General features: G+C 41.4%; 3 protein-coding genes across 7 annotated transcripts in view; 1 reads left to right on the forward strand and 2 right to left on the reverse strand.

Annotated features, from left to right (window-relative positions):
- Window positions 1-12,302: 12,302 nt before the first annotated feature.
- Window positions 12,303-21,221, reverse strand: LOC113024687 (mitoferrin-2-like). The gene is made up of 4 exons (XM_026171954.1): window positions 20,723-21,221; window positions 16,345-16,573; window positions 15,954-16,010; window positions 12,303-15,535 (listed from the first exon to the last, which is right to left on the reverse strand). Exons 1-4 carry the CDS (start codon window positions 21,056-21,058, stop codon window positions 14,955-14,957), a joined length of 1,203 nt encoding a protein of 400 aa, XP_026027739.1. The 5' UTR covers window positions 21,059-21,221; the 3' UTR covers window positions 12,303-14,954.
- A 634-nt stretch (window positions 21,222-21,855) lies between these two features.
- Window positions 21,856-35,110, forward strand: LOC113024688 (ectonucleoside triphosphate diphosphohydrolase 7-like). Of its 2 annotated transcripts, none has more exons than XM_026171956.1 (14): window positions 21,856-22,034; window positions 22,666-22,766; window positions 23,017-23,202; window positions 23,955-24,160; window positions 26,650-26,800; window positions 27,052-27,155; window positions 27,279-27,338; window positions 27,468-27,616; window positions 27,713-27,879; window positions 29,304-29,505; window positions 29,622-29,741; window positions 29,856-29,941; window positions 31,100-31,261; window positions 31,976-35,110. In XM_026171956.1, exons 2-14 carry the CDS (start codon window positions 22,759-22,761, stop codon window positions 32,190-32,192), a joined length of 1,818 nt encoding a protein of 605 aa, XP_026027741.1. In that variant the 5' UTR covers window positions 21,856-22,034; window positions 22,666-22,758; the 3' UTR covers window positions 32,193-35,110. The 2 variants fall into 2 exon arrangements, with proteins under 2 accessions (XP_026027741.1, XP_026027742.1); XM_026171957.1 differs by having other exon boundaries at window positions 22,669-22,766.
- Window positions 35,111-47,609: 12,499 nt separating this feature from the next.
- The window catches only part of LOC113024689 (CREB3 regulatory factor-like), a 37,820-nt gene continuing 13,340 nt past the window's right edge, over window positions 47,610-72,089 (reverse strand). For all 4 annotated transcript variants that reach the window (XM_026171959.1, XM_026171958.1, XM_026171960.1 and 1 more), the window contains 5 exons: window positions 65,283-65,456; window positions 64,057-64,246; window positions 58,147-58,220; window positions 54,867-54,995; window positions 47,610-54,729 (listed from right to left, as the gene is read on the reverse strand). In XM_026171959.1, coding sequence (XP_026027744.1) covers window positions 54,614-54,729; window positions 54,867-54,995; window positions 58,147-58,220; window positions 64,057-64,246; window positions 65,283-65,456 — 683 coding nt within the window. In that variant the 3' untranslated portion in view covers window positions 47,610-54,613. The remainder of the gene's footprint in view (window positions 54,730-54,866; window positions 54,996-58,146; window positions 58,221-64,056; window positions 64,247-65,282; window positions 65,457-72,089) is intronic.

Below are 72,089 nucleotides of genomic sequence, written 5' to 3' on the forward strand. Positions count from 1 at the left end.
TGTGTTGGAAAAATCAAAAAATATGTGGATTATCTCAATGGCTTAATGGACTGACATCTATACTATCTATGGAGAAAATAACTTATACATTAAGGAATAAACTGGACAAGTTTTGGGCGCTATGGTCTAAATACTACAACTTTCTGGAGAGCTGCAACGTATACACTGTGGACTTAACAGCCTGAAACTCTAAGTTGATTTGTATATCTGTCCTTCCCTTTTGTTATGGTTTGCTTTATTTTTGTTTCTATTATTATGTTGTTTCTGTTGTTGTTGTGGTTTTGTTTTTATTTATTTATTTTATTTTACTTTTACTTTATTATTTTTTATTTATTATTTTATTTATTTAATTTATATATATATATATATATATATATATATATAATATATATATATATATATATATATATATATATATATATATATATATATATATATATATATATATATATTTTTTTTTTTTTTTTTTTTTTTTTTTTTTTTTTTTTTTTTTTTGCTCACGGTGCATCATGTAAAACCGGTTAAAACCAATAAATAAATGTTTAAAAAAATGCAATGAGCTTAATGACCTCTGATTGTGTAGTTTACTTGTACAAAATTGGAACAAAAAAAATTCAGCCAGTACATCATCCATTTCTTGAGTAGGTTTCTGTAGATGGTCACATTTAATGTGTGAAATCCTTTAAAATTGAAATGGAAAATCATTTTTTAAAAGCACAATGTAAGTTGTTGTTTTTTTAACAGATCTTTTTAATGTATTTACTTTTTAATGTGCAGCATCTTCAAATGAGTGCATATTACTTTCAGATGAGTTTATTTTTTGTGAGAATCATGGCGTTACTTTCAGTGAGAGCATGAAAATACTTGCTCACTAATAAGAATATAATGACATATCACAACACGCTGACAGCCCAGAAACATCCTTCTAATTCATGTTGTAGTGGTTCCTTCACCTGTGGACTCTTCATGGTGCAGATGTAAAGTTGCAGTACGTCAGCAGCTAGCTGTAGAAGAAGAGCAAATATAAACATAATTTTCTTCTTTATTTCCCTTTTTGTTGGTGAGATCTTTTCAAATGCACAGCTTCTTTACAATTTGTCACTAAATGGGTCAGTTAGCTGTAACGCCAAGTCTATCATGTTTTTTGATGCTTGACTTTTGAGATCTCTATTTCAAAAAGGCTGTAGCAAAAATGACACCAATTAAAACTCATATATGCAAATTGATTTAATTTTTTAAAGAAAATCTCCAGTTTGAAAAAAAATTGCATTTTTGGCAATTATTTCATGGTTCGGGGTTAATGTGCAATTGTTCTATAAATAAAAAGGTAAATAAAATAAAAACATTAATGTGCCACATAGATGTATGAATGAAGACAGAAAAAGGAGGACAGGAGAAGATGATGAGTAATTATTTTAAAGTTAAGGACGGCTTAGCAAGTGGCATTTTAAATCCTACTGTCATATAAATCATTTTAAAGTTTTTAAATCTTTTTTTTACCTATACATGACGTGTTCCTGAACAATGTTTTTGTAAAATATCCTGCAAAAAAAAAAGTAAAACCCAAAAACATATTCTTATTCAAACTTTGCTTGTAAAGTCAGTCTGTTGCTCAGTCAGTCTGTTGGCCTCATCTCTGTAGTCCGACTCAAGGGGGGATGAGTCGGACTACAGAGATGAGGTCAACAGACTGACTGAGTGGTGTTCAGTTAACAACCTCCAACTGAACACCACGAAAACTAAAGAACTTATCTTGGACTTCAGGAAGGGCAGAGCAGACCCGGCCCCACTTTACATTCACGGGAGCTGTGTGGAGAGGGTACACTCCATGAGGTTTCTGGGCGTGCAGATCTCTGATGACCTCTCCTGGACTGCAAATACCACGGTGGTGGTTAAAAAGGCCCAGCAGCGTCTCCACTTTCTGAGAGTGCTCAGGAGGAACAACCTGGAGGAGAGGCTGCTGGTGACATTTTACAGAGCCACCATAGAGAGCATCCTAACGTACGGCATAACAACATGGTATGCAGGGTGCTCAGCTGCAGACAGGAAAGTACTGCAGAGGGTCATCAACACAGCCCAGAAGATCACTGGCTGCTCTCTGCCCAGCCTGGAGGTCACTGCAAACTCTCGGTACCTCAGCAGAGCTGGCAATATCATCAAGGACCACTCTCACCCCAGCAACCAACTGTTTGAACTATTATGGTCAGGTCGATGGTATGGTCACATAAAACCAGGACAAACAGATTCAGGGATAGCTTCTTTCCCAGAGCTATCACCGTAGTAAATAAGCACAAAAACAATTGAACCTATTCCATACCGTCACTGTCATTATATTATGCTGCTATTCATACTGTCATTATATTAATGCTGCTATCCTGTATATATTGTACATAATATTGTTTGAGTACTTACGATTGTTTTTTTGTACTTTTTATATTTTACATTTATATTTATTATTGAAACTTGCACCAAGGGAGTGGCACTCCAGTTTCGTTGTACTCTGTACAATGACAATAAAGGCTATTCTATTCTATTCTATTCTATTCTAAATAGATGATATCAATTTCCATTTAAGATGATGACACTCATTAGATTCACTCAGTATTTTACTTTTTTATACTTTATACTTTGCTTTATACTGTCAAGAAGTTGCAGCAAGTGAAACATCGGCTCATATTTTGTTTAATTCAGTTGGCTCAACCAACAAAGAGCTGTTAATATTGCAGTACCAGGACAGGTCAGCTGATCACAATCTTACAAATCAAATTATTATGTGACTTATTTCTAAATAATTCTTTTGCTACACCCATTTTACACCAGTCCAGTCCTCTGCCATGAAAGTGGCTACTCATAAAAAATAAACTTGCATCTGAAGTAGTTGCTTGTCTCTCTTGCATTCAGTCATTTTCTCAAACCTGTACCTGTCTATGACTTATCTTTACTGATGTGTGGATTAAAGTCTGCTAGCCTGTTTAATCTGTCTCTGTGCTGACGACAGGCAGTCCAAAACTTAATTAAATCATAAAGTTCATGAAGTTGGATTGATTGTCTATAGACCTCCAAGACAGGATTCTATCAAGGCACAGATCCGGGGAAGGGTATAGAACAATTTCACTGAAAGTCCCAACGAGCAAAGTGGGATCCATCCAGGCCAGACAGAAGCCACTCCTCAGTAAAAGGCAAATTACATCCTGCATATAATTTCCAAAAGGCATCTGAAGGATTATGAAAAAAAATTCTCTGGTCTGATGAAATAAAGATTGAACTCTTTTGCCTGAATGCCAAGCACCATGTTTGGAGGAAAACCACTGCTTATCAACTGGCCAATACCATCCCTACAGTGAAGCATGGTGGTGGCAGCATCATGCTGTGGGAATGTTTTTCAGCAGCAGGAACTGGGAAACCACTCAGGGCTCGGGTAAAGAGGACTGGACAGACATCCTCAGTGATAACTTGCCCCAGAGTGCCAGGCCCAGCCAGAACCCAGACTTGAAGCTGATTGAATATCTCTGGAGGCATGTGAAAATACTCCTCATCCAATCTGAGGGAGCCTGAGAGGTTCTGCAAAGAGGAATGAGAGAATCTGCCCAAAAATAGGTCTTCAAAGGAGCTTCAACAAAGTACGAGCAAAGGATGTGAAAACCTACATGAGATATTTTTGTTTTTTATTTTTAATAAATTTACAAGAAATTCCAGCAAATGTTTTTCCCTTTGTCATTATGGAATACTCTGTGTAGCCCTTTGAGGTGAAAAATGAATTGAATCCATTTCAGCATAAGCGTGTATCATGACAAAATGGAACCAGTGAAGCACTGTGAATACAGCCTGATTCTGACACGTTACACTGAAGTCTAATCATAAGACTGCAGATAATTTATTGTTTGATGGAAGAGTTGTGAGGTAAGTAGCATCCATCCAGGGTCGCAGGAGACTGAAACCTGTCTCAGCACCTACCTCCTGGAATTTTGCCAATCCGTCGCACAAGGAAAGTCCTGGTTTTGCAGGATAACTTTCCTGGTTCAAGTTTTGGCTCTACTTTTTTTGGCTCATATTTTTTGGCACTACGGCTGCATCACTGGATTGGCTCTATTAAAGCTCAGAGGGCTGCACTTTTTCACACTAGGCTGTGACATTTCACAGCAAAATTAGTTCATGTTAGTGTGATGAAAATGATCAGTTCACTCGTAGGGGTGAAGTAATTCTGCACTAATCTTTCATGTCAAGTTCAAATTGGGCAAACTTAAACACATGAATTTAAACTGTAGAACAACAGTAAGTTATCTTGACAGCACTGACCTATGAGGTAAAGCTGGAGAGTTCAGAATGGGGAAAGAGGTTATTAGCTTTTTTGCAGTATTTACTTTTATTTTCTATATGTGAAAAACAGTTTACAGAAAGCGCTGAGACAGAAGTCCCGTACAAAAGATAACAATCTACAAGAGCTTTTTCCATTTTGGAGTTCTTTTTCATTAAAGGTCCACACTGTAGGGCTAAAGTTAACCAACGTTCAAGAGAAAAACAAGCAAGAAAAAAATTACATAGATTACATAGAGAATGTACTGAAAACGTATGATGTTGCAGCAAAACTATGCTTTTATTAAAACAACTGCTGAATAGCACAAGAGACTCCTGTGTGCTCATCTTGCAGCCTGTGGGAGTTCATCTTTAAAATGAGCTATCCACCAATTGAAAAGATGACACCTACAAGCTCTAGTGAATAAGTGCTCTTGGGAGACTGCACAGTGTCTTCTCAGTCTGTCAGTTCATGTAATGCTTACTGACGTCAGTGTAATAGATTTTGCAATGTGGATGTTTGCAAATGTCTTTTTAACTGGTTTCCCGTGTCCTGGGGTGGGAGACGGGATGAAGGCCAGCCAAAAGAACGGCTTTGGCTCGTCCATCAGCCCGAGATATCTAAATATTTATGCTGTGATCCACATTTATCCATTCACTGGTGCAGCTTTCTGGGTCTAAAACGTTATGTTTCTGGGAAGATACACGAGTATACGGTGTTTATCCAATGCAACCCACTGAGATTTATCCTAAACTGTCAGGGTTTACAATAACACACATAAATTGTGGTGTGTGTGTGTGTGTGTGTGTGTGTGTGTGTGTGTGTGTGTGTGTGTGTGTGTGTGTGTGTGTGTCACTAAAAATCATTAGAATCATTAATTCCAGTTCTGCACCAGCTGGGAAAATCAGGACAGGAAAAGAGAATGAAGTAATACGTCAACATCAGCTGATGTCCAGGTGTTGCTGATAAAACTCAACCTGATGTCTTTAAAAATTTTAATTACAAGTACATGATGATGCTTAAATGCTGCACAGTAGTTTACCTTTGTACAAAGTGCGTGCAAAATCAAAAAAGATAAGCCAGTGGGGAGATTAAGTGTTAAAATTAAGTAATCCCAGTCAAGGCACTTTTAACATACAAAACCTTTCAGCATGCTGTTGGTTTTTGGTTGTTTTGTGTGTTTGTTTGTTTTTTAATAATTTGAATTTAAATGCAGGTTTAAAGTCTTGGCAAATAAATGCATTCTTTGCACTTACATTTTTTTGCGCTACCTCCTGAGTTACAGCCACTCTGCATAATTGCATTTTCAACCTAAAATCCCAGTGGGAATAATTACAATGAGCCTACATCATCACACTGTTCAATGATGACAGGTGCCATTCTCATCATGGTTAAGCCATCAAAATCTGCAGATCTCATACTAAGCGGGTCTCTTACGTTGTCCCTCCACCTCTTGCTGCTCCATGGAAGGAGACACGGTGCAGGTTCACACAGCTGAAGTGTGTTTTATTAAAAAGAAAAGGAAAATCAAATCCAGTCCTTGATTGGTAAATCAAGAGGTAGAGCAATAAGCTGAGGGTGCTATTACAGCTGGTCAGAGGAGAAAAAAAAAGCCTCAGCTGTTAAAACTAAACAAAACTGTCATGTTCATGTTTGCAAAACGTAAAAATATTATTTCAATTTACTTAAAAGATTTCTGTTTTCATTTGAATCTACACTGTAAACACCAAAGGCTTCTGAACATCTGTTGTTTGTGTTGAATCCGTTTAGTTTTATTATGTCTGGGAAGCTGCAGTTACTTTGTTCATTCATATTGTTTATACTGGTAAACTATCGGTATAGTCTACCAGTCTTACACTCCTCATCGCTGTAATTTCTATCATCATCACTGAGGTTGTAATATTTGCTGCTGAGATCCACACAAAACAGTACATAAAAGAAGTAAAGAAAGAAAGAAATGGAGAAGGTATTTTATCGCATACACACAGGTCACACTTCAGGGTTTCTTTAAAGCTGTGAAAAATCATTCAGTTTGGCTTGACTTTTATTTTGCTTGACGACAGGTTGACAACACAACATGCAATCATAATTGTAAGTCTGGAACACACAGCATAATTGTATTAACGAGCCACTTCATTAAGTACACCTGTTCAACTGCACGTTAATGCAAATGTCAGTAACGTGCGCTAATCCAATGCGGATATGGTCATGTGGATATGGTCAAGACACCCTGCTGACATTCCAGTGTTGAGTCAACAGGACGGCAACAGTAACTCAAATAACAGCTTGTTGCAACCAAGCTATGCAGAAGAGCATCTTTGAATGCACAACACATCCAGCCTTAAAGCAGCAGAAGACCACACTCTGCATATGCCATACCTGTCAGCCAACAGCAGGAAACTGAACCTACAGTTCACACAGGTTTACTAAAACTGGACAGCAGAATATTGGCCTGGTCTGATGAGCCTCAATTTCTGCTGCGACAGTCATATGGCATAATTAACATGAAAGCATTGATCCATTCTGGATCCAGCAGTTCAGGCTGGTGTGGGTAATGTAATGATGTGGGGTTTTATTTTTGCACACTTTCAGCCAATTGAGCATTGTTTAAACACAACAACCTACCTAAGTATAGATCAAGTCGCCCCTATCTGGTGTGTACCCATCTTCTGATGGCTGCTTCCAGCAGGATAATGCACCATTATCTCAAACTGGTTCATTGAACGCAACAATGAGTTCACATAAGGCCTCCACAGTCACCAGATCTCAATCATGGATGTGCAACTAATAAATCTGCACCAAAATTCCTGACGAGTGTTTCCGAAGCTTTGTTGAATCTGTGCCACAAAGTATCAAGTTGTGAAACCAAAAAGGAGGTCCAACTCAGTGCTAGCAAGGTGTACCTAATAAAGTGGTTGGCGATTGGATTGTGTGTTTTCTTGAACTAACAGAAGTCATGCAAACACACAACCCAGACTGTGAAATCAATCTTGTATAACAGATCTTCTTTGTTTTAATATTTGCGTGTAGCATGATCCAGGCAGGAGGGGGAAGTTGCAATAATGATGAAAAAGAAGTGGGCACTTATACAGCGCTTTCTCCAAATCTGTGTTACAAAGTGCTTCACAGGAACAGCACTATATTAGAAACCAAGGCTAATGAGAAAGAAAAGAAAAAAAATGTTCACTTATCTTTTAAAAATGGACCAAATATGCTAAATTGCCAGTTTTCAGAGTGGATGTTGCATATGAAGGCAAACATATCTGTGAACTTATATTTATCATCCTCAGTGGGTTTTAGGGAGTGTTCTTCTGCACACTTCCAGGTGTAAAACAGGTGCAGAGCAGCCCCCACACTGCCAAAAGAATTATGATTAATACTGTTTATATCAATTGCTACAGTTGTGTGAAGTGTGCCATTGTCTCTGTTTGTATGACCTGCAGGCGGAGCGTCACCGATGGAGAGATTAGAAGCTCATCCCACATTTACACATCACTGTCACATCGTTTATCAAGCGAGAGAAAGAGTGTGTTGTTAGACCAAATCTCTCCTCCGTCTGTCCTTTTTCACCCAAATACACTCACACATGGGTGACTGGTTGAGGGATTTGCAGAATGTGAGCTGGGTTTAAGCCACCTCGTTTGTCTTTTCATCTACGCACACGCCTGATGTTGACCTTGGCTCTGACCAGACCTGCTGCCGTGTGCCCGGAGTGACCTCACTTGCCAAGACCTTCCTGTCCAACTTAACAGATCCCCTTACATCTCACGGCAATGATGCCGAAAAAGAACAATGGAGGGAGAAAAGGGATGGTAGGGGGTAAAGCGAGATGAGAGACATGAAGAGACAACATTTTAGCTTGTAGGCCACAGGGAATGACAACAAACATGGGGGCTGGAGTGAAACGGGATCTGCGCAGGGAAGGTGGAGGAGCTGCTTTCTGTCAGTCAGCTTAATCTGGACCACCTCCTGCAGTAAAAAGGTTCATTACTCAAAGTGAAGAGGACGTCCTATGTGTGTTTCATGTATTCCAGAATGATGATTTATGCCATTTCTTTGTTGGCCCTTCATTATTTCTTATTAACAAAATTTCCTGCAAGCCAAAGATCATGAAGATGGTTTCAGAATGTTCATTTTACTTATTTTTAAGCATTCACAACAAACATTAGCAGAAAACAGGTAAATAAAAGATGCAGACCACATTTTCCATCGATTTTGTTCTAATTTATGTGCACAATAACAAATTAAGTTGGGGGTTTTTCTGTTTTATTGCAAATGTACATCCAGCATACTAACAATATATTGCCACACCTCCTTTGTAGAAGTTGTGCTATAGAAATGATGAGTTGAGATGAGAAACCCTTTATGTATCCCTTATTTGCTCAACGTGAAGTTTTGTTTTCATGAATCACTTCCACTATCATGCTACTCCCCACACTCCCCTCTCCCAAACATCACTTAGTGTAGTTTAATATCCAGATTCTCACAGCTCTGATATCTCTCACAATCCCATTTCAAATGATGTTCAGTCAAATAAAAGTGATTCTGAAAACATCAAATGTTCTCTCACTCTTACTTAAACATTTTTAATCTTATAATTGAGAAGCTAACAGGTCCAAATTAGCATCCAGACTCCTACCATAGAGCCATCTGATGGAAAACGTGAACAGCCCAGTTGGACACACAGACCTCTGTGCTCCAAAATATGTAGATTCTGTTCAGATTTAATGATACAATTACAGATGAGCAATGTCATGTGACCTAATGAACCCATCTTAACAACTTCATATAAATGGTAAATGGCCTGTATTTGTATAGCGCTTTACTAGTCCCTAAGGACCCCAAAGCGCTTTACACATTCAGTCATCCACCCATTCACACACACATTCACACACATATTCACACACACATTCACACACTGGTGATGGCAAGCTACATATAGTAGTTTGTTACGTAAGGTTTCATTTTCCATGGGCTGAAGGACTGCTGGCTTCTCTGCTTAGACTCCTGCCCCCATGCCCTGAACCCAGATAAACCACACTAAACAAATGGACGGATGAATGGATGGATGATGTTCCCACAATCTGTTCCACTATTGCATTACTTCTCAAACTTGGAACATGTTTTTTTTTCATTCACCAAACCTCTCCAGTGGTTTAGCGTCATACAAATATTTTTTTTTATCTTTTTAAAACTTTGAATGGGTAATCCATGCTTTTATGCTTTTATTACATCCCAGCTGGACTATTGCAACTCCTTATATGTTGGAGTTAACCAGACCTGCCTTGCAAGACTGCAGTTGGTCGAAAATGCTGCAGCTTCTGAAAAGATGTGAACATATTTCCCCCATGCTTGCCCGTCTTCACTGGCTCCCTGTTCACTTCAAAATTGATTTAAAAAGGTTATTGTTGACTTACAAAGCCCTGAATGGACAGGCTCCTGGGTATTTAGCCTTATACGCCCTCTAGATCTCTTAGATCAAATTATCTTTTGCTTTTAGCCATACCAAGGTCGAGGCTGGTTCACAGAGGCAATCGAGCGTTTGGGGTCGTAGTGCCTAAACTGTGGGATAATCTACCCTCACATCAGACAGGCTCCTACTGTCAATCTTTTAAAATCTTATCTTAAAACACCTTTTTTTTCTCACTGGCTTTTAATACAGTAGGAGAGTTATTTGGTATTTGATGTTTGTTACTAATATTATAAGTTACTTTACTAGTTATTTTGTATTTTTGTACAGCAATTTGGGCAACTTTGCTGTTATAATTAAATGTGTTATATAAATAAATAATAAATAATAAATGATACAACTTTGATTTCAAAGAGGCTGGGACACTGTTAAAAGCATATAGTGCAGTGATTTGACAGACATTTAAATCCTGTGTATAACTAAAAATAGCACAGAGACAACAGATCATATGATAAACACAGAGGAGACCATTGCTTTGAAAGTGCTGTGTCTTCCTTGATGCTATCAGTTGATCAAAAACACGGAGATTCTTTTATCAGTTCGCAGGTCTTTACTACAGAGCCACACTGTTGGATTATGTGCAGAATGCATTTGCCGTTATTTTCCTGTAATAAACAAGAGCTTCTGTGGTGAAGATGTCCTCTGGCTGCCAGCTTGTGTATTTGAGGTGATGACACCATCACACATTACCTATGCCATGCTTATTAACCCACAACTCAAAACAACTTTTACATTTTAAGCTTGTATGTTCAAGAATTCCCACAAATAACATTTCTGTTAAACCAGTCCAAATATGTGCACCTCGTGCCTCCATCTATAAAACACCTAAGCAGCTGAAATGCAAGATTTACTTTCCATGGATTTCGCTTAGCTTTGTGTCCTGATGTCAAGCCAGATGGTCCCACTTCTCTTTAATCCATGGAGACTTGACAATGAAGATTTCCAGAAGAAAAATGAATAAGAATTCTGATTTTGATTTGTGAGACCACAGAAAAGATTTCCACTTTACCACAGTCCATCATAGACGGGCTCTGACGAGCCAAAGCAGCCTCTGGATCTTGTCCATATATGGTTTTTCTTCACATGGTTGCAGGGCCTTAACTTGGCGCACCAAAATGTCAAGCAGCTAAAAATCCTGCATCGAGCAAGACTTGGAAAACAGTTTGCTTTTGAATCTCCAGCTTTTTCTCAAAGAACTCAGAAACCAGCCAAATGAATTTCACATTGTAAAGCACATTTCAGGGAGTTTTGTGGTTTTTGTTTTTCCGTATTATCAACATGAATGTTTTTACACTGTAAGCAAAAGGAGAGAAAAAAAACATACCTCATGTTATAATACAGACTTATGATTACTGAGAGAGAGAACAGTGTGTGGAGGTGGAAGAGCCAGTAGGATCACACCTCGAATTACTGAACTTCTGGTACCATTCCCTCGTGAGCATGAGTTGAACAGTATTGTACTGCAGAAAGTAGTGTGTTGCTACAAAACTGGTGAGAAAAAGGCAATTAACAATGGAAGAGAGACAGACCATCACAACACTTAAAAATAGGTGGTAGGTGTTTCCTACAGAGAAATAAGTCTGTTTCCTTTACCATCAAAAGACTCTCAGAAACTGGGCAAACTGACAGGAAGAGGTCTGGCAGGCACAAACCACTATCAAGCACAGCTTAATAGTGGTCGTAGTAAACAAGTCTGTTTCAGCTGTGAAGAGAAGACTTCGAGCTGCATGTTTGGCAGCAAGAAAGCCATTGCTAAGATGTCACAATAAGACAAAGAGGCTTGCCTGGGCCATGAAACACCGACACTGGACTACTGAAGACTAGAAAAAGGTCATATGGACTGATGAATGTGTGTTGAGTAGGCGAAAGAATGGTTCCACAGTGGGTGGCATCAACTGTCAACCATGGAGGAGGAAGTGTGATGGTCTGTGGCTGTTTTGCTGGATCCAGGGTTGGTGACTTGTACAGAGTGAGAGGGCCCCCTGAACCAAAACAGCTACCAGAGCATTCTGCAGCACCATGGTATACCCTCTAGTATGTGCCACAGTCCTCATACCTAAACCCCATCGAGCTAGTTTAGGATTAACTGGACAAAAGAGTGAAAGCAAAGCAACCTACAGGTGCCGCATGCTTATGGGAACTTCTGCAACAGATATGGGAAGAACTTTATGAACATTTCATTTCTATTGTCGAAAGAATGCCACGGGTGTGTTCAGCCGTTATATTTGCCAAAGGTGGCTACTTTGATGAGTCAAAGGTTTAGAATACATCTTGGTCTAAGAAATTGATTCCATCATTTCTTTTCAACTGCAATTGCTTATTTGTGCAATGAGACATTAAACTGTATAATTTTCAATAGAAAAACTGGAAAAATTGGGGTGTTATAAAAGTTTGGACCAGTAGAGAGTGTGTGCGTGTATCAGTCAATACCAAAAGAGGGTATCTCTATCGATGAATAGTCTCCAGACTGTGCACATACTGAAGCGGAGTGTCGATGTTGTAATGTGAGGGTGAGGAAAAATAAGACCAGCAGACACATTGATAGCCTCAGCGCTTGGCGAGCCAGCACCAAGAGAAGTCCCTGCTTCTGCGAGGAGCTGCCTTAGCGAGTTTATTTACAAGTCACAAAATACAGGCGACTCTTTCAAAGTGCGCACAAGCGTTCCACATTAGTGTTGCTATTTGACAAACCATCAGTTCATCCCCTCTACTGCTCAGTCTTTGGTTTCCCAACTTTGAAACGTGAGGATCAGTCCCACAATCACACTCAAAATACTCTTTACCTATTTATTTTGTTCCACAGATACATAAGGTGTCGCTGCTCTTAAAATAATACAGTTTGGTTTTTCCCCTATCATCCAGGTGAGGATTTTGTGCACTACAAAAACTTGCATTTTTACAGCACAGTTGACAAAACTCACAGTTCAAATTTATATCATTCAGCATAGAAGTCAGCCTCATATTTGGAGCTTTAACAATCTATTTATGCATGTTAGTAAAAAATTTTTTTTTAGATTTATGGCTTCAAAAACATTAAATCTATATCTGTTATACAGTGATCTCTGTAGTAGTTGTGCGTGGCTGTATAGCGGCTAACTGTAGGCGTGTATTTAAATAGTTGCCCCGGTTTCTCTTTATTTTCCAAAGTTGCTTTTCTGCACTAAATATGACAACAACTTTTAAGTTTTTCAAGTGCTGGAAAAACAGAAGAAAAATAAATCATGACTGCAGTGATATAAAAACTGTTACCTTATTTGTACAGCTTCTACTAAAGATACGGTTTTCCGCACATCCACGTGTGATAATGAGGGCAAAAAAAGGTTTAAAAATCCAGAAGCCCGGTCTCATGGCTGCAACAGAAAAAGCACTTTTCTAGAGCAAAGACATGAAGTGACACGATGACCCTGGCAAAGGAAATAAAAAGTCCAATAAATTCATACTTTTTTCCTCCTCAAACTGTTTTTCCAATTAAAGGACAACAGCTGTGCTAAGATCAAATAAACTCAGTCACAACTGACCTCCAAAACAATGTAGTTTACACGCGCGCACACACACACGTTCCACTCAAGCGCTAAATCTTCGATCCAAACCCAATTCTGTTTTCCAAAACAGAAACAACAATCTGTGTGTCACACACGTGACAGAGAGGGTTAGGTAAAATAAAGGTGATCCCACACTAAAGTCACTTATTTTGAGCCAAGCATTACTGTACATTTGACAGTACTGATTCAGTAACCCAACACTGTGCAAAAAGAGGACATCACAACATTGCACAACACTTCCTTCAAAGGAACTCTGTGGACATGAACCAGAACAAAGTTTTGATCCGGAGGAATCAAATGTCTGCATCTGATGAACCTGCACCTGACCTGGCCTCAAAACACTGCTCTGCCGGATGTCCCTCAAAGTTATTCAAGGCTGTGAGCTACGAAGCTCAAGTTCTTGTTTTAAAAGTTTCATCTAATCTCCAATTGTCCTCAAGTTTTTAGGATGGCAATTAAACACTGCACCCCCCTGTGGTCAGAGGGTGCAATGGCAGTAACGCTTTTAACCATCCCCCCCCAACATGTGCAGTCAGGAGATGTGTCTTAACTAAGCCACAGTGCAGCTCTTAAGTAACTTAACCTGCTGAGATTTAAGGCCATTCTAGCATCTTCCCATCAGTGTGGGACTTTTTACCCTTTCTGGGGTATTTATAAAATGTTACAATCAAAACCAAGTTCATTAGGAGTATAAACACCCTCAAACTAAAGCTCAAAGCCATCACTTCAACCTGAGTCTTTTTTTTCCCCCAAACATACATAAGAGTCAGGGGGGTTGGGGGGTCCTTAACGGGTGGGACCAATCCAGACTTAACTTCAGTGTGTTAGCAGTGCTTCCCACACACTGATGGTGACTCGTTCAAGGGTTTATTTATTCATTTATTCTCTGGTCATTTGAGAGAACAGCACCTTAGCCAATTTACCAGTGGTCCCTCTCACTTATTTAGAAAGTTGATTTTCTGATAACTATGCCATTGTGCTGGTTATCAATATCATTAAGCTACTTCTTAAAGGATGAACACAAATTTACAGTTTCTGGAGTTTTGCAGCTGTCGGCTCCAGAGACCCATCGGGATTGAGGCGGAGTCTCATTGGCGATGCAGCTGATTGCACCAAAGTTTATGGTGTCATGAGTTAGTGGGCAAAAAAATATCTGTAGAGGTGTTAATAATTTGTTAAACAAAGGGTACATGGAACTCTCTAGCAGTAGACGCTCTCTGCCACAACTAGAAACAACATCTGTGGGAAACACTGCTCAGCCACAACAAATGATTTCCTTTCTGGATGCCCATGTTGAGAGTTTGTTGGGTCAAACACTAATAAAAGTAAAAAAAACAACAACAAAAAAAAACTCAAAGAAAATTGGAACCAGAACCTGTTATTTCAGGGCAATCTTCTTGCAGATGGACATCTGCCAACCCTCTATAATGAGAGGCTACTTTTGTTGGTTGTAAATGTAGTCACCCGCTTTGAATTAGAACAGATATCATAATTGATATCAGTAAACAAGATGATAACTGACTTTCTGCTCAAAGAATCAGAAAGAATTTTTTAACCTTCAGATGTTCAGAAATCACCACCCATAACAGTGATTGCTACGGTGCAAAAAACCTCTGAAATGCTAATACCCAGTCGTGTTTCCAGGCGTTTATTTGTCTCCATCCCGATCTCCATGCAACCTTCTCTCATGCTGCCGTTTAGTGAGGATGTATTTGAAGAACTCGTAGACAGACCAGCTGATGGCAGTAGAGGGCATCTGGTAGATGACCCGGGCTTGGACGCCTTTAAAAAAGGCTGGAAAGCCTCCCATCCTGTACACCGTCCGAAAAGCCTCGCCCAGGCCAGAGATTTGGCGGCTGCCAGAGGCCGACGCAACCGCTCCAGCTCCCGTCGCTGCCTCTGCCTGGATCACGTGAATGGCCCGAGTCTCCTGCGTGTTGAGAAGGGTCTTGCAGACATCGAGGGGGGTAGTGGCAGCAGCAGCCAGGGCTCCAGCAAGAGCACCGGAAACAACGTGGGAGGAAGGGTTGTACTGTCTGTGGGGGTTGAGAAGCTCCTGCAGGTACTCATAGGTCATGAAGTGGAGCACCTGGAAGGGCACGTTCATCGTGAGCTGGGTGGTGTAGCTGCGGTAGAAAGCAGCTGGGCCCTCGTGTCTCAGCAGAGAACTCACACAGTCCACCACGCCACGATAAGGTGAGTTAAACATCTGCATTCGCTGCTTCACAACTAAAAGAAAAAGACAGGACACAGCTTCCTCAATCACATTCAATAACACCTGATCAAGCACGTGTTTTCTATGATCTAATGACCATTTCTTATCAATCCCTCCAATCATATTCACACAAAATTAATTGTTCACACAGAACAAAATGTTAGCCTTCTCAAGTAAACGCATAACTCCGTGTGACTGTCATCATCAGACTGGTCTGTTGTAAAAAGCTCTTTTATTGTCTGCAGCTTGAGCCTGTAGCTCCACCAAGTGTCCTAATCACAGAAACACCACGTGGTCTATAATGACCTGAAGTAGGCGGAGGTTCTTTAAGTAGGTCAACACCAAGTCTTTACTGTGCAGAATACATCACATGTGACTGCGTGCACATCAGCTAAGCTGACATAAGCAAAGAGATGGAGGAGGAGAGTTTACCTTCAGCTGGGTTCATGATGGCATCGTGCAGCACTGTGGCCATGCAGCCCGCCACTCCTGCACAACAGACAAAAAAAAAAAGTTTTAACCACAAGATGTCACTGACTCTCCAAATATTTTGAACACATTACAAGGAGTGTGTTAAAAACGTTAGCATAACTGGCTCTAGTTTAATTTAAAAAAAAAATAATTTAATCAATCAAACAATCAAACTGACAATAATAAACAGTCACAGAGTCAAGTGTAACTTCCTTCTACCAAATTCTACTGAATTCATTTCCTGTTTCTTTATTCTTCTGTTCTTTAAAATAAAGAAAGAAAAAAGAAAACACAATCAAACTTCTGCACCATTGATTATAAGTCAAAGTTTGCTGACTGGGAAACATCTTACCATTGGCAAAGTGGCTGTTGGTGCCAGGATGTATAGCGTCACTGAGCGAGAACTTTATCTTCTCATAGCACGCGAAGTAGAGAGCATGGGCAGGCCCCGCCCCCACTGCCAGTACATTCACGCCTCTGATCGGCCTCCACACGCCCTCAGTCTGTACAATCTGCCGCAGGGCATCCATCACGTTCCTGTAGCGTGCGCCCGGCTCTGGGTGCAAGCTCTGCATGCGAGTCTAAGGTAATGGGGAGGAAAAAAAATTTGAAAAGAATAAATAAATAATGTTGCAATCTGTATCCCACCTTTTAACGTTCTGGGTGGGAATAATAAGTATTTTTAAAATAAATACAAACTTTTATTTAAGCCCACTCAATTTTATAAACACTTGGAATTGGATATTGTGATATTTCTTGTTCAAAGTTAACAGGCGTACTTTTGCATTCTTGCAGAAAAGATGCAGAAGAACAAAGAGAACAAAAAACAAACAAGGAAAAAAATAAAAATGGAGGAAGTGTTACAGGGCCCCTTTCTGTCAGCATAACCATTATAAACACTTATCCCTCTGTCAGGGAAACCTGAACAGCTAACAGGACATTTGGCGCAGTAGGCAAGCACTCATGTAAATGATAAATTTTAGGTTCGTCTATTCTGTTTGTGGTTCTTACTATGTTGGGTATTTGATGCTGCAGTTCCTGATGCAACACAAAGTTACTTTAATCTTTAGAAGAGGCTCTTGCGTTTTGAAAACTGCAGCTTTTTAAAATGACGACAGTATAGGAAGCCTGTCATAAACAACAAAACCCACAACTCCTAATATAGTAAAGGATTGAGACAAATGATGTTGGATGACAAAGATGACGCGGTTTCACTTCTGTGTCCAAATATCATGCAGTATGTGTCATTTTAACAGCCTTTTCACTGGAAATCATCCAATGTTTATGGAAGTACATATCACTGTAGAAAATGTAACTAGATCTGAGTTCAATCAGTGTTTTTGCCCATGAATGAGTACTACTGTTCACTGGTGGACAATAAATGAATCTGACCACCTAAGTAACAGACAGGGATGTGCGTGACAAGTCGACCAATCATCGCTATTGTCACTAGTCAGCATCACATATACTAGTTGTTTTTACTTCACACCCAATGCTGGTAAATAGTTGTGTAATAGTTGTGTCCTACTGTTATGCAGCCATCTGCCACCAGAGGGAGTGTTGTTGTTGAGAAACACTATAAATCCCTCAATCTCGGCCTGATCTTTTGTTAATGCTATCATTGAAAGTTTAATTAAAAGGCGAAAGAATAAGACTGTGGATATGTGCTTTCGCTGTAAGGCGAACTAGGCTTTCTCTTAGCGATAGTGTGAGGAGTTCAGTCATTTGGGAGGGGCTCAGAGTGCAGCCGCTGCACTGCCACACCAAAAGGAGGCAACTGAGGTGGGGTAAGGTGTTCCGACTGGGCCTTTCTTACTGGGACTAGGCCCCAGGGTAGACCTGAGACTTGCTGCCCATGCCTAGTAACAGATTGCCAAAGCAATGAGCAATATTTTCAGCCCCCTAACATGTCACAATCCTAGGTTTTTCCAGCTGCTTTACAGAAGAGCAGAGAGCACATCTTCCTCTTGGAAAAATGTTCACATGGACTTTCCCGGTTTGTGCTTCTGGGAAACGATAACGCACACAGAATGTGCTCATCCATCCACAATGTGAGCGGTGCATTCAAGACTGTTGTAGAACGTCCACGTCCTCAGCACTGAGCAGCAAACAACAGCAGCAGCTGGTAGTGAAAAAAATGACAACAGTTCACCGGTTTATGTATTCAGCCTTACTTCACTGTATACCACTAACTCACTAGTGTCATATTTGCCCTGCAAAAGAGCAAATGCCACCTCTGCTATCAAAGCAATCATCTCTGACGGCCTGATGTAGCAACCTGGCAGCTGTTGCTAGGTTGCTACATTACCCTAAAAAACATTAAAATCTACCAACTAGATAGACAGGGTAGCTTTGTGCAAACAGTCAAAGGGCAAGGTCAATTGTAGATACTGAAGAAACTACAGCAGTGCTTCCTTTTAAAGTCTGATTAAATGGATCAGAGGTTTGTAACATTTTGCAACATATTTCACCATTTTTTCAAAAGGTTTTTTTAATGGTTCACCCAGGAAAAAGTCTGCATTTGTTTTTTCCCTAGCTTAAAATAGACGTTTATGTATGAAAAAGCTCAAACTATGTGTCGATTGAGTAAATAAAACTCGCTTACAAAAAAAAAAAAAAAAAAAAGAATTCCTGATATTATTTTGGTGAAAGAAACTTCTTTCACCAAAACAGATTAGTAAGATAATGCTTTCTGCCTGCCTTCAAGCAATGAAGAAACAGACACTGAATTTAGTGAGAAGAATAGACTGAAGCATAACGATCAGTACTACATAAAGATGCTGGCCAGCTACGTATGATGGCAGCAGGAAACAGGTTGTGAAAAAACAAACCTTAGCAGTAAAAGGAAGTTGTCTTTAAAAGTTTACTGTAAAGAAAATCCAAAGTTCCTTCAGACAAAAGATATTCAACCACAAAGTTTTGTAATCCACTTCCTTCTACTTCAGCTTTGTTGCTGGAAGAGCGACACAGTCTTGAGACACATAAGGCCAGGAAAGGCTTACGAAATTCTCAACTTAAAGTCTTCTTTATAAATTAAAACACCCAAAGCACATGTAGCTGACATCCTACCAGGAATGACATTAGGTCTGAATGTTAATTGCTCTATGTTTTTGTTAAAGGCTTTCTAAAAATGAGGAAGTGATCAACATCATTTTTTACCAAATGTTGCTCAGTTAAAATGACCTGCACAGGACTTGTCACTGCAGCAGATTGCACATTTACATCCTTGTTAATAAGAATTTGGAATAACCACAAATCTGCAAGTCAAAACATTTTCAACAAACATCTGCTGATCATGGTGTGATTCTGATGAAAGGTCCTGCAAGGGAAAGCTTGAGCTTGTTTTCACCAAATCTTCAACTTGGAATTTATAGTGAATAAGCCTTTTGTTTGATTTACCACCGCTATAAGAAACCACAGAATTACTGCTTCTTTATCTCCTGATACAAAAAGGAAATAACAGGCCGCATACTGAGCACTAAGCTTACAAAGGAAGACACTGTCTTGATTGCTGAAATGCTTTTTGACTGCTAAGATTTGACTAGTCAGTTCCTCCTCTAATCCTTAAATCTACTCAACTTTTCTAGCTAAAGCATGGGACAAGCAGCTGTTCACAGTTGGCACAGACATTTATATCATAGGAAGACATGGTTAGAAAATCCTAAACCATCGAGTTATTCTGAGAAAGAAGCCTGTGCACAGGGCCACACCCTCTTCTGCCAAGGAGTGCTTCATTTAACTAGTGTGTCATTGACTTTTGCTCCAGTGACTAATGACCCAAATGAGTTACTCAGTTACTACAGCCAACTCTTCACCGTGGTTTTTTGACAGTTTCTGCAAAGTGTTTTCCCAAAGTAAAGCAAAGAGTGATGAATGAATGAATGAATGCTTTATTGGCCATATGCAGGTTGCCCCACAGAGGTTGTCTACAACCATAAAGGTAGCTCCAACAATGCAAATGAATGAAAGCAACAACTGTCCCCAGTATCGCTTCCGTTTAGTCCTCTACGGTTACGTCTTTGATATCAGACTTTGACCATATGTGAACTCCAAAGTTAATTCTAAAATCTCGCCTGTTGGATTTTCTTCGGGATTACTTTTACGATACTAACCATTTACTTAAAACGTAGCACAATTGAAGGCTTTGGACAAAGCAACACAAAATGTCCATGGAGTTAATGGGTTAAGTGATAACTTTCTTTAAGTGTATCGGGACCCGTGGGAAAGTAGTGCTGTGTAGCAAGGTGTAAATTTACGAGTCCACTTGAAATTGAAAAAAGAAAACACACCAAAAATGCACATTTCAAACCCTGTGCGATAAAGGATGCATGTTAGGGACAAACTTTAACAATCTGGGACAAACTGAGGTGCCGGTTACCACACTAACGGCACCTCAGTGAGCTACTATCAAGCCTAACACATCAGTTATCTCTCCAAATCAAAGCTAGGTAAAGGTAAACATACACACTAACATTAAGCTTCCCACTGCGTCCGCCTGAGAATCCTGAGTTTTATAATTTTAGGTTTAGGTAACGTAGCTGATTTAACTGACCTCTGTTAGCAAGGTTACCCCCTGTTAGCTTGTAAGCTAGCGTTAATCGAGCTCAGGCTTGTAAAGAGGCCTGCGTCAGATTCGGCTTTATACAACCAGTTGCTACCCTCAATGCTGCAAAAACAGAGCACGACAAACTTTAAAACTCGTAGCCTATTATATTCCATCGCTCTTATACCTTGACACAGTCGACGGGATACATAACGCAGTGCTCCATGATTCCAGCAACGGCACCTGCCAACATGTGTGTGCTGGTGGATACTCCTTGAGGCAGTCCTTCATAGTCTATTTCTGTCTCGACAGAAGTCAAGGTCTCCAGAGTAGACCGATGTGACACCGAGACAAAGTCCTGTTCCCCCGCCATTCTGGATGAGACATGAAATCCTCCCGATGTTCCCAGCAGTCTGCCGCCCAACCATCGAATCTCTGCCCTGGCTGCAGGGCCAGTGACCCGGCTATCGACGCCCGCTGCTTCCACCGACGTTCGCCGGGACATGAAACCATCCGCTTCCATTCAGGTAAGTGACTTTAGTCCTACTGATATGGACAAATCCGGCGGTTGCCTGTTGGCGCGTTCTTCCCGGCAGCTTATGAATGCAGGCCGGGGATAGAAAGTGCGCGGCAGCCAGCTGCAGAGAGACCGGGAACCAGGAGGAAGGATGGGTTGGTTGTGAGTGTTGCACGCCAACAAATGAATTTGATTCGCTAGACTAGCTGTCAATCATAGACAGTTCGCTCCAATTAGCCAGTTTGGGCTGGGCGGGTAGGTAAAGTGGGTGGAGTTTAAATCTCGTCTTTTGTAACTTCTTTTTATCACGCGTATGGGCCTGCTGGAACGGGACGTCCCAGATTACGCATCAACGTAGACTTGAACGAAACACATCTACACTTAAAGTTAGGGCATTTGTGGGATTTCTTTTATTTTTCTTTAATACTGATATGTTTACTTCAGCAAAAGGGTATATTGTTTTTTTACATGACAAAATCATATGTCATATGGACTTTTTGATCTGGAGAAAACACAACTTACTGATTTTTCAAGATAAAATAAACAGTCTTTGATTAAAAAAAAGTCTATAAAATGTTATAGACATATTATTATTGTTATTAATATTGCTAGTGTATGATCGTACATACACACTCTACGATAGTCTGATGTATTTTTAATATTATGATTTTAGTTGTTGTAATAAAAATAATTCCCATATGTCGGAAAAATAAAATATTTCCCATTCCACCGCATTGCATAGTTCTGATTATTCCTACAGGCTTGAATGCAGCAAGCCTTCGCCTTTCGTGTTTGATGACGTAGCCAACCGGCTAACCGGAAATTTCGGTCATTTCCTCTCCGTCTCCTCGTCGTGTTCTCTAAACTAATAATTTACGGTGATGCGGCGAGAGAATAAGGGGTCGTATTGTCTTATCTGTCGAACTACAAACAAGTATTATTAATGTCTGTTACTGCCATGGTGGAGAAGAGGCTTCTGTAGGTACGTTTATAAGAGCGAGTGATAGCATACGGGTGCTGTGATGGTTATCAGTTGTTCGTAAACGTATCCGGTTTGTAATTGAACAGTTATTAACAATGATAGCTACATTTGTAGCCAATAAATAAATACAGCATATAATGTATTTTTCCCTCTGTTATTTGGTTTGGGTTACAGTTATTGTGTTTTATGTAACGGTTTTAGCTTATATAACTGAGAGGTAGGCTAGTTACACTGACCCGTGGAAAAAAAGAGAGATTATACTAAAATGGTCCTCTTCTATTTAACGACAGCGTCTAACAAGTGCAGCACGGGATTTAAAAACATATCACAGATTTGAAGCACAATATGCTTATTGTTCTGGCAGGCAGGCTAGAGTAATTTGTTTGTTTGCAAGTGTTACAAATAAATTCTATTTTTTTGAGGTTGTAGCAAGTAAAATTAAGGCCTTACGAAGACAAACAGTGTTAGTTAGGTCTGCCAGTGTACAGGCTGCCAGCTGACTAGAGTAAAGTATTTATTGTGTTGTAAAGTTTTTCTTTTATTTTTATTTTTACGTGCATTTAGACAACAGGGCATTAACATTAAGTCCGCTGAGCCTCTCTCCCCCCTCCCCCTTCTTACTCCCTTCCAGCAGAAAAAAAATTCAGTTGACAACATCATAATCAGCCTGCAGCCGCCATGAGGTGACGACTGTGACATTTTGTACTTTTGCTGATGTGGACACATGGCAAGGTAATAAACCGATAACAGTTTCTGCTGTCAGAGTATTCCTGAGAAGCCGTTATGCTTGGCACGCTAACAAATGTTTTTCCATGGCTGTGGGAAACACAGGTGTTACTACTTATGTTACTGTGGGCTCAGCACTTAACACAACAGAGCCTATAATTAATTAATTAACTTAAACTTGTATTTACCTACTGTTTCATGTCAGAATGGCTGCTGTTGTATATAACAGTATCTGCTGTGTCTTCGTCTTCCACAGGATTACTTTGTCCTGCCTGCCAGCCTCCTGGTACTGCAGCGTGTCCCTGCTGTCTCTGGGCTGTGCCCCAAGACAGAGGCTTCTGCTCCTGCTGCTGCTGCTCATCACCTCTGCCTTCTTCCTTCTGGAAACCTACCAAAGGCAGCTATGGGGCACCCAGCGACGGTCTGGGACCCAAATTAACAAGTGAGTGGACGGAAATGAAACAAATAAACTCATTTCATTTGAGCCGTACACAGAGGCTGACAGAGTGGCCTCTTGCAAATCTGGAAGCCTTTTGGTAACGTGTTTTCCTCTTATATGCTACTTTGGGCTCACTTTAATAGATTTTTGTCTTCCTGTGTTAGTTTGTCTTGTTAGAAAATGCAATTTCAAAAATCTAGTCCCAAAACCTTTTCCAGTCAGTGTTGTAGAAGCTAAGCTAAACGAAGCATGGCTCTAAGGAAATAGGAGGGTGAAACAGCATGCCAAAACATGCCATAAATTTAGGTGCATTTCATAATCAGCCACCATTAATCTGAGCAATGAAGTCTAGAGAATTTCTTAAGTGCCGCCATGTCGATCATATTCTCTTTGAGCTCAAATAATGCAGGCCCTCCTCTCTTTCAAGTGTGCTCGAGTGGAAAGCTCATGGTAAACAGATAACCAGCTTTGAGAGCACTGTTGAAAGGACTCAGTGTGTGGGACTGACTGCAGGTGTTCTCCTCAGTAAACAAGGGAAAGATACTAAATAAGGAGATCATTTGGAAAAATGTAAATGCACTCTGCGGTTTCTTTGTATGAATGTGTAGAACATTTGTTTCAAGCGGATTTAAAGGAAGAAGCATGTCTGTGGATATTATTTAAGCTCTTGACACCTTTGTGCTTTCTTTGGTACATAAGTGCAGTTTTCTGAGTATATTCTTCATCTCCTAATGTTTCTGTTTGCTCTCCTTCAGATACCTCTCCCTCACTGAGTCTATGGAGGCTACTGACATCCTCAACCCTTCACTGAATTATGGCATCGTGGTGGACTGTGGCAGCAGTGGCTCCAGGATCTTTGTGTATTACTGGCCACCCCATAACGGGAACCCCCACACCCTACTGGACATCAGACAAATGAGGGACCGCAGCCGCAACACTGTCGTCAAGAAGATCAAGCCTGGTGAGTAAGCAAAGCTCACTCGGAGTTTGTACAGAGTGTGAAAGCTTGCTGAGAACGCATAGCTCTACATGAGCAAATGTTAGACTGGTTTTATGAATAGATCCTCTGCGACTCCCCAGGCAGTATGGTGTACAGTGGTTAGAACTTCAAAGCCACAATGTTTCTAGTTCAGGTCTACTGATTGGCTGGGGCCTTTCTTTACGTATCAAAGTTTTAAGACATGGATTTTAGGTCAAGTGGAAGTTCCTAGCTGGCCTTGGATGCGGGGTAGATGAAGTGCTTAGAGCATATAGAATTAAACACTGTATGAATGTGTGGTTAAAGTCCTTTGTCTGGATTTGAAAAGTCATGTCTGTCCATTTTTATCGTCCTTCATCCTCCTACATATTCCTCACATCCTACTGTCTGCACTCTTGTGTATCCTCCTCTCTCTCTCCCTTTTTTCTTGTAGTATAGACGTCCTTTCTTATTATCTGCTGTGGTAGAATAACATGTGAGTTATTGACCAGTTTTGTGAGCCACTGATAATTTTATGAATGTTTTTTTTTTCAGATGGAAATTAGTTTGCAAAAGTTTGACTGCAAAAGGCTTTTTATAAGAACTGAACAGTTTCTGTGTATTAAAATGCTAAATGGCTTTTAATTTGAAACATATACAGGAAATGTTACATTTGTATAAATGGTGTACCCTTAACAGAACAGGAGCAGATCAGAGTACTAAATTTCTCTTTATACTCAGTCAGAAATGGTAAATGGCCTGCATTTGTATAGCGCTTTACTCAGTCCCTAAGGACCCCAAAGCGCTTTACACTACATTCAGTCATTCACACACACACACGGCAATGGCAAGCTACATTGTAGCCACAGCTGCCTTGGGGCGCACTAACAGAGGCGAGGCTGCCGGACACTGGCGCCACCGGGCCCTCTGAGTATCTGCATGATATTTGGCATGCAGGAGGCAGCCTGGAATCGAACCACTGACCTGATTAGTGGCTGACCTGCTCTGCCACCTGAGCTACAGCCACCCCAGAAAGATTTAGGAAAGGCTATGCTCAGCAGTCGAGGTAAATCAAAGTCGGATGGCATAAGATGAATCACAGTGTTCACGTAAATGAATGAGCAATTAGAAGAAACATTGTTTCTAGGTTTGCTTAACTGTAACTGTTTAAGCCTTATGTACAGACCAGAAACAAAGTGGCAAAGACTGATTGTTTATTTGTTTTGTTTTGTTTTTGGTGCCAGACGGTGCCAGTGAGACAGAAGATGATGGCGACAGCGAGATCATTTCTTATTCACTGTTTGCCCTTTGGCTCACGGCCAGAAAAGTGAAAGTCAGAGCATGTGAATCTGGAAAGAACATGATGGAAAACAGAAAGTAGGAAAAAGATAAACAGATTTGGCTTCAGTTGTTTTCCCATGCAAAGTGAACTTGGTGGTGTTACACTTAATTCTATTTTATGTATGTGACTAGACACTGCCGTATAAGTCACTTCTAATTGAAAGATCCCAAAATTAAAATGATAGGACCATTTAATATTCGTACATGTATATTTTCTTTATCTCTTTTTCATTATGTCGTTCTCCTCCTCTTCATCTGTCTCATCCATCACTTTTCTGTCTTCCCTCATTTCCACCTCATCCTCTTCCTCCTCACCTCAGGCCTCATCTCCTGAACTAAAATCAAAGCTCTAACACACAGATCTGTGCATTAATGCTTATACATGCTTATCCATGGCTGATATTATCACAATTACTTAATGTCAGCAGATTAGATATGTGACCCTCCCGACTTATATCCGACTCCTTCCACAAATGTTCACAGCCTCCTCCAGAACAAATAGACACCTGGCATGTTGAGTAACAATAGGATTATGCACTAAATTGGGAGGGGTAAAACAATCTACTAGATTTTACACACTGTACCTTTTAATAATTAGTCACATCAGTGGTGAGGAGCTTTCAGTCCCTGCGACTTTGTTTTATCTCTGCCACAGCAGGCAGATTAGATCGAATGCTGCAGTTAAAGGAAACCTGACCCTTTGAATGCCGGGACATCGTTGTGTGACAACCATTCTAATCATTTTCCTTTTAAGGCTTTTATGATTGATGTGTGGTGTGTAAGGTTATAATGCTGATGTCTTAGCTTTGTCTAGTTCAGTGATCTGCATCAAATACTTCCAGATTTTTCATATCATTCAGCATTTATTCCTACCAAAACACACTCATATATTTTAGATCATGTCATGTAAAGTGTTTGTGTGAAACCTCAACTATACCTATATATTAGTCATTTATTAGTCATTTTATGACCCAAATTCACCCTGTTCAACTTCATCTTATCTTGACAGCATTAGATTTTCTTTCTGTTCCATTATGGGCGACGTATTAGCTTTCTGCATTAGCTAGCTCTAATTTTATAACTAGCTAAAAATTCTGAATTTTGTATTTTATACCTGATTGTACTGTGTGTGTGTGTGTGTATTCTCTCAGGAATCTCTACTCTGGCAACCACACCAACGCAGGCCAGTGACTACCTCCACCCTCTCCTCAGCTTTGCTGCTGCTCATGTCCCAAAGAACAAACATAAAGAGACTCCACTCTACATCCTCTGTACTGCTGGCATGCGGCTGCTGCATGAGAGGTAAACAGAACACCACGCAACAGCATCAGTTTTTAATCTAATGGTATTTTAAGGGAGACCTGGTATGGTTGTTTCCAGCTCCCACTGTGAACCATTTGACTCTACTCTAGTAAAGCTGATATGGTCTCCCTCACCTTTCTTCTGATTGGCTGTCCCTGGTAAATGAAGGGTTTGCAGCTTTCCTCACTTGTTCTGTATTTCTATATTGTGAACAAAACCTCCCGTTTTATGCTGTACTTCTCTGCATGTAGGCAGCAAGCAGACATTATAGAGGATCTTGTCACCGATGTCCCCCTGGAGTTTGATTTCCTCTTTTCCCGTTCACATGTTGAGGTCATCTCTGGGAAACAGGAAGGTGAGCTGACAGTCTTGTTTACCCTGCTGATAGTGGCACTCTTTAAATCTGACACTTCTAACTGCTGCCTGCTTGTTTCTGTGTCTCCTCACTGTGAAACGACATGTTCCTGTGACCTCGTAGGAGTGTATGCATGGATTGGCATTAACTTTGTCTTGGGCCGCTTCGACCATCCTGATGAGGGTGAGTGTGACGGAGGCATGATGTTTACCAAACTCACACTAATGTTTGTTTCACGTGTGTTTTATGCAAAATTGTTATTTTTTGGGGGGGTGGAATTTTTTTAATATTTAAAAAAAAAAAAAATTTTAGAGGACGCCACAGTCGAAGTGACGACAAGTTCTCAGAACCAGCAGCCAATCAGCAGACGGCGCACAGTGGGCATCATGGATATGGGTGGAGCTTCGCTTCAGATCGCCTATGAGGTGCCCAGCGCCATCACCTTCAACTCACCTCAAGAAGTAAGGAAATACACTGAGTACTGACCTGTCCTGCCTGTGATGTAGCCTGGAAGGCTGCTCCTGTCTGCATTAGCGTAACACGCCTGTGGTTTTCAGGAGGAGGCAGGGAAGAGCTTCCTCGCAGAGTTTAATCTGGGCTGTGATGTCGAGCACACGCAACACGTGTACCGAGTGTATGTCACCACGTTCCTGGGCTTTGGAGGAAACATGGCCAGGCAGCGCTACGAGGACCAGCTCTTTAACAGCACCTTCACCAAGAACAGGTTAGTCACATGTGTTTTTTATGCTTGAAGCACACTGTGAGATACCTGCAAATATCTACATTTTGCATTACAGCTGCATAACTGATATGTGTCTCATTTTTCCTTTAGACAGAGCTACACTGTAAAACTGATATTTACAGGCAGTTGTTATTATTCTATAGCCAATATATTATAACATTCACTTTACTTCTAATTAGTGTGAATGTAGATTAAACATTCACAGCATTATAATCCAAATCTTTGTTATTATTTTTCATTATTATTATCCTGTATTGTGTAGGTTTTTCACCAGCTATCACCTTCAACTTAGAAAAACCATTCAACCACCGTTATATTGCTCTTCTTTTCTACATGTCTGCTTGTATTTTTCTCATTTCTAACTTTTATATTTTTTGAAATATTCAACTTTATTCAACAAAATCTATAATGTATTTCAATGGAGAGAAGTGTTTAAACCCTCTTTTAAGTTGCCCCTCTTTTAACTCTAACTGCTTCCATATACGTTCACCTACAGACACCTTTCAGGCTTTAAAACGAAGCCAAGACATGAAACTATTGAGCTTGTATTTATCTTTTCAATATTTTTTATAGTTTTTCTTCAGTTCCACTTTTCATGCTTTTTTTCACCCGTTTCAGAGTTTATGATGAGTGTCTGTGGGATCGGTTAGAGTGGGGTAGAGTGGGACAAGTCCAAAAATGAATCACATTTTTTTGTCTTTCAACTGCTGCTGTGTTGACAGTTTTCCCTCTACAGCCATTGTTTTACCCATAGCCATTATTGTCCTCCTTCATCAGTGTTATTATCATTAAGGTTCTCCTATAAATGCCTCCTCCATCCAACTCTTCCATAGAGAACAATGTTAAACAGCTCCCATATTTACTCTAAAAGTAAGCTGAAGCAAACAAAAATCAACACCTGTCTCCCAGGTGTGTTACCATAAGAGATCAGCTTCTAGACGGTGTCTTTTCCTCTCATGCCTTTCGTATTACTCTTACCCAAAGTCAAGCTGGCACTTATCACAGCTGTTTTCTCTATTTGCTTCTTTCCAGGTTTTGCTGAACCTTGTAAAAATACTGTCTGCCTTTAACTTGGTTTAATCTCAGAAACTAGAAAAACAGCACCATCTCCCTGCACACAATCACACATCCTCTCTAAAATCCAATCTGGAGCATGTGATGTGAAACATAGTGCACATACATTCAGGACTGTGAATCTTTTGTGTATAAAATGATATGAATAATTAATGATCTTGATTTGACAATGTTGATTCAGACTTTTAAACATCCTATAACTGATCAAGTATTTAATTCTGATTCACTGATTTATCTAATTGCAGACACTTATCTTTCTAAACCTCACATTCTTTCAGTGTAGCTAAGTGAAGGAAGTAGATTTAATTTTTTTTTTCCATGTTATTGTCCAGATATCTAACCACACAGACGGGTCTGAGTAAGGACAAACCGTACCTGGACTCCTGCCTGCCCGTCGGACTGACTGAAACAATAGTCCGGGACAATCGCACGCTGCACCTGAGGGGTCAGGGTGACTGGACCAAGTGTCAGGAGGCAGTGCGACCCTTCCTGGGTCTCCATAATGGCACTATGTCACCAAGAGGTGTCTATCAGGTATGGACCTTTATGATAGCAAGGTTTTGTTTATGGTATTGATCGCTGCTCAGTCTTTCCTTGATTCTTTATAAAGTAGAGATGCAAAGAAAAATTGGCATCTAATATTTTTGCAGGCTCCCATCAACTTCAGCAACAGTGAGTTCTATGGTTTCTCTGAGTTTTACTACTGTATGGAGGACGTGCTCAGGATAGGAGGACAGTACAACAGTGAGAAATACTCCAAAGCTTCTATGGTAACAGACAAACAAAACCAGTCCTTCCATTAGACAAATATATTAGATAAAAGATTTTAACATTCTGTGTTTGTTCAGTGAAAGTTCAGTTTCATGTTTCGGTTTATTTAACAGGACTACTGCTCTACCCAGTGGTCGACACTGAAACAGCGTCTGGAAAACCACCTTTACTCCAAACAGGCAGACGACAGCAGACTGAAGTAAGTTCAGTTTTCTGGCTGTATTCATGCTATTCTAAATTGTCCGTGGAAACACCTGCACACAAACGACACACACAAATAAATGTGGCATCTTTTGAGAATTTTCCAGTTCTGTGTGAGAGTTTTTTCATAGCAAAGAGCAGAACCTGAGATGTGAAGTGTGTAATTATCACAATCGCCAATTCACTTTTATTAGGCCACATGAGGAGGAACTCTTCAGTTACTCCCCAACTACTTCACTGACCATATGTAGAAAATGGACAAAGTTACGTCAGCCGTTGGTTTGTGGTTTATTTTTGTCATCAAACCAAATTTCTAGAACTGGACATGTTTGTGGCTAAAATCTTCACATGTTTAAGATACACACATATTTATTCAGTCTAGCAAACTGCAGTTAATTGCAGATCATATTGTGTGTTGTAAATGAGGATACTTCTTTTCTCCTGCTTTCCACATATAAACAAATCTCTCTGAACTTGATTTTCAGCCCATAAACTCTTGGTAAGTAAGGCTGACCCAATTCTTCTACCAATGCACAACAGTGGATTATTTCAGTAACACCAGGAGCCACAGGCACATCCAAGCATTTCGAGGACAGTAAACAAAAAAAACAGAACAAATATTTCCTAATTGCTCACTTCTCAGTTCTTTACGTCACTAACTATAAATTATGCATAAATTCTGTATAAATACACAAACAAACTCAAATTTTACACGCGAGTCTTTATGATGTGACATCGCTAACATGAAAAAAGGAGAAAAAGCAACTCTTACCGTCATGTACCAGCTGAAATGTTCACCCCAGAAACTGATATAGCTTTGCAGTTAAGTGCAGGTTGATGTAACAGCCTGCTGCCATCGTTTTGCCACTTTCAGTCGTAGAGTTTCACCCACAGCTTTGTTTGTCTCAGTGGGAAATGGCAAATGAAGGCTAATGATGTCAGCTACATCACTCTTCAGACTGTGTTTTGATTCTTGAAAAAATGATATACTGCTGGTGGCAAAGTTGTGAAAGTTATTCCCTTTCTTGCCTGCAGGTGGTGCACATTTGCATGACTCTATCTGCAGCTGTAAATCTAAATGGCTGCTTTGTTTTCCCTGCCCTCAGATGTCACTTTCATCCTCCTCTGACCCATTATTGTGCTGTTTTTACCCCAGGTATCAGTGCTTCAAGTCAGCCTGGGTGTATGAAGTGTTACACTCTGGTTTCCGTTTCCCCACCAACTACCTGAACCTGAAAACAGCCCAGCTGGTTTATGACAAAGAGGTCCAGTGGACTTTGGGGGCCATCCTGTACAAAACCCGCTTCCTGCCTCTCAGGTAACTGTCAGATATGTCACACTTTAACTCTACACTAACTTACGCTGGTATGTACTTTCATTGATTTGCTCCTGTTATCCCTGCACTGAGTTACCTTTTAACTTGTAGGTTTGTTTGGGGAAAAAACACAAGATGTGTCACAGGAATGTGCTCGCTATGAAAAACACGGCTTACGTCTTTATCTTGTCACAGTCTGAAATCAGCTATAGAGCGATTCAGTTCATTTTTATTCATGAAGCACTAAACCAGAACAACTGTCACCTGACACCTCGAGGGGTTTTAGACTCTAAAGTAAAGACGCTAAAGTAATAGAGAAAAAACCCAGCAATCACTTGGAGCAACCACTTGGTGACAGTGGGAAGGAAAAACTCCCTTTTAACAGGAAGAAACCTCCAGTAGGTCCAGGCTGAGACAGGAGCAGCTAACTGCTTTGACTGGTGGGGGACAAAAGACACGCTGTGCAAGAGAGCCACAAATTAATAATAACAAGCACAGTGCATCATATAAACAGAGTTTGTTTACCTGAAAAGATTTTTAAAACATCCTCTTTACATCCGTGAAATGAAACAGTTACAGAAAGTTATAACTTGACTAAACCTGCCCCCCAAACATAATACACCAGCTAAACAGAATGCTGCTCCTGCTGCTCTGCTCATTAGCAAGGATTTGTTTTGGATTAAACATGTGCTTCCTCTGCCCCGCTTGTTTCTCCAGGGACCTGCAGCAGGAAGCACTGCGGCAGAACCACCCCAGCTGGCTGCGCTCTTCATTCGTCTACAACCACCACCTGTTCTCACTCTGCATCCTGGTGGTGGTGCTGGCCATCCTGCTCTACATCCTGCGCCTGCGGAGGATTCACCAGCGGGAGCAGCGGCAGGCCGAGGTCCTGAACCTCCTCTGGGTGGAAGAGGGAGAGGCTCTCCTCCCCTGAGAAATATGTCTGGGACGGGAGGCTCCACACTAATCGCATACAGTCTTATATGTGCCTCACTGTGTGTGAAAAATGTGAGTATGGAGGACAGTTGAGGAAGGGAGAAATTACTCAGTGGAAAAGCGTGTGATTTGGTAGATTATGATGTAAGAGGAGACCAGACAAAAACATCGCAACATGGAGACAGTTTAATGAGCCCCGAAATCAAACACCTCTGTATATCCTTTGATCGTACAGAGCTCACCTCAGACTGGAGAGACAGACTCTGGGCTCACTTTCTTCTCTTCACGACCACTTTGGATGAAAAGAATCACCCCAGGTTTACAGGATCAAACCACTCCTTTTTTTTGGGGGGGGGGGGGCTACCCATTCCTTCGAATATCTTATTTCTAGGTTACAGGCAGTGTGGATGGTTAACATGGATGTGGTGTCATTGTTAATGTTTCCACTGCTGACTGAGGAGAAAACACGAGAGGATAGAGATTATTTTGCAATATGGGCTCACTGGAGGGGAAAAGTCACCTAAAAGGACAGCAGAGGGAGTGGTCATTCGTTATCATCTAATTGTTTTGTCTTTTGTTTTATCATATTGAAAGTCAAAGCGGTTGCGCAAAAATTCAGTTCTTAAAGGGGACCTTAACATTTTTCCCACCTATGTATTGTTACAGTGGTTGGTGGTCGTATGAAATAAAAGTGTCAAGTAATGAGGTCAGTCACTGGGCAATAATCTCTGTGGGTAAAAGCTCAGGCTTCAGACTGATTTAAACACTCAGTTTGACATTGTTTTTTCTACCCTTGGCTCTGGATGATGTCAGTGACAGGGGATAGCCCAAATATGGGCATCTCAGGCACATTACACTCACTGTGAGCACAGAAGCCCCCGCTGGCTTAAAGGGAAGGTTGCAAGAGCGAAAGCAGTTCACTTTAGATAGAAGATGAACTGGGGGGCTCCACTGAGGCCCAGTATAAGTTAGATAAGGATTATATTTAGGCGTGAATGATACAGAGCTACTCTGGTACAGTCAAAGGATAAAAATGAGCATATTGGGTCCATATGAAACAAACCCAGGCAGCCTGAGCTCTTTAATGCGAGCAGAGCTGAGAGTAGGCAGAGGCTGAATGAGTGCCAGATGTTTATATGGACCACCCATCACGAGACAGGTTGTGTACATATATGACTGGATGGTATATGATGCATGTGCTTATAGAGCGACTTCCGTTTTAACGCGAATCCTATTTACATGCTGTTTACATCTCCAAATATCACACAAACACAACATTATGCCACAACATGCCAAACATTACTCACCTGTGTCAGTGGCTGCTGCAGATGAGAAATACCAGGAAAAATCTGCCACTTTTGCATACAGGTTTTTGTATCCTACATGACCTGTGCTTTCCCCCGCCATCATTTCTGTAGCCCAGTGTTACCTGCCCTTTATCTGTGAAATGACATCTGTAACAAACCCTAAGCTGCTTCATACCTGAGAACTTATTTTTTGTTTCAGCCCTCGTGCCCAGCTCAATTGCTCACTTCTCCAAAACTGGCATTTCATTATAAGTTAGTGCAAGTTGATTTAAAGCTTGTTGTCACCATTCCTCCATGATCAAGGATCGGCTTTCACCCACAGCTCCGTTCGTCTCGATGGGAAGATTTCCTTCAAAGCAATCCTGCAGACTGATGATGTCAGCTGCATCACTTTGGCCTCAGACCATGGTTTGATACTTGAATTCCACTGCTGTCCTGCCAATACCCCCGTCCAACCAAATTTTAATCAGAGGGTAGGCAGGGCCAAGAAGCTTTTTAGCTGAAATAAGCAAGGAGGCTTAATCAGAGTCTGGACAGAGGCACTGAAAGCAGAAGAAGAACCTGCAGGCCTGATTTAAGCAGATGCTGTCTGATTTTTGAATGCAATAACTCAGAGAAAGGGGGAGGGACACTTCCTGTGCCTCAGGCTTAGATGGATACTGGGACATGAACGAAAGTACAGAACAGCTCTCAGTCTGTGTTTCGAATATCAAGATGAACTACTTTAAAGCCATTTTTAGGAGTAGAGCCTAATGCAGACAAAGAGGTGTATTCCATTCTGTGTCTACTGTATTGTATAGCTGTAAATTGAAATCACTGTTTTGTTTTGTTTTTCTTTTTGAGTGACATGTTCTGACAAACTGATGGAGCTGTGCAGCAAACCATGAAGATAGAAATATGTGTTTGAGCCACACCTGGTGACATTTCCTGAGAAGTCATATAAATCATAGATCCTACAGTGGATTGTTTTTAAATGTTCAAATGTATGGCTCAGAGTTTCTCACAGCGATTTCTGTCAGTGGGACGGGGCATGATTCATCCAGCTGAACGATGATGACTCCATTGTTTTCAAAGAAAACTGTCCTTTTGTAAGCTGTAAGTGGTGCTAATGTGAATGTTTTGTTGTTTAGACAAGCGGAGCCGTTTGAGAGCTTTGCGTCATTTCAGAACGTTAAATATGTTCTCTTGTTTTCTCCGTTCTGCTGCTCCTCGTATAGATGAGTTCTGACTTGTCTTCATCAAATCGTCAGTGTTCATTTGTAACGTTTCTCCCATGTGTATGCAACAAATACTTTCACTCTTATATTCTTAATCAATGAGACTTGAGTGCCAACAGGTCCATTTTGTTTCATTCCAGTTCTTATGTTAAAAAACTGCAAACCTCTTTCTGATCCATCCTGATGAGAATTTTTAAGATTTCTGCTGCTTCTGTGATATTTTGACTCCTGACGGAGGACCAGTCATTGACTGTCTTTCCAGAGCTGGGCATTGTGCAATCTTGAACAGTAATTCACTGAAGAGGAGATTTGATTTCAATGTTTTTAATTGTGGTACTTTTAATGTAAATGTGAACCGAATCAATCCCAATAAATGGTTCTTTGTAATTCAAGTGATTTGACTCTTGATAGCACACCTCACGCAATGCACAGAACTAACTGCAGACATGAAATGATGTTAGCTGTGTTCAAGCAAAGCAGCAACTGCTGGATATGAAAATCCAACATCCAAGTGCCAAAATAGCCACGGGATCATTTTGGGCAGCCAATGGCTGACTGAAAAAGTGAGTCCGTCCAATCACTTCCCCTAGAGACCCATGTTAAAATCAAAGACTGTATACAAATAATGGCAATAGCCACGTTCATTCACTCACTGTTTCTGGACTCTGCATATGAGGGTTCAGTGTAATCATGCTGGAACTAGAAAAGTAGTGACACAATCAGACACTCATCTCCACAGTGACACCGATTAGCAACTTTTCCTATTATCACCCACCCCCTTTAAATTGTTTTGGGGTTTGTTTGGTTTTTTTTACATTAGCTGGTTTGAGTCACTGAAACAGACTTTTGTGCTTTCTAATGCAGGAACTTTTAGTGGCTGTTTTGTTATTGTTTGACAAATAATAAAGTTTGCTGTGTGATTAAATATACTAGCAGACTATTTAAGAGGACTAACTTTTCAGTATATGAAATTATATTTAGCAGGATGTCTGTGCACTATCCAGCTAAGCTTAAAGCTGGAGTCAAGGCTTCAAAATCTATAAACAAAAACACACAGTTATATAGTTCATTGTGGTCAAATTATGACATTTTCCCATCAAATCATATCAGGTCATTTCTGGTATTAAATGTAAGTTTTTTAGGAAAAGAAATATTGGAACTGAAACTATCACAATTCATAATAAGTTGCTGTGGATTTTTCATTTTTGTTAGTCTGAGGTAATAAACCAACAGATCATATGTAGATGATATAAATGTAAGCAAATAAATGGTGCCATTTAATGGATCTTTTCAGAGAAGGTTTGATACAGTTAATTAAACTTTCCTACCTCACTTCTAGTAACATTTATTCAGAAACTCTTTTATATCACTATATTTTCATCTATGGACATGCCAATAAGCTTCAGCTAAAGTGCAACTAAAAAATCTGACAAGCTTCAGTGACTGTGCATGTGTGAGGAGATCAGAAGGTTAGCAGGGTTTGAAGATTTCTTTAGGGCATTTTTTCATCTTTAATGCATTAACTTACATAAGTTTTCATACAGAGTGATGGGAGTGTGAATGGATTTGAGAAAGACTACTCTTCACTTTGCCTGTTCTGGACAGTGGTATTTGGATACTACAATCACCACAAGTACATAATTTTTATTGTATAAAATGACCAAATGTGATACCAAATGGCATTTATAATCAGAAAGATAGTTCATTTAAAAAATCTGAAAAAATGAAACCAACAAAGTAGTGACAAATTCTGCAGGTCTTCAAACTGGCCTTTGTGACAGGCCATCTGAAAAGTTTGTGCTTAAAAACTCCTTTATTACGTTAGCTAACGTAATAAAGGATAAAGGATTTCTTTGCATCATCAGATGGGGAAAGAACATCAAGGTCTAATATGTTCAATTTGATAATACAGACAAAACAGGGACCCAATCCTTGGGGAGGACCGATTTTTGACGCAGCGTGTTTTAGGGTTTGAAAGCCACAGAGACGCGGTGGCGTTTAGAGAAAGCGCAGGGCAGGGATAGCTCAGTAGGTAGAGTGGTTGCTTACCTTCCCATGATCGGAAAGGCGGGGGTTCGAATCCACTGAACGGCTACCCTGAGGTACCCTTGAGCAAGGTACCGTCCCTGCTCAGTGGCTGCCCACTGCTTCACTGAGTGAATAAGTCAAATACAAAGAGAGTAATTTCCCCACGCGGATCAATAAAGTATACATTATTATTATTATTAGATGCATACGGGATCACTGAGGGTTTTCGCTTAGGCAGCAGTTGTCCTTCTCTCCTGGATCGGCTGGAGCTTTCCTTAGGAGCCTTCCCAGCTTTGACAAATGTCCAGCTGGGATAACCACATTTACTCAGGGCCTTCTTGATGTGATGTTCTTCCTGGCCGCTGTGTCTGTGGGGTTGGTGTTCACTCTGTGTTGTAGCGTCCTGATGACAACCAGTTTATGCTCCGGTGGACGATGAGAGTGAAACCTTAAATACTGATCCATATGCATAGGTTTAAACATCTACTTTAAATATCCCCCATTACTGATGGAAATGTTACAGTCTAAGAAGGCTAACCTGCCATTTTTCATATCCTCCCTGGTGAATTTGATGTGTTGGTCCACCGAATTAATGCGATCCATGAATTGTGGTACATCCTGACACAAAGGTGTCTGAACCAATGACTTAGTGCTGTTCCAGGGTATGATAACAGAGTTCTCTTTTCCACTTCTTTCATGTCCACATTGGTCACAATGGTGAACCCATGGCACATGCGGGTTAGTGCACCATGGGTTGTCATGGTGCACTAACCCGCGTGTGCCATGGGTCAGTATTACATGACCTTTGTATGTGAAATAGGTGGAATTAAGACACAGTTCCAAAGCAAACACACTTGGTCTGTGGTGAGAGTGGTCCTGTTGCTGAGGTTGGGGTCATCCTGTAATCTCTTATGAACAACCTCCACTGCTTCAGTGACTGGAACATAAGTGAAGAGAGATGTAACATCGTATGAGACCATGGTTTCATCTGCCTCCATAGGACATCTCTCACCTTCTCAACAAAATCCAAAGTGTTCTGGATGTGGTGTTCAGAGCTGCCTACCAACGGGTTGAAGATCGAAGCCAGAGACTTTGAGATGTTATAGGTGACCGAGTTGATCATACAGACAATTGGTGTTAAAGTTACACCCTGTTTATGTGGTGAATGATACACTGTTAACCTTTGCTGTATTTTTCATTATTATGTGATTTGAATGGTTCATCATACTGTTTGTGTATTTTTACTCTTTCAGTGGTTGGTTGCAATAGTGCATTACATTTTAACTCTTTCACTGCCAACCATTTCCAGATTTTCCTCCAACCTATGCCATTTGTCAGTATGATACCAGTGAAAGTATTATGGTTTTGACTTTTTAGGGGACTTGCCTGTGTGTAAGGTTCAAGAATTCTGATCATCTAATCTGCTGCATGCAGTTGTATGCACATGCACAGCTGCTGCAAATGTGTGCTTGCCACTGCGTTGCCAAAGGCGAACTTCAGTCAGTGGAGAATATTGTAATAATTTGGCGGAGGCTTCTCAGTCGAGCAGTAACTGAATTGCTCATTTACTGAACGTGCAACATGTACAGAACTCTTCTGGGAACTAGTCAACCCAACTTAGTGAAACACACACTGAATGCATGCTGGCCCCGCCCACCTCTACCAACCACCACTCCATATCCTGACTGACATGACCTGTGATCCAGTGATTGACAGGAGAGGAAAGACAGGCCAACTTTGTTAACTCTTCGTTATGATATTCTCGAGAGGACAAAAGATTTTGCACCTGTTATTGTTGGACCTCTGTGTGGAAACTGCAAACGGGACGTCATAAGGTAATGCAAAGGACTCTCCTACCTAACATACTCGTTTATTAATTTTTAAGAGCATATATATTTTTTGTCTGTGGGGGAGGGGGGGGGGGGCTTAAAATCGGTGTTAGCTTGGTCGAAATAGCACATTAGCTGAATTATTCTGGAAAAAATAGGTTGTGTGTGTTTTTTTCTTTTCTTATTTAAATATATATTTAGATATATATTTTCCACGGGGAGGGGCGAAGAACACAGGCGCAACGACAGTCTTTGTCTTTTTCCCGCCGAGTGTGGTGCATTGTCCTCCTGCGCTTCTGTTCTATGACTATTGAGAAGCTAGCCACGCTAACAGTGGGACATTTAGCTTCAGCTAAAGCAGCAGGTAAAAATACACATTTAATGAGAATAAAGAAAGACAACTTTTTTTTGGAAATTTAGAGACTGCTAAAACAATCTTATCCAGTTTTGAGCTTGCTCATGTAGGTTAGCCTGCTTTATTTAATTTTGTGTGAGCTGCAGTACACATTAAAAAGTTAATATAACATTAGGTTGGTGGCGCGAGGAACTCCAACCTAAGTTTAATATTTATTATTTTTTTAAGTGGGAAGGGGAGTATGGTTTTTTTTTCCTTTAATACAACGTCTTCCAGGGTCTTTTTCATAGGAAAACCATGTAACGTCTGTGTTAGGTTGGTCAAAAGAGCAATTAGTTGAATTATTCTCGAAAAGATGGGTTGTGTGTTTTTTTTCTTTTATTTACTTATGTAAATATATTTTTCAAGGGTTAAATAAATGCAACGTTAAATTAACAATTGTCTCTCTGTCTTTTCCCGCCCAGTGTGGTACATTGCTGTCCTCCTGCCCTTGCTGGCTGCGCTGACAGTGTGATGTAGCCTCAGTGTTTGTGTTTTAAAGGCTTTTTCCACCAAGATGTCTGTTGAGAGAGAGATGACCTTACCCATCACACCAAGGGTAATAGCGCTCGGTAAATAAATAGTTTCAATCCTCTTGTAATATTTTTGTAAAAAATCTATGTAATTATTGTGGTATTTGTACCCACAACAACTTACTTAACAGGGGTTTGTCTGTTTTATATTGTATAAAAATAGAATACACAGAGTTTGCTGCTGTTTCTCTTATTATACACAATGACCAACAGGAAAAAAAAAACAGCCTAACATTTCAGCACAGGCCAAAATGCCAAAACATTAGGCAGTTTTTTCCTGTAATTGATCATAATTTTCATGACATAATAAATAATAAGAGAAACGGCAGCAAACCGTGTGGATTCTATTTTTTTTTTACAGTGTGAGGCCTGCTATCCAGCATTCTTGTGGAAACCTTATTTGTAAGGGTGAGCACATTGTCTTATTGGACTCTTGTCTGTTTTTAGGGAATAATTTCATGTCTGCAAGCCGCTGGATGATCAGTTTGGAGGGCAAGGTATTTTATGAGCCTGAGCAGATGCATGACTTTGCCAGCACCCTTGCTGTCTTCTTTGCGTCATACTACGTTTTCAACCTTGAGTATCAGGAGTCAGCGTCCATCACACTGGAGATGATACAGAGGTAAATACTTTACACCATTAAAGCTTACACCATTTAAGAATGAAATATATGTGATAGCTTGACTACAGTTGCAGAAACATATAGGTGATTGCTGTAATGTATGTTTTAATTTTGAAATTAAAGCAGCCCTTTTTCCGTTAAAAGGTTCTTTTGTGAGGATCAATCGAGACATGGGAACAAAATGCCCTGCAAAACTTGGTACAAGCCGCAAGACAGGTCGTGTCGTAAAGAGGAAGGTTACAAGCATCAGCCCTCGGATCACCACCTTCCTCCAGCGGCTCTCTGAGTTTGAATGGAGAACTTCCAACTAGGTAAGAATACAGAGATGATAATATCTTTTACATAGCTGATAATTATATACATACTGTACACACATCCATACAACAGTATGAATGATCTCAGACAGATGTGAACAAGTGAATAACCTGAGCAAACATGAATATTGATGATGTGTCTTTGACAGGTGGTGATAAAGACTACGCTGAACCCGACCATCCTGGTAACGGAAATCTAAATCCCATGTCACATTCTATTTCCTGGGACCCACTGATAATTATTATGGAGCACCTCTTCAACCTGAGCCTGAGGTTGGGAAGAGTCCCACAGCTCTGGAAAACCTCCTGTGTTGTACCAGTGCCAAAGACTTCACGCCCCAAGGACCTCAACAGCTACAGGCCGGTGGCTCTGACATCCCACCTGATGAAGACCCTGGAGCGGTTGGTCCTGGCTCAGCTTCGGCGCCTAACAAGCTCATCACTGGACCCACTTCAGTTTGCCTACCAGCCTGGCATTGGAGCGGATGATGCCGTCATTCACCTCCTACATCGTTCCCTCGCTCACCTGGAGACCGCTGGAAGCACTGTGAGAATCATGTTCTTTGATTTCTCCAGTGCCTTCAACACTATTCTTCCCTCGGTTCTGAAGGACAAGCTGGTGAACTCTGGAGTGGACCATCACCTCACTACCTGGATCCTGGACTACCTCACCGACCGACCACAGTATGTGAGGACTCAGGGCTGTGTGTCGGACAGGGTCGTCTGCAGTACGGGGGCCCCACAGGGAACGGTTCTGGCTCCGTTCCTCTTCACCATCTACACTGCAGACTTCTCCCACAATTCCACCCAGTGCTTCCTGCAGAAGTTCTCTGATGACTCTGCAATAGTCGGCCTCATCACTGATGGGGACGACAAGGAGTACAGAGGACTGACTCAAGACTTTGTGGCAGAGGTGGGACCAAGTCATTGTTTTGCAAGTCTCAAGTAAGTCTCAAGTCTTTATCCTCAAGTCTCAAGTCAAGTCTCAAGTAATGTCAGGCAAGTCAGAGTCGAGTCTCAAGTCACTGGTGTAAAAGTCCGAGTCAAGTCACAAGTCTGAAATTTTGAATTTCAAGTCCTTTCGAGTCGTTAAAAAAAACGAAAAAAAAGCATGTTGCAGTTATATGCTAAATGTAAATATTAGACCATGTAATTTTTAAATCTGTGTTTTTCTCAACACATGACAAAATAGTGAACTTAGAAAATATACACAAATTGTGAAATTGCACCTCTTTAAAATGCAGCTCAATTAAACCTAGCTCCAAGAATAATTTTCACCGACAGTTCTGAGATAAGCTGCATGTTATTCTTGGATGCGGTTGTAGGACCGGCTTTAAAATCGCATGACAAAAATATCATACATAAATAAATGATATTTTAAAAAAAAATATCATTTAAAAAAAAAACTGCATCACCAACGTAGCCTGGAAAACATTTGCTAGTTAGATGAAGTCAGCTATCTCATCGTAGCATATTTATATGCATATTTATAATTATACGGTTCTTGGAGTGAGTGCACACACTCATGAAGTTTAGTAACTTCAGGTCACTGCAACAAGCCCAGGTACAGTTTACCGACGGATGGGTACAGGACCTTGAAATGCCCCGTGTAGAACGAAAGACCATCGTACGTATCATAAGTTTACCAGTCTCACAAATCGTCATCATAAATACACATTCGTTAACCGTTTATTAATAGGACCTTTGAGCTCAACGGTAATTAATTAGTAGTGGAAATAATTTCTGGTAGCGTCACAGAAATGTAGCAGTGACAATAATACTGTATGCTGTAATCGTACTGGGCAATTAGTGATACAAAAAACCTGTTTTATCCTGTGAATAAAAGTATATGTTTTTGTCAATGTACCATAATAACAGAAGCGAAACGCAATATTGTGTCAGGACAATTCACTATTTATGCACAATAAACAAAGGAGCATAGCGCGACAATTTCTGTTCAGCGCCAGACTTGCTTGTAACCTATATCACCAATTATGTTAAGAAAAATGACGCATTAACTACAACAGCAGACTGACCTTTGTGGAAATGCTTGGAGCAGACTAACCTGTGAGCTGGAGGGTTCTGGGACGTTATATTTGATCTTTGAATGGCTGCAATCCAGGCCATCCGTCGCGTCTTTATTACTTCGGAAACATGGCTCGAACAATTTCTTTTCAACGACGTAATCCGATAACAACCGATCTCTTTACCCGTCGGCTTCCCGTGGCTGTCATGCGACCGGCTATTTGCAGTTAATAATACAACAGCTTCTTGACATTTTTGTGTTTCTTTTTATCGCTGTATAACTGATTTTAATTGAAAGCCTGCGTGCGCTAGTACCGCTTGCCACGAGTTCCCAGAATCCTTTGCGGTTCTACCCGTGAATGACGTCACATTTTCAATCTCTATATAATATGCATGTTAAATTTTATATTTGGGGTAAAATATCAAGTCTTTTCAAGTAAACCGGTTCAAGTCCAATTCAAGTCCCAAGTCATTGGTGTAAAAGTCCAAGTCAAGTCACAAGTCTTAGAACATTTTTTCAAGTCAAGTCTAAAGTCATAAAATTAATGACTCGAGTCTGACTCGAGTCCAAGTCATGTGACTCGAGTCCACACCTCTGCTTTGTGGACTGGTGCCAGCTGAACTACCTCCAGATCAACGCCAGTAAAACCAAGGAGCTGGTGGTAGACTTCCGCAGGCACAAGCATTCTCCACTGCAACCACTGAACATCCAGGGTATGGACATTGAGGCTGTGGACAGCTACAGGTACCTTGGTGTTCATCTGAACAACAGACTGGACTGGACTCATAACTCAGACGCCCTCTACAGGAAAGGGCAGAGCAGGTTGTACCTGCTGCGGAGACTCAGGTCGTTTGGGGTGGAGGGCCCACTCCTGAAGACCTTCTATGACTCTGTGGTGGCTTTTGCTATCTTTTATGGTGTGGTCTGCTGGGGCGGCAGCATCTCTGCTGGGGACAGGAAGAGACTGAACAGGGTGATCCGAAGGGCCAGCTCTGTTCTAGGATGCCCTCTGGACCCAGTGGAGGTGGTGAGTGACAGGAGAATGGCGGCTAAGCTGTCATCCCTGTTGGACAACGTCTCCCACCCCATGCAGCAGACTGTGACAGCACTGAGCAGCTCCTTCAGTGGGAGACTGCGGCACCCACGGTGTGGGACGGAGAGATTTCGCAGGTCTTTCCTCCCCACTGCTGTCAGACTCCACAACAAAGACTTTAACTGAACAAACACACACATCCACACATGTGCAATAACACTAAGTGCAATAATCTTTTCAAATCAAATTCAAATTCAAATTTTATTTGTCACGTACACAGTCATACACAGTACGATATGTAGTGAAATGCTTGGACAACTGCTCGTGACCTAAAGAGAACAAAAAAGGAAAAGGCTATGAATAAGATAGGAAATAAATATGAAAAATTAAAAAGGGTAAATTTAACTAGGAAGGAATAAAATATAAATTAAGGTTAAAAATGAAATAACTGTACAACACAAATTAGAATGAAGGGTAAATTTAACTGGGAAGAATAAGATAAAGATAAATATATAAATTAAAGTTGAAAATAAAATAACTGTACAACAAAATACACAATACACAATATAGAACTATATAAGAATGTATGAAGGAATCTAAATATAAATAAATATATACACAATAACAGCAGCTGTACAAGTATTAACCGGAAATGAAGAATATAGTGACCAGTGTTGTGCAAAACCAAAGTCCAGAAAGTCCAGTGTGTGTGTAAGAACCATATGTGTGGGTCAGTACTGTGTGGTGGTGTGATTGAGAGACCGTATCGCCTGCGGGAAGAAGCTCCTCCTCAGTCTCTCTGTGTTGGTCTTCAGGGAGCGGAATCGCTTTCCTGACCTCAACAGAGAGAACAGTCTGTTGTTGGGATGGCTGAGGTCCTTCACGATCTTCCTGGCCTTGGTCCAGCACCGCCTGCTGTAGATTGAGTGCAGGTCAGGGAGCTCGGAGCGGATGGTGCGCTCAGCTGACCGCACAACCCTCTGTAGAGCTCGTCTGTCCTGCATGGTGCTGTTCCCGAACCAGGTTAAGATGTTTCCCGCCAGGATGCTCTCTATGGTGCACGAGTAAAAGTTCCTGAGCACCTTGGAGGGCAGTTGGAAGTCTCTCAAGCGTCTGAGGTGGTAGAGACGCTGTCGGGCCTTTTTCACCACGGTGTTGATGTGACAGGACCATGACAGGTCCTGCGTGATGTGAACTCCGAGGTATTTGAAGCATGTCCACTCTCTCCACTGGGCACTCGTTGATGACGGGGGTCTGGTAGTTCCTCTCCTGCTTAGTGCTGAAGTCCACTATCAGCTCCTTTGTCTTACTGACGTTTAGAAGGAGGTTGTTCCTCTGGCACCAGTTCTCCAGATTCCTAATCTCCTTCAGGTAGGCCGTTTCGTTGTTATCAGAGATCAGGCCCACCACGACGGTGTCGTCAGCAAACTTGATGATGGTGGTGGAGCTGGTAGTGGCCACACAGTCATATGTGTACAAAGAGTACAGCAGGGGGCTCAGAACACACCCCTGGGGGGCTCCAGTGCTGAGAGTGGTGGAGGCTGAGACATGTCCGCCCATCCTTACTGCCTGTGGTCTGCCAGTTAGGAAGTTGGAGATCCACTGACACATAGATGAGCTGAGTCCCAGATGCTCCAGCTTGGTGGTGAGTGTGGAGGGAATTATGGTGTTAAATGCAGAGCTGTAGTCTATGAAGAGCATTTTAACATAATTCCCCCTTCTAGTGTCCAAGTGAGTAAGTGAGGTGTGGAGGAGATGAGAGATGGCATCGTCTGTGGAACGATTTGGACGGTAAGCGAACTGTAGTGGGTCCAGTGTGTCTGGCATCGTTGTATTTTTACTCAGTTGTATATAGCATTCGTATTCTATTTTTATCTTATTGTATATTTTTATTCTATTTTATTCTACTGTATATAGTATATTATTTTATTCTATTCTGTACAGTTGTGTACTGTATTTATTCTTATTGTATTCTAATTTTTGCGTCATAACTTTTGCACTGTCCACTTCCTGCTGTGACAAAACAAATTTCCCACGTGTGGGACTAATAAAGGTTATCTTATCTTATCTTATTACATTTTGTAAATGATTTTTGTTTTACAATTGTAATAGTTTATTTAATGTTCATGCTGGTGGGTTTGTCCTGTTTTTAGTGGAATGAAAAACTGTTTTCCTTAAAAAAATCAGACACGGAAAGGTGAAGGACTGTGTAGTTTTCATGTACGCTTCTATTTATTTTGGTTATTGACATTGTTTTTATTCAGTTGAAAAATGTTTTTCTTGTTAAAAAAATATCAACAATAAATGTTGGTTTAATTCACTATTCTGAGACTACTTTATTGAATTATATTGTTTTTTGTAAATGTTCTTATATTGAATATGAATGTTAATATTATTTTATATGCTGTAAAACACAATTACAGTCTAAACGGGCGACCGTGGCTCAGGGGGTTGGGAATCGCATCTGTAACCGGAAGGTCGCCGGTTCAATCCCTGGGCTCTCTGTCCTGTGGCTACAACCGTAGCTTGCCTCCACCAGTGTGTGAGAGTGAATGAATAGTGGCATTGTAAAGCGCTTTGGGTGCCTTGAAAAGCACTATATAAATCCAATCTATTATTATTATTATTATTAAACAAATTATACTGTACACAATTACAGTGTTATACCATAAACCACATTTGCAGTACAGTGATACTATAAAATGTAATCACGGTAAGTCTTTCTAACTGTAAACCACGTTTATAGTAGAGCTGTTATACTGTAATATATGTTTACAGTAAAGTGGTTGAACTGTAAAACATCACAACAGTAAAGATACTGTAGATCAGTAATTACAGTAACTTACTGGCAATAGTGTTGCCAGTAAGTTAATGTAAAAATACAATAAAATGTCTAACAGTGTACCACTGATCTTTGATCCGTGGTTGTTGATCAATGATAATGACAATTTGCATACTACTTAACTTATTTTTACTTTATTGACCTATATAAGACTCTTCACAGGATAAAAACCACAAAGTGCTTCACAATAATATAAAACAGATATTAATGATCAAGAAACTGCCCTCACAGCCCATTGTTTGTCTGAGACATTCCCTTTCTCTTCGAAGAGAGAGCAAAGTCACTCAATGATTGACCGAACGTTTCTCCTACTGAAACTGCTACATCCAGATCCCATTTTTGGGATTTCCTTACCTGGATCATTGAGCATGCATCGAGACATCTCTGAAATAGTTGTGGTGAAAGTTGCCTCTATGCTATGGCCAACAGAGGGTCTGGTAAAAACTGGTAACTTTAAATTTGGGGGTGGGGGATTTAGGATTATAAAAGGGACATTTTAAGACACTGTCAGCTGATATGCTTTGGATCAGTATCATTTTCTGTTACTTAAGTAAATTTTTTTGGTGAATTTTGTTTAGGTTTGCATCCAAATTTTCTGTCTGGAAGTATTCCAGTTGCTTTTTTCCTCCACACAATCTTTCTATGTAGGCTGATTTGGACTCATCCAAAAGCTGTTGGTTCTGGGCATCTTCTTCTGCAAATTGAATGGCTTTTTAAAAAAACGTATAAAAACTGTTCCCAGTGTATCGCTCTCCCTTGCTGATTCTATCTCTAACGTTTTGATTGCAGGCATATACCTCAGTATTTCTGCTCATCTCTGAGGCGTTGGTTTTATCTAACAGAAATGTGAGCCAGACTACTGTTAGTCTTTCTGTTTCTAACTGTCTGCTTCACGATATCATGTTTCCTAAACATTTGTTTTCAGTATGATATCATGTAAAAACCCACATTAATAACTGCCACTCTAACCCTGTGGGGCCTGCTGGGGGAGCTGTTGAGTATTTGTGAACCTTTCAGGATCCCTAAAGGGAAACGCAAATCCTGACTCCTGCCACTCAGAGAAATGAAGAGAAACAATAAAGAGCACATTAATCGAAAACACTGTCTCTGTCACACTAAGAAGGGGTAAAAACAGCAACTGAAGTGTTTACAAAAGTTAGCACAGATACAGTTTTACATTAAATACAGGAAATATCACCACATGCTTCATTTCTAACCTGATATATTGCAAAACATAAAAAGAACAAACTCGTGTTTTATTTTAAAAATATACTTTAATACAACAGCTGCATATAAATATTAAAATATACATTATACAGGTGTACAGTACACTCACACAAAACAAAAACAAAAAATATTAGGCTTCTATTTGTACGGCACTTCTTGTATTTTTTTTCTTTTTTTGATTATTATTAAGGATTACGTACTGACTTACATAAAGATGAGTTAATGTGTTAACAGGTCCAAAGTATTACTGTAGTATTGTGATTACTGGATTACTGAGAGACAGACAGGGGGGTGTGGGAGGGGGAGAGAAAGGGAAGAGGAGGAGACAGGGTTGCTGTACAGTATATGACATGGCATTGTGGAATGTTTGCTAGTCTCTTAGTTTTCCTTTCCTCCCATCTTTCAGTGTGTTTTCAGACAGATTAAAGAACCAGCAGGGATGTGATTGTTCACTCTTTATTCTCTCCACAGGATTTTTCTCTAGAATACTAAAGTACTATTTCATTTCTAATGAGACATGTTTTTCTGTTTTTGTTTTTTTAAACTGCTCACATCCACAACTGGCCTTTGGTTTCGACTCATCATCAATCTGGACAGAAACGACTGACTCGGTTTTGGTTAAAGCCACGAGGTGTGTCTCAGCTGCCACCGGCTGTGCCATCAACACATGTGCAGCACGTTGTTAACGTATCGGATGCTACAACCATGCAGGTTTTCAAAACCCACTAGTAGTACAAAATGCTTTGTGAGAATGAATATGAATGTCTGCATTTTTGGTCACTGCATACGTTACTGTCCTGCCAAAACATCAGCTGTATTTCCCCTGAAAAGTACAAAAGAATAACTTTTTTAACAGAAATGAAAGTGTCCTTTGGACTTTTCTATTAAACACCAGCTTCTGTGGCTGAAGAACAAAGGCACCACAGACGTGTCTAACTGCCACTTCCCATAGACTCCCATGTTAAAATGCCCAACTTCTGTCATGAACATGATTACAGCCTGGTACAATATATAGTTTTGGTCTTTACAGCTAATTTCCCACTTTACGGCAACTACAATTCACCCATTTGGATTTCTGGCCATGGCCAGTTTGACTGACAGGTGCAGACACAGGCAGGTCTAGGCAATGACTGTTTCCTAAAGCAGAAGCTGTTTAACTGTGTCTGTCTGCATAAACGGGGTTCACCAACTCCAAACACACTCCTTTGGTGTCCTCCAAGATCCTGACAGCACATCGGCAGAAGTGGATGATGTACGTGTCTAAGATCCAAAAACTACAGCATGAAAAGCACAGTGACACTTTCTCTTGCTTTTAACATTTGGTTTCCCTTCAGCTCATTGGAAGCCTAACTTTTGTTTTCCACAGCTGGCTGACGAACCAACACCAGCACAAGCAAGAGAAGCTCCCAGTTGTACCAGACTGTACACGTCCTCCACCTGGAAACGGAGCTCAGTGTAGGGAGATGATTCTTTCTCAGACTGCCAGCGGACAGCGATCGCACTGCTTCTGCTGGACATATGAATCCTGCTAAGCCTCAGCTTGAACTGCATGTCCCGGCTTTAAAGGTGGTGCCTTTGAGGATTTTTTTAACGGAATTATCTGACAAACAATGTGACTTTCTAACTTGTGTGGACTTTCAACAAGTCTGTGTTTGAGTTTTGATGACTGCAATCTGAATATTTTATCACTTATACCTAATTAACAGTATTCTCTTTGTGGGTACTGTAACCAAACGGTTTCTTGATATAGTCTGCTGACCTCAGCTGACAGTACAGTGCTTTCACCCTCTAGCCTAAATACAGCTCCAAAAAGAACAACAGAGCTGCTGCCAAAATGTTAATGGCGAGAGTTCAAATTCCACTCTGATAAAGACATATAAAAGATTAGCAAATTAGTTAAGATGACATTGCAACCGCTGCTTTAACACAAGACCAAAGCCTCACACATAACCTCATAAGGTACGATTTAACCTTTAGCAACAGTATTTCCCAAAGCACCAAGCAGTTCCTCTAAAGCCTTGAAGTTGTGGTATCTTGCTGTCTGAATAAAATGTTCAATAATTTATCATTAAGTTTGCAAGCAATCTAGGTTTGGCAGAACATGGTGTGCACAAGTAGGACCTTGTTAATCATACAAAGTCAGAGTCCTTAAACAACCACTGCCAGATGTTCTAAAAACAGATGTTCCACTCTCTGATTTAAATGCAATGATAACACATGAGGCACCGACTGGCAAAGCCTCATCTAGCTCCTTCCACTTCAATTTAATTGATGGAGAAAAGTAATATGGACCTGCAGGTTGAAACTGACACTTGGACCCCATCTGGCTCCTTCCAGATGGAAGTTTCCAGGTCAGCAATAAAGGAAGCGGGGCATCGAGACGCAGGCCACCAGGGCGATTGAAAGATATCAGAGTGTGGCAGAGGGTGGAGGTGACGGTGTGGATTAGAAGGGTTCGGATAAACTACTCAGGGTCCCTGACTAAGTGCCGCTTCCCTGGCCTCCTCTGCCTTTGAAACTGGAGAAGCCAGAGTGTTTCCAACAATGAGAGCAGTGGAGCAGAGCGGGGACGGGCACTTGGAGGTCAGCAGCGTCCCACCGGTGTAGTCTTACTGATGAGTCTATTCAGCCCAGCGGGTCCACAGGGCCTGAATGCCTGGTCCAAAAAGCCACTGCAGCCATGTGTAAGCTTAGGAAGGTCAACCACTTCTAATTGTTCTCACCCTAACACTGCTGCTTCAAGGATTTAAGCTACACTTTACAAGCATGGCACACACAGAGGTTAAAACTTCTTCCTCAGGCAGCTATAAAAACGTCAGAGTGTAAAAAAAGAAAACAATCGGTTAATCTCGTGATTTTAAACAGTTACTGAAGATAACAGACAAACTTACAATGAAATAAAATCCTGTTCACAGCAGCCAGAAAAAGGGACGGTCTGGTCATCTCGGTTGTGAAATCACTTTATGACCAGAATTACTGTTAATTCATTTTCTCATGTTTTGGTTGCAGTTCAAAATTCCACTGGAAGTCTTTCAAAAGCAGAGCATCTCCACACAGCACAGCTGTGTATGAGATACAGACCTTTTACTGTTTTATTAGCCCACAGAGGGGTTTTTGTTGTTGTTCTAATAAGTACCTGCCTCAGTTATATTGCATCTTTTCGTATCCATACTTCCGTGCCAGCATTTAATGCACCTCTAACGTTTAAAATGTCAACAGTCAACGATACTGCTTTGAAACGTGAAACTTAGTCTGCTGAGATAAATGGATGAAAAGATTAAAACCTCCCTGTAACGTTTTCAGTGGGAATTTCCACACTGGTAGCAATCATTAACAGCCTCAGATGTGTGTCCTCTCTGTATACCACATATGCAGAAGCTCCTTACTTTCAACTGTCACCATTCCCTAAACTGCTGAGCACTCAACGTCTTCCCCCTTTCTCCAGAACTTTCTCAGAAAAAGCCCACGTGCACATGAGCAACAGGCAAGTTTCACAATTGTTTACTTCTCTCTGCGTCTGGCCGATGGTGACACCCGACGAGGAAGCCAGTCAGATAAGAATCGTCCAGTTTCTGCAGAGTCATTGTCTATATTAGGTCGGATGTGGACAAAATTGTAAGCCGAGACTGTTTGTTCTGGGCTGTTTGTTAAACCCCAGCAGATCCGCGGCTGAGCCTGGGCCGGGCTCGCCCTGTTCTGACCGTGAAAAAGTGAACAGTGACCACACGACTGACATCTTTGGGTCAGTTCACTTTTCTCTCTCTCCTCCTTCCAGGTGCACACAAACAGAAACACTACAGAGGAACTGAATCAGGAATGTGAGAAACAGAAACAAGTGGCCTTGCCAAGACCGGCCACTCCCTATTAAAGCTTTACAGTTAAAATCCCATTCCACAATACAACAAGCTACAGCATCAGTTAAGGCCCTTAGATGAGCGCACCGCTTGTGTAAAACCGGCTGTTTTTCTGTTTGGATCAGAGGCAGGAATTCACCGTGTTACAACTGTTTGCAGTTTTTGGCATATAGATGAATGTACACAGCAGATGGTGCGCTGTGTTACGTAACAGCGATCTGAACGAAGGAAAATATCTGTACAAACTTGTGTAGTCTTTAAACACAAAGACCTCATCCTCCTCCTCTGACGTGACAGATGGGTGTGAGAGCGTTTTAAAGCTCGGCGATCTGCACAGTTGTTTCTCTGCTCTTTCCTCATGTTTTCTGTTGTTGTTGCACGAGCTGCTGCCAGCGCACGATCCCGTGACTCTGCTGGCAGCATCAGCAGCTTCCCAGCCCCCCGGGAGAAAGTGTGAGTTTTGGGGGGGGGGGGGGTTATGGGTGTAGAAGTGCACACCATTAGCTACACTCAGTGACCTTCCCCGAGATCACGCGTCTCTTCACGGATGATCACATGAAAGCCTGAGCGGGTTTCTGTGGTAACGTTGAGGACGCCTCATTGACATTAGAGCTGAATCGGGTATCTTTTCATTCTCAGACCGTCTTTGGCACCAGAGCCTCGACGCTCTGTTCCCCAGCAAGGAAGGCCATTCCAGCTGAGCAACAGGAATCCTCTGTTTACAGTACAGCTTTATACAACCATGAGCAACATTTCCCAGAACAGAGCAGAAAACTAAAAGCAGGAGCGACGCTAAGCTGCCCCTCACTCTTCTAAAAAAAATGACAACAAGCAAGACATCCACGACGTGAAGAGTTTAAGTTGAACCGCTCCGTTCCTGAATGAGACAGGAAATGTCTTGTTTTTCCAATTTTTTTTCCATAGAAAGGGGGCAGTGTGTAGAACAGCAGCTTTGGAATGCAGCCCAGATGGGAGCTTGTCAAGGTTAAAAAACAAAAGGGAATTGCTCCGAGAACAGCCGCTCCCCTATGTATATTTCCCAGATATGATGTTCACAGAAACCAGTGCCCACTATTGTTTCCACAAATAGATTTCAACATATACGTGAAAACAATGTAGGTTTCCATGTATAGACTTAATTTAAAAGGAAAACATTCTGCTTCACCTTTTTTTTTTGGTGACCCCAGATGAGCCTGCATTTTTTTCCTTCTTCTTCTTCTAAGTAAAGTCAAGTGATGCCAAGCTTGGCGCAGCAGTCACGAGTTAAGTTTTACCTTGTAATAGGTTTTAATAACACAGGTCCCTGTGGCTTTAAGCTCCAGGCACTTGAGAAAGGCGTCATTATGCAAACAAACCGCCTATTACAACAGTACGTCCTTGCAGGCCAAAACCCAGTCAGCAGTTACTGCCTCATGCCTCCAAATGTGTTTGCATGACTTTTCTGTCATCATATAGTAGCACCATACTGAAACAAGCCCAAACCAGCAGTTGGTCGCAAAGCGCTTGGTGCCCTCAAGTCTCTCAATCAATATCTGTCTTTAGAAAAAGGTGCCAAGAGTCTTTTTTTTCCTCTCTCTTTTGGAGGATTTGAAGCCCTCTTCAAAGGTGCTTTGTTGCTCTTACCACAGTGCAATTCAAAGGTCTTAATTAATTTTTTTAGCGTCCAACAACATTTACAGAGTGTGGACAGGTTGGTCTCCAGCTTTAGCAGAGACCACAGAAAAATAAAGAAAAACAGAAAATAAAAAGGCAGATTTTTCTCTCTCAAAACTCTCAAGACTGACGCCCACTTTGTGGGCTGTGGCATCATCAAATAACAACAAAATCAAATCAACAAAAACAAATTATTTGCTTTCTAGCTCTACAAGTGTGTGTGTGTGTTTTTTTTTCTCTATTTGTCATTGCAAGTCAGGAAATTGCGCTACATAATCAGGTCAGGGGGTTGAGGAGAGGGCTTGGGGCAGGCATCGAGGACACTTCCCTTTTTTGGGGTAAAAAATAAATCCACCACAGATCAGCTAAAGGAGCACCAGGCTGCAGAGCTAGACGGCCAACCAATCGACAAGGCGTTTGGTCAAGTCCCGTCTGCCACACCACGGCCTCTCGGGTCCGTGACGGTAGTGCATTTACGTGAAAAGGATCTAAGTCTATCAGGTGATGCCCATCTTTGAATGATGCATGCAGGTAAATAGGACAAGAATTAAAAGTGTATCAGTCACTTCACCCCTCTCTCAGCAGGACAGGATGGTGTGTTAATGGCTGGCAGCATCTGAAGTGGTGAGAGGTGTCAGAGTAGTTCAGCAGTATCACTTATCTTTGGTCAGTTTAAATTAAGGTGCAGTTTGTTTTCTTTTTTTTTCTTTTGATCTCTGCTTACATTTTGATGGGGTGACGGGGGTGTCAGAGAGGGATGGGTGACTATTAAAGCTCCGAGGACTTTTCAATCAGTTACCATTGACTGGTCTGGCATTGGGTCTCATTTCAGATGCTGGTGCAATTCAAATGGTATGTAGAGCTTCTATAGGAGCCCAGCCAAACAAAAAACAACAACAAAAAAAACCCCCAAACCAAAACAAACACACCCTCTTCTTTGTTTCCCGTGCCTGGGCTCCTCCCACTTCCTTATTTTTAGAACTTCCTCTTATCCTCAAATGCCCCCTCGCCCTCGGCTCACTAACGGCCCCCTGACAACAACTACGACCATCTACAAAACAGTGCAATGTCTATTCATAGGCACAATGGGGTACAAATACAGCACAGAGAGGGAGAGAGGAACACTATACACGCTCATACAGTATGTTACACGCACACACTTATGCACGCACACAGAGAACACAGAATACAGAGACATCAGCAGCAGCAGCAGCAGCAGCAGCAGCTCTGGCCTGTTGGTGGTTGTGGTGCAGCCTGCAGAGACAGAGCGGTGAAGACGGCTGCTGTTTGGAGGACCAACAGGAGAGGACCAGGAGCAAGGTAGCAATTTACTATCGCTTTGTTTAGGCTACTCCTTCCTCTTCTTCCTCACCTCCTCTTGGTTCCCAGCCTCTCCACTTTGCCGTCTCTTTGCTTAAATGTGTACGACGTGAGAGCAGAAGAGGTGTAGAGGAGCTTGGTCTCGACAAGTTGGTGGTGCTGGGAGGGCGGGGTTGGAAGAAGAGGGTACGGAGAGAAAAGGGACTGCTGTTTTGGGGTTTTACCCCGATGCCTCATCCCCGTCCTGTGGGGGCTCTTTGCGTTGGTTCTGACCGCCTGCGCTGGCTGCCAAAATCCTCTGCACAAAGTCTTTGGTCCGCCCAGCAACTAAGGGACCTGAGGTAGCCATGGAGATAAATTAGGAGGTGCGATGGAAAGAAAAGGACAAGTCGCAAGCAAAATCAAACCTGTTTTTATAGCACGAAATATCCAAACTGCTTATTACATATCTGTAATGTTAGTCTGTTTCTCACCACTCGACTCTCTGAGGATGTCTTCGAGCCGTTGGGTCATCCCTCGTTCGTCCGTGTCCTCCTCCTCGCTGCTCTCCACTCGCCGCCTGATCACTTCCTTAATCCGTAGCAGAGCTCCCAACAGGTTTTCTATGCAGCAAAAAGAGGAAAAAACAGCAGTATGAGTCAGGAAAGCGTTTCCAGGGGTCGAATTCTGTTTCTGAAAGTCGAGGGAGAATAACTGATATCATTCAGGGCTGTGGAGTTCCACAGAATCCAAAGGCGTGCATTTTTAGTCGCCTACATGAGACAAATTACAGTGTTTAGTGCAGGGCTGTCAAACATACTGACCTTCTGTTTGCAAGGGATGGCTAATCGGGACTAAATTGGCTCAAAGAGAGAGCAGCTGAAACAGCTTGTTTTAGAGATAGGGTGAATTGAAGGGGCTACAGAAAGGCTGTGAGATAAATAAGAACTATTTTGAACTGCCAATCATGCAAAGCTGCTCTCGCAGAACTCCCCTCAGCGGTACGAAGCAGATGTTTATTTTCAGAAAGCAGAAGAGAAAGCAGAGAGAAAAAGAAAGGGAAAGTAAACATCAAGCTGAAACTAAAGGAGTGAAAGTGGTGCCCAAAAGGTCAGATGAGTGAGTTTGTGACTCAACCCTCGATCTTCAACTCCTAACTGTCCAAGTGGAGCTGCTCAGTGGCTAACAGATACTGACTAGTAATATGAAGCATCTGGAGTCAAGAAACACGCTTTTTGTTAAAGGAATCCTTCTTGGGTCTGTGAGATAATAGCAGATGGGTTGCTACAACATGTGGCACAGAGAAGCAGCTGGTTGGGCCCACGGGAAAGCAGAAAATGTAGGGTTGAAATTGGCTTGGAAAATGTACGTTTAATAAAAAGTATTTTCTTATTATTAATATTATACTTGGAGAGGTTTGCGGATGGTAAGCAGCAAGCCCAGCCAGTGGGTGGGCATGTGATTAATAGAAGAGGTAATCTTAGTTTTTAATTTAAAAATAAATGGATTGTTTTACATCTATAATTAGCAAAAGTGGTTTAAGAGTGAATTATTATATTAACATTATAATGGTATATTTATGTAAGCCCCGCTTCTTTCCAGTGTTTGAAAATTTTCCCCAAACATCTGTGTTTTTGTTTGCTTATAAAACAGAAACGGTTTAGTTTAGCTCAGATAGTAGTGCTGTGAATCATCGGCACCTCCTATGCTAGTGGCTCCTCCCCTGTCAGGTCATGTGACCCAGTGGTGCCATGACACCCCTTCTGTCTGTGTACATTATTCTCGCCTTGATGTGATTTGTCCAGGGCTCATATCAGCAGGGAGTGCGTGTGTGGGCGAAGGACCACAGTGGGTCTGACCAGCTGCTCCCCAAGTCTCTGTAACACACACACACACACACACACACACACACACACACACACACACACACACACACACACGCACACATTCACACAAAGCAAGTCCGGAGGCTTCACACAGCACTGGCATGGTACCAAAGTGCTCTTTGTTTGAAGTTTCCTGTTGAATCTGCGGCTAAGTATGCAAAAGTGTGTTTTGTATAGATGCAAACAGCAGCGATATAAAGCGAGTGAATGGAAGAGAAAAACAAATGACACAGGAGCAGAGGAGGAAAAACGGAAGGAAGGAAATCTGTGAGGTTAAGTTCTGTATTTGGGCCAGTCAGAAGGCAAAAAATCACAAAAGCAGAAGCCACAACTAAAATCTTTGCGAGCAAATGCTGGGCCAAAATCAGGAAAGACTGAAACGTTCAGAGAAAATCAAGGAGAAATGGACAAAGAAAGTTGATGCTAGTGAGGTTGGAATTCACAGAGATCGATAGAAAACCAGACGAGGAGCACGAAGAGTAGGACGAGGAGGAGGAGGAGTAGGTGGGCAGAACTGGGCTGATAGATTTGGCAGAGTCGAGGTGTTGATTATCAGGAGCGAGGTGAAGTCGCACTTCCAAGGGTTTCCCTGCTCCTCGTGGTCTTGTTACTATCAGTTCTCTGCATTAACCTGTTTTCTTAAACAGAGCATCTTCAGTGTTATTTGAAAAGATGGTTTCTCACTAATTTAGCTTGATTTAAATTTCATTAGTAAGGAAAATGTCCACCTTGCCACGCTGCAGCCTCTGATGTGGTTTTACTCTCATTAACTGACGCTGGGTATAATAAATTAACTCATTCAATCATCTATCAATTTAAATTGTAAGGCTCTTCCATCTCATATATAGTGTTACAACAGTCTGTCCCACAGAGCCAGTTCTCCCACTTCTTTCCTCTACTAAAGTCAACTCACGTGAAGTGAAAAAAGACTCACAATGTTTAGAAGTTTTGTACATACAAAACTGCTTCACCCGTTTAACGGCTCAACAATTCAAAGATCTGATCAACCAATCACCTGGCAGGAATTCAGAGCATTTAAGCATGTCGACATGATCAAGACGAACTCCTAAACTGCAAACCGAGCAAGGGACGGAAAATTGATTTATGTGTCTTTGAACTAAACATAGCTGTGGTGCGAGACAAACTTGTCTCAGAAACTGCTCATCTACTTAGATTTTCACACACAACTGATAGAGGAGGCCAAGATTATCTTCTATTTGATAGAAAAGGTTAAGGAAGAGAAGCAAGACTAGTGCAAGCTGATGAGGAAGCAACACTAACTCAAACAAATAAATAAATACTTGACTTGACTTGACTTGAACAGTAGAAGAAGATTTCTGAACACACACGTTGAAGCAGTTAGGACTAGGTGTGGGACCACACACTGTATATAAAAGATGGACACACCCATGTGACACCACTCACTGGTTTTGTGGAAACCTCCAGGATAGAGTTTTGGTTTTTAATGAATGCAGCAGTTTAATTAATTAGCAGCTGATTTGCATTTTCTTGCTCTCCTCCATTCAACTTCACTTTACTCTAATTTATTTGAACACCGTCACTACTGGGAGAAGCCAAAAGGTTGATGGGAACTGACTAAATGTTTAGACTATAATGCTGATATTTGGTGCTGCTGTATAGGTGACTGTATCACAAGAAAAAGCAGATATCATTATTGTTAGCCACCCACAGCAAGAAGGGTCACCCATTTGAAAAAGAGAGAAATATAAAAATAAACATAAAATAAAAATCTAGATGCAATCATTTATAAGAAGAGCATGTATAGAGTTTAATGACTATTTTGACTATATGTTCAGGGAAAAGTCAGAAGTGTCAGGCATCTGAAACCCCCTGCTAAAGAATACCCAGTGATTTCCTGAGTACTGACCATATTCCTGATTGAGCCCCCACAGCTTGATCTTGTTGGCTTCGTGCTGGGCCTTCTTTTTCAGCCGGCAGGCCCTGAAAACAGAGGAAAATAAAACACTGTCATTCTTTAGACTTTGTGCGAGCATTCCCATTCTCCACATGACCCCGTTACTGAGTCAGCTGGCTCACGCTGACCGTATTTCGAAACCATGAGGAAGATTGAAAACCTCTTTAACCCCTCTGAAGGACCATTTGACACCACAAAAGGGCAAATCCAGTTCTGGTTTGAGAGTGTTGGAAAAAAGGGATCTGAGAATAAAACAATCAATGCGTGTCAAATATTAATGCCTCTCATGGGGACTATTTTCTGCAATGTGGAGAGAATTTCTCTTTTCATACAGCTATGAGTGAGCTAAATGAAACTTAGGGAAAGAAAATACTTGCAGGTCAGTAGCGCTGGATAGAATATTTCCTCAGTGTTTCTCCACATGTTGACTTGAGCCTTGCCAGGTTTTTCTTTTTTGTACCACAGTCCCTGATGGTTTGAGGAGGATGTGGACGACAGTACAACAATTTAAATATTCCTAATCACTGCGGGGATGGGACTTAACCAAGTACTGAGCAGGTTCCAATATGCACCACAGGTTTTTACATTTGGAAATGTGATTATAGAGATATAGAGTTTCTGTTCTTAATGCAAATCCAAAAATAGTCCTTGAGAGATCTTGCTGTTTATTGTGATGGATTACCTACAGCTGCAAATTGATTTAAGTAATGTACTGAATGAAAATCAGTCGCTGCCTGAAGGTAGGAAAAGTGTTCACCAAGTTGAAAGCTTCTGGTTCATGCATGTGTTTGGAAAAGGGCTGCAAATGGTTGTGTTTAAGAAACCTGGAAGTGTATGCCAACCTGTGGCCAGCCACAATAGGGTGTTGTGGACAATGCATCAGGCAGGAAATCTACAATCTGATGATATCTGATGACGGTTGGCAATTCTCTGCACTGAATTTATGCATCCTGTGAAACATGATTATTAACCTTCTTAACATGAGTGCTGAGCAGCATTTGTAATGTCAAAGATTGCCAAAGTTGCAAAGATTGCAAGATTTACTTTGCTTCTGTGGGTAAATCTACAGACTGTGTCAAATCCAAAGTAGTTCTTGGACTTCAGCCTGAAATTCTGCTGCTAAAAAAGTGGACCACATCAGTCCAGCTCTGAGGTCCTTACACTGGCTGCCTGTCCGTCAGAGGATAGCCTTTAAAGTTCTGATGCTGGCCTATAAAGCTCTGAATGGTTTAGGACCAAAATACATCAGTGACCTCCTGACCCAGTATGAACCATCCAGATCCCTCAGGTCATCTGGATCCGGTCTTTTATCAGTTCCCAGAGTCAGAACCAGACACGGAGAAGCTGCATTCAGCTTTTATGCTCCTTATATCTGGAACAAACTCCCAGAAAGCCTCAGATCAGCTGAAACACTCAGTTTATTCAAATCCAGGTTGAAGACTCACCTGTTCTCAGCTGCATTTGAATAAAGCACCAAATCCACACTTTAAGCTTAAATTTCAAAACTTACATTTAACTACTGATTTTATCTACTGTTCTGATTTTATCTGTTTTGATTTTATATACTGTTGTTTGTTTGTTTGTTTGTTAATTAGTTAGTTAGTTTATTTGCTTGTTTTATTCAATTTTAAATCATGCTTTTTATTTGTTCTTGTTTCTAATGTCTCTGTAAAGCACTTTGAATCACCTTGTTGTTGAATTGTGCTATACAAATAAACTTGCCTTGCCTTGCCTTGCTATTATTTCTGGTGTCACCAAGTCCTATATTCCTGAACACAGCCGAACTTAAGCTAATTCATATAAACTTGATGGCCAAAGGTTCAAACTTCACATTAGCTTGCAAGCTAGGTGAAACAAATTATTATAACAGGAAATGCATAGCAAAACCCCCCCAAAACCTCTTAACAGTGTATGATGGAGGTTGTCCTGTCCCTGCTTCCAACGATCCAATTACATACTGAAGTTTAAAAAGGAGTATTTCCTTCCCACCTTCCCCAAGTCCGTGCATGCTCATGGGGGGGGGGGTGTCTTTGAGTTGGCTGTCGTGATTCGGTGTTATACAAATAAAACTGCATTCAACTCAATTAAATTCACTCACATTCAATTGTGTAGTGGCAAGCAAATACAGTTACAGTATAATAATAAGATAGTAGCAGAAAAGATGATGGTAAGTTCTAGTATGATTTTATTTTTAGCTTTCTCTATCTACAACATGACTTAGCTTAATGTTTGCTCAGTGCTCTGGTGGAATGAGCCAGAGCTTTTCTTTTGCTCGTGTTCATACAACACCTACCACTCACCTTTTTTTTGGTGTGAATATTTGTGTATTTTTCTAGTCTGTAAAAATGCTATTTATATCTTATTTTTTGGCAAAGATGGCAACAATGTTTAAGTTTTCATTTATTTTGCTGTTATTTAATCCAATTTAACCGGTGATCCTATAGATGCACTTCATATGCCCAAAACACCACTAAAATAGACGTTACACCTGTTACGTTTCGGTGTTGTCGGTGTGTTGTTTTTGGCGTGACTGTTATGTGTTTCCTGTTTTACTTTGAAGGTCTGTTGTTATCTTAGTGTGTTTAGTTTACATTTTCCCTGTCTCGTCAGTTCTAATTTGCCCCAGCTGTGTTTCCCTCCTGTGGTCCATTCCCTGATTGCCCCTTCTATGTATTTAAGCCTTGTGTTTCAGTGTGTCATGGTCGCGATCTTCCCCCCGTTGTAAATAGTTTGACGTCTTGTTGTAAATAGTTGTAAATAAATAGTTTGTTGTAAATACTTTCGTTTTGGGATTTTGGTGGTGAGCTTTAGTGGGGGGTTTTTTTGTGTGTTTTTCTTTCTTTATTTTTACTTTTTTTCGTGTCGCACTCCGGTTGCCTAGGCCGGGGTGTAACATATGGGGGCTCGTCCAATCGCTGGAGGGTCCGAGGGCCGCTTCAGCCTCCGTCTGTCTTCGCTGGAGGGCCCGGGGACCGCTTCAGCCGTCCGCCGTCGCTGGAGGGTCCGAGGGAGGGACCGCTTCAGCCGTCTGTCTTCGCTGGAGGGTCCGAGGGCCGGTCCAGCCTTCATCCGCCTTCGCTGGAGGGTCCGAGGGACCGCTCCAGCCTTCGTTTGTCTTCGCTGGAGGATCTGAGGGACCGCTCCGGCCTTCTGCAGCTGGTGGGCTGCGTGTCCGTGTGTGCAGCTGGTGGGCTGCGTGTCCGTGTGTGCAGCTGGTGGGCTGCTCATCCGCCTTCGCTGGAGCGTCCGAGGGACCGCTCCAGCCTTCATCCGCCTTCGCTGGAGGGTCCGTGGGACCGCTCCAGCCTTCGTCGTCTGCTGGAGGGTCGGTGGGACCGCTCCAGCCTTCATCAGCTTCGTCCGTCTTCGCTGGAGGGTCCGTTGGAGGGACCGCTTCAGCCTTCGTTTGTCTTCGCTGGAGGGTCCGAGGCACCGCTCCAGCCTTCGTCTGCCTTCGCTGGAGGGTCCGAGGGACCGCTCCAGCCTTCATCTGCCTTCGCTGGAGGGTCCGAGGGACCGCTCCAGCCTTCGTCGTCTGCTGGAGGGTCAGTGGGACCGCTCCAGCCTTCATCAGCTTCGTCCGTCTTCGCTGGAGGGTCCGAGGCACCGCTTCAGTCTTCGTTTGTCTTCGCTGGAGGGTCCGAGGCACCGCTCCAGCGTTCGTCTGCCTTCGCTGGAGGGTCCGTGGGACCGCTCCAGACTTCATCCGTCTTCGCTGGAGGGTCCGGGGGACCGCTCCAGCCTTCGTCGTCTGCTGGAGGGTCCGTGGGACCGCTCCAGCCTCCACCAGCCTTCGTCCGCTTTTGATCAAACATTTCACTTGGGGTTACATGTTTGATTTTTGGGTGGGGGGAACTGTTACGTTTCGGTGTTGTCGGTGTGTTGTTTTTGGCGTGACTGTTATGTGTTTCCTGTTTTACTTTGAAGGTCTGTTGTTATCTTAGTGTGTTTAGTTTACATTTTCCCTGTCTCGTCAGTTCTAATTTGCCCCAGCTGTGTTTCCCTCCTGTGGTCCATTCCCTGATTGCCCCTTCTATGTATTTAAGCCTTGTGTTTCAGTGTGTCATGGTCGCGATCTTCCCCCCGTTGTAAATAGTTTGACGTCTTGTTGTAAATAGTTGTAAATAAATAGTTTGTTGTAAATACTTTCGTTTTGGGATTTTGGTGGTGAGCTTTAGTGGGGGTTTTTTTTGTGTGTTTTTCTTTCTTTATTTTTACTTTTTTTCGTGTCGCACTCCGGTTGCCTAGGCCGGGGTGTAACACACCTTTTTCTTTTTTTACATGTATTTAGATAAGAGCTTGAAACAAACAGCCAGATTTACTATTCAGAACAGTGGAGAGGCTTCTGGAGGGACTTTGATAAAATACAAATAAAATTATTTAAAAAGAAAGAAAAAAAAAAAAGCAGTGATATAGGTCTATTATGAAGAAGTTAGCTATAAAGCTTCTTTTTGTTGGTTCATTACTTGAAAGAGCTCACTTCAGCGGATGTATGGATTTGTGTCTCCTCTGGTTTCTAACTGGTCAAAATCACTACACCATGAAACCACTGAAGAAGCTAAACAATACTTTCCCAAATGATGGTGTATTCCTGCTGAGTCTAGTTAGTAAGTTAGCATCCGGGACAGTTATCATTGCTAAGCGTGTTGGCTGGAATGTTGTGCCAAACTGGGCGAGGGCTAAGAACCAGCCCAGTGTTTTTCCTTTGTGCCGCCTGAATGCCCCAGGCAGGTTATTTCAGACATGAGCAGGGAAAAGAATGAGAAGGAAGGTCTGAAGGCGGTCAGGCTAATCCAACTACTAACCCCAACCTGGACTCACGCAGCCACAGCTATGACAGAGTAAAAGAAGTGAATCTTCACATGAGATTCCTGCATACTAAACAAAAACATGTACTCGGTGACTTCGCAGTCACACTTCCTCTGACGTTAAATTTCCCTCACTCCCCTCCCCTTCAGTCTCTTTTTCAGCTTTATTTCTGTAAGTCCTTGCCAAACTTTCTATTAGATGACATGTTTGCGTCGTGTTTAATGTATGTTTTGAATTACAAGATATTCCCAGGCTCCTGCAATAATGTCCTGAATTCTGAAATCTCCCCCTCCCTCCCTGCAAAGATGAACTTTATATGACCCATCTTTCCCTCTACTCCTCGTCTGCCTCTTCAATCCTGCCTGATTTCCTTGTATTCAGCTTTTCATCCTGCTCCCCTCCATCTCCCCGCCTCTCTTGTTTTTTCCTCTGCTTCCCTCCGTCCTTCCTTCACTTATTCTGTCAAGATAATATCCAAGGTAAGTTTGTTACAAAGAAACAGGCAATGCAAAAATACACTGAAGACCAAGCTTTTCGACCTTCAGTGTTGTGTGTGTGTGTTATTCTGAGGGACATATTTTAAGTAAATTAAAGCCCGTTTGAAATTTTACAAATGGTAGTTTCTTTTAAGGCTTGCTGATCTGCAGAGTTCAACGACATGACGGCATCATCAAAGGAAAAAATTCAAATCAGCAAAAACACGACCCATTTCCCAAGATCCTTTTATTTTCCATCACATGAATGCAACTGATGGTCTAAAATCCACACAGATATCACGTCTCCATGTGTTCTTCACCGTCCATGTCCTCCACCACCCGAATTTAGAAGGTCAACTATTAAATGCTGCACATATTTGAAAACCAATCTTGACAGGGCTAAAGACTGCAGATACTAGACCACAGAGCCCCGCAGGCTTCTCTTTTCTGCCAACAAATTACAAAAGCTGAAACCCTCTAAAAATTCCCACTCAGGCCTCATAAATCAATACAGAGCATTTCCAGTGTTCTCACTTAGTGCAGAGGATGTAGGAGGGCAGTAAAGAGCATGCTGTACCTGGAGGCCAGCTTGTTCTTCTCCTTGCGTGAACGGGCTCGGGCCACAGCGGGCAGGTCGTTGACCGGACCCATGCCATCGATCGCTGCGTTGAGCTTCTGCAGCTGCTCCCCGATGTTGTGGAGCTTCTGAGGGTTCGGCGTCAGGTCGCTGGCATCTGTTTTCCGGGCTTTGCGTCGCCCCTTTTTGCCTGAATTAACGACAACAAAATGAACTCCATACGTGTCCGGTCAGGTAAAAACAGTGCAGCTCTACCAAACCTGGCCTTAAAATGTCAGGATGCCAAATCTCCCAGTGGTACAAGGCAAGGCATCTATTTGTTTTAATATCTGCTTACATTTGGAGGTATTATGGTTTGCAGCTCTATATTTTTAGTACTGGACTCTTCTAGAGCAGCTTTGCATGATTAAAGTTTGAAATAAACATTAGGCACCCAAGGCACTTTGCTAAATTGCTATTTAAACCAACTTTCTACTAATTGCTAGCCCCTTAAAATAGAAGATTTGCAAATGGTGTGGGTGGATCATCTGAGCTTGCTACAAGAGCTATTGTTTCCCCCCTGAAATGACTACATTAGAGGTATATGACATGATACAGAACTATCATAGAGATGTCACATAGAAATTACTGTACAATGAATGACATGATTTAAAATAAGCATCCACCCCAATAGTTTGATAGATTTACGGAGTATTTACACAACACGTAAACTGTTATCAGTGCTGACTCTTGTTTGAGTGGTTTGACTGGACTAAGTTTAAAGGACTGCCATTCTGGTTTGTACAGCACGACACGGGCTGCAGCACTGCAGCAAAGCTATTGTTGAGCCTGACGTGAGATTCGCGTACGATGGGAATGTTGAAAAATCCACATTTTGACATGCAAGTTGTATGTAGGGCACACGCCTGAGGGTGCAGGTCTGATCTGTGTCACGGGAGAAAAAGGAAATGGGACGATCCCAACTGCAGCGTGCACGTTGGGTTAATGACTCCTGCTGCTAAACCTTCAATCCAGCCCTTTGATTAGGGTTTAACTTATCAATCTGACAATTATCTTTTTTAATAATTAGGTCATCGGCACTCCAAAAATGTCTTCCCCAGAGAAACAACCAGTTTCACTTAATAATCTAGTAACTTTTCTGACTTTTTTATTTATTTATTTTTTGTATGAAACAATCAGCATTAAATAGCATTCACTAGCATCACGCAGTAATGCTGTATTCTCACCCTCTCGGCGGTACAGCGTGCTGGGAAGAGTGCTGGAGCTCCAGGACAGAGACCAGTGGACGTCACCGCCAAGTTTCTTCTTTGTGGCTGACTCCCGAGCACGTCTGTACTCCCAGAAACAGCGACGCTTCGACGGTCGCTCGCCCAGCTGCCTGGCTGGCTCTGCTTCCACCTCTAGAAGGACAAATATGCAAAGACTTAGGCACTCATGTGGGAAAAACCTTGCAGTTCTTCAAGCAACTTGCTTGCCTGTTAAAACAACAAACAAACTAAGTGACAGAGAATAGACACAAGAACAAAATATTTGATGAAAAGAATCAGTGAGTAAGGAAAGCAGCCAAGAAGAAAGTGTTTCATAAAACTTATATCTCCAGAAAGATCGGAAGCCATCTTGTCGGTTTCTTGAATTCCCCCTGGTGCTGCATCCAAACAGACATGTGAGTGGGTGGAAATTATTTCCTATAATCCTTTTTGTCCTGACAAGGCTTCCCTGTCAGCTCTGTATAAAATGCAAGTTTCTCTTTTGCTCTGTTTCTTTTTATCTTGTGACATCTTATCTTCTGGCTGGATACCATTGCACTAAATTACATGTAAGTACAAATACAAGTGGCACAACTGCTGAACCATCAAAAAGAGTTTATTTAAACACTGACAGGGTCATGATAATACAGCTTATATTTTCTAGAATAGTGGGTATCATTACTTTGAAGCACAGCAGAAATACTCCGGAGTAATCGTTTTGGTTCCTGCATTTTCATAAATGTTTGTAATTTTTATCACTTAGAATTTTAACAGTACAAGGATAGAAGGGAGGAAGCACTGATTACTGTTCAGCTGCTCATTAATGTAAATATCTAATTAGCCAGACATCGTCAAGACGAGATGTTGAAGTTCAAACCGATGAAGAAAAGTGTCTTTGCGTGTAATGGTTGTGGGTGCCAGGTGGACTGGTCTGAGTATTTCACAATCATCTCTAAAGTTTACAGAGAATGGTTAGACAAACAGAAATGATCCAGTTAGCAACAGTTCACTGGACCAAAATGCTTTGTTGATCCAAGAGGTCAGAGGAGAATGATGCGACTGCTTTGAGTTGATAGGAAGACAAGAGTAAGTTAAATAATCACTTGTTACAACCAAGATATCCAGAAGAGCATCTCTGAAAACACAACAGGCCAAACCTGGAAGCAGACAGACTACGGCAGCAGAAGATCACACGTGTCAACAACAGAAAACTGAAAAATCGTTGCCTGGTCTGATGAGTCCCGATTTCTGTTGTACCATTCAGATTCGTAGGGTCAGAACTTGGCATAAACAGCATGAAAGCATGGACCCATGTTGCTTTGTGTCAGCAGTTCAGGTCAGTGGTGCTGTGGGGGATATTTTCCTGGCACACTTCAGACCTCTGAGCACCAACCGATCATCTCAAACTGGTTTCTTGAATGTGACAATGAGTTCACTGTACTCAAATGGCCTCCAGATGCCAGTCAATCCAGTAGAGCACCTTTGGGACATGGTGAAACGGGAGATTCACATCACGTGCTGCCCTTAAATCTGAAGCAACTGTGTGACAGTGTGTCATGTCAATAGGGAGCAAAATCTCTGAGGAATGTAGAATCTGTGCCAGGCAGAAGGCAGGGAAAGGGAAACCTGTTAGGGTTACGTGCACCTAATAAATTGGCAAGTGAGTGTATGAGCTTTAGTTCATCTCAAACGTGATAATCAGGCTCTTTGTTGGGAAAAGGTGCACACTTTCACACCGCTCTGGTGAGCTACAACTAGGGAAAATATTTAAGAACAGCACAGTTCTCGCTCATTCCTGCAGCTCTCTCTGCGCAGCAGCTGTATCCTCACAGAGCCTGAGCACCGAGCGCTAAGTGCCAGACCTACTGTTGCTTCTACCGTTCTCTCTCAGCGATGCATCAACATTTAACCTGTGCGTTGTGTCAGATGATGTCCGAATAATGACATTAGACAATCCTTTCATTGCGGTTCTTTGTTCAAGGTAATTACAGGTTGCGTGTATTTTTTCCCCACAGCAGCAGTAATAATCATGCTTCAGTTCACCTCACTGTTGAAAACACTGTTACTTTGTCATAAGATTTAGGGGTTAGCAGTTAGATAAAATAATCTGCTGGAGCTTGAGCTCAGAGTGAGGCATACTTACTCAACACCATTCAGCACAACCCAGGCAGAGCGTGCGCTTTGTGTGAGAGCAATTGTGTTGCTTCTGACTCTCTGAGTGATCACAGAACAGCTGCAGTGTTTAACTTATGAATATGAAACTGCAGTGATAAAATACCCTCTACTCAATTCAATCGTTCAGGATGCCAGAAATGTAAAGCGTCATAGAAACCTACAGCTACAACACCGGCTCCACAAGCCATAGTTCACATTAGAAAATATTTTCATGGCTCTTCAGAATGGCTGGAAGAATCTGATAAAAATAGCAATGAGAAAATTAAATCTTCATTATTTTTTAAGCATACAAATAACATTTATTGAACGTAATCTGGTTAAAATGTTGCAACAGAATCGCTTGACGAGATAATCCAAATCCAGCATTGATGCTCCAGGCCACACTGCTCCGGAGGAAAGTGAATCTTGGAGGTGGACAACGCTGACAGCCACATATGCAATATTTATTAGAAGAGAAATACCCAGCAAGTGAAATGACGAATGCAACCCAATCATAACTGACAGCTATTCGTGTTTATGTTTGGTCGCTATGAGATCATGCTGTGAGCCCCAATCCAAAAAACACATGCTGTATGTCCTCATGACAAAGCCACCAGCACGTATGCCGTTTCACACAAAGACGTCATAGAAGATTAGCCTCAGGCATGCAGACCCACGAATAATGGCGTCATAAATAATACAGCGTGCAAAGCTCCACCAGCAGGAGGAGAGAAGAAGCTCTTCTTCGAACCCGCTGCACAGACGTCCAAAACAGAAAGAAGACGCTGTCACAGTGAACACAGTCGTTTCTGCTGTGATTAAATCAGATTTGAACTTGATAACTGTGAAGTCCTGCCCTTGCTTTTATTCATGAGTGGACAGTCCACACATACACACACACAGACACAGACAGCTTATGTAACATCATGGTGTCTGGTCCTGTCTGCAGATAACGCCATTGTCTGCGCTCCCCCTTCAACTCGATCTTTTGCTCCATGGTTTTCTGTTTCTCAGCCTTTTGTCTGGTTTCCTAAACTCACTCAACCATCATCAATTTTAGCGAGTACACATCACATTTTTACAATCCGTCATTTATACCGTTGCTATCGCTGTGGGCTAATGGTAATAAAAGCTCAACAGGACAAACACACACAAACACACACCACAGGAACAAAGGACCAACAATTGTGTCTTGCGACAGCTGAAACACGAGCTGGACCTCGCTCTTTGAGAGCGAGCCACCGACCTCTCTATTACCTTGCAACGAGAAGCCTAAGATTTGTTTATCTAACGCAAAGCCGATTAGAGGCAGAAAAGGCCTGGGAAAAGATGCTAATCTGAATGGAAGTCAGTTTACATAGGTGTTATCAACATACATGCTTATGTTTCATGGCTTGTAGTTTGGGAATAACAACTCATCTCACATTAAAGGGTTCTGATGATGTTCTGTGCTCTCAGCAAACAGTGACTTCATCTGTTTATTACTGAGGGATTAGGCCACTACAATGTACTTAATTGTTACACTACAACATTTTACTACTGCCTAGAAACCTCCAGTTTAGTCCTGTTAGTTTGAATGTTAGTTATCACAAAACAAAGTCTTTCAACTCTAAACCTCTGCATCCTTTGCTTCCCTGTAATGTCAATGTAACCTGATCTTTTACCTGTTAACACAAAAACCTTTAGCAAGCTATCTGTAAATTTCTCCAGAGCAGCAACACGTCATAGACAAGTGTTCAGAAGCCAAAGACAAAGAAATGCGAATCAGAGCACACTTTCTATCAGCCTTTATGTAGCAAGCCATGACTCAGGCAACAACTGACTGCTTGTTGTGGCCAATCCAAGAATTCATTTTTTGCACTGTTTTTGCACATACAATCCATGAATGAGCCCAACAATTTTTCATCTGTTTAGTTTTGAAAATCCAATTGATGGTATTTAGTGTCTGGATTGTAAGCAGGATTTTAAAAGTCATGGCACCAGATCTTTTTGTGCAGTAGCAAGAATGAAAAAAAAAATCACAGCTGTGTTTATCGCTGAAAGTGATCAGAATTGCGATATAGCAATTTCCTATTGAAAATATCACCGAGGTCTCAGTGGTAACTGCTGCCCTAAAACTCACACTGACATGTTGCAAATATGGGAGGGAGGATTCATATTGTGCTGACCTAATAAGACCTCCATGCTTTTTTCAAATTTCCTCCAGAATAAACATCCCCACATCTACATAAGAGATACTCAGTTGAGTTCTGAAATACAATGAAAGCTCCTTTTTTTATGAGCAAACCAGAGTGACATTTAAAAAGCTGACTTTCTTTCACTTTCATCTAATCAAAACAGTCAGCAGGAGAGTAAATAACAGCCTTACAGCATCAAGTCAATAAACAGTGATGATATTGAAGCTGTTCTAAAATTTTTCACAGTGATTCTACTCAGTTTTATGCAGCAGAAATTAAACTCAACAACACTGCATCCATTTCAGTCATAGTCATGCAGCAAACTGGTGGCAGTATGTATTTTAACAACATATAGCTTGTATTGATATAAAGACCCCAATACTTAAGTTCCAGAAGTGAAAAACCATATTCATATTCTCCATAGGGATGCTGATTAACAGCTTGTACCGCTGACTTACCTAGTGATATTGACCTAGTGATAGTTTTTTTCTAAAAAGAATATAAAAAGAATAAAAATAAAATATAAAAATATTAATATTAATATAAAAATATGAAAAGAAAAAAAGAATTTCATTCATGATGTTGCAGAAAATAACTACTCTACCCACAACCCTACCTTGAAGCAGTGACGTCTCTGACTGGTGGAGGTTACGGTTGCCATAGAAATGTGTCAAGATTAAGGATGAAACTTCAGAAATCTTAAAAGTGAAGACAGTCAGGAACCAAGCACTGTAACATAACTAGGCCATACAGACCTTTCCTGCATTGGCCCTGGGGGCATGTAAGACTCCTCCCACATGCATGGGTTAACTGGTGAGCCTAAATTGGCAGTAGGTGTGAGTGTAAGTGTGAATAATAGTCTCTCTCTCTCTCTATGTCGGCTACATTGGTGACCCGTCCAGGGTGTACTCACCGACAGCCGGTATAGCGTTCAGCCCAACTACGATCCTGAATCAATGAAGCTGAAGAAAATGGAGGGGTGGATGGATATTGTACAATACTGGAATAATGAAAAGGAGTAAATCTGGGAAGGCTGGAAGTCATTCAATGCAGACTCTGGGAATTGTATGGCATTGTTGCATCAGTAGCTCCTTTGTTGTTAAAAGTATCTATGTACACTATCTTGTACCTTTACCTTTAAAAAAGGAATTGTCTGAAATGTCAATAGAAAAAATGAAAGGGCAATTCACTTCATGAATTCATGGGAGACCTTCCAAAAGTGGGTGGGCACCTTTGTGCTCTACAGCACCAGTGTACTCTTCATATTAACACAGCATGGAAGAAGCTAACACCAACCAGCAGCAGTTCAGGTGCTTTTAATGTCAGGCTTGTTAGTTTGTGGTTTAAGTGCAAATTTCATTTCATAACTTTTCTTAACTTAATTGGATAATCCAAATTGTCACTAGGTGTGAATGTGCGAATGAATGTGAGTGCGAATGGTTGTCTGTCCCTGTGTGTTGGTCCTGCGACAGACTGGCGACCTGTCCAGGGTGTACCCCGCCTCTCGCCCTATGACAGCTGGGATAGGCTCCAGCGCCCCCCTCGACCCTGAAAAGGATAAGCGGAAGCGAATGGATGGATGGATGGAACTTTTCTTAACTTATTTAAAGCTGAGTGAAAAGCTGATGACTTTCCCTGCTGGCTTCACTCTATCTCTCTCTTATTTTGGGTTCAACTCTTGCAGGTAAACTTTCATTGCATTTACAAAAATTAAACAGATTGTGCTCAAACTGAATATTTTGTTCACATCACCTATCTATTGTGTGTTTGTGTCTGTGAGAGAGTGTGTGAGAGAGAGGGTGTGCATGTGCACTGAAGAAGAGAAAGTGCAGAAAAGACAGTAAAGTCACACTGAGCTAAGATTAGATTTTTTTACTACCCATTTTACTATCTTACTGTACACACATCTACTTTATCTAGCTGTATGCATTTATGTGGCACACTTTCTATACACAGGTAGGAAATCTATGTTAAAAAAAAGGAAGTTGTAAATGAGTGAGGGTGAAAGTAAACAGATGACAGGCTTGCTAGCCGGCTCTGTTCTGCATTACTTTGATGTTTAAAAAAACAGAGCAGTTGTATGTCAGCTTTGTCAGAATAAAGTGGAATATATCCAAGCAACCAAAGCTACATATAACCATATTTTGTATCATGATGTGGACAGTAGCATGGAAGAAAGTCAGGCTACTGCTGATAACACTGCTAAAATTAGCCAAACTAATCTGACGTAGTGTGTGTTTGCAACACCACACAGAGCGCAAACACATATTTCAAAGTGCCACACATTTCAACAACATTTGATTAAGGAGGAATGTGATTACAAATTTCATACAGCTCCTATAATAACAACAAAATATTTGTTAGGCCAATATTTAATTCCATCCTCTTAAAGCGAGCTCAGTGTAAACGTTGTTGTCAGAATGAACAACTAGCAAATAATTTGCTTTAATAATTA

Source organism: Astatotilapia calliptera, chromosome 6 (assembly GCF_900246225.1).
Source record: "Astatotilapia calliptera chromosome 6, fAstCal1.2, whole genome shotgun sequence".
Classification (NCBI taxonomy): domain Eukaryota; kingdom Metazoa; phylum Chordata; class Actinopteri; order Cichliformes; family Cichlidae; genus Astatotilapia; species Astatotilapia calliptera.

What these genes read in the sequence shown, in the direction of transcription:
- LOC113024687 (XM_026171954.1), bottom strand. Translation starts at nt 21,058, where the DNA reads ATGGAAGCGGATGGTTTCATGTCCCGGCGAACGTCGGTGGAAGCAGCG. An exon ending in ATCCCGTCGACTGTGTCAAG is followed by an intron (nt 16,574 to 20,722) that starts GTATAAGAGCGA and finishes CCATTACCTTAG; the next exon opens with ACTCGCATGCAGAGCTTGCA. An exon ending in CATCATGAACCCAGCTGAAG is followed by an intron (nt 15,536 to 15,953) that starts GTAAACTCTCCT and finishes TTTTTCTTTTAG; the next exon opens with TTGTGAAGCAGCGAATGCAG.
- LOC113024688 (XM_026171956.1), top strand. An exon ending in CTTCGACCATCCTGATGAGG is followed by an intron (nt 27,339 to 27,467) that starts GTGAGTGTGACG and finishes AAAAAATTTTAG; the next exon opens with AGGACGCCACAGTCGAAGTG. An exon ending in CCTTCAACTCACCTCAAGAA is followed by an intron (nt 27,617 to 27,712) that starts GTAAGGAAATAC and finishes TGTGGTTTTCAG; the next exon opens with GAGGAGGCAGGGAAGAGCTT.